Consider the following 72,089-nt stretch of genomic DNA (forward strand, 5'->3'; position numbering starts at 1 on the left):
AATTATTATTGGATAATTGTTGCAGTTAAGGCAACAAATTTGTTATATTATTAGTTTTTAATTATTTCCTTTATTTTTCTAAGATTATAATTACATCATTTATTTTGTCCCTCTAAGCCCTCACATATATTCCTGCTTGCTCTTTTATCAAATCCGTGTTCTTTTTTCATTAATTATTGTTACATAATATTTGTAAGATATTATTAGCACTGATAAGTAAATATTAATACATTTAAATATATAAATATATAGACATATGAAAATAATTTATTCCTCAATATGAAAATATACCATGACCAGTCTGTACACAGTTACTTGCATGTATGTTTTCAAAGCTAATTATTTGGTATTGGATAACTAATTACTGTGTTCTTCTCCAGAGGAAACTATGTCTCGCACTCTCAGCATCCCTGAGTTGTCTGTAGTTCTTTGTAGAGTTGATATTTCCAGGGGTTCATCCCCCATCTACTTTAGCCTCTCTATTGTTGGTATCCTTGTTCTGCACATGACAAGAAAGTAATGGCAAGAGTTGGCAAGTACTCTATTAAGGTTCTTGTACAAGCCTCATGCAGCAGGACTCACTCTTAGTTGTGTACCTGCTTCAGCTCTCTTATGGGACAGAGAAGCAGCATTCTTTCACCCATGCCATCAGCTGGTTGTAAGCATCTATACACACCTACCTATTAGTATTCCTCACCCATGATTGGCCAACATATCAGCTCCTATGTTTACAGCGTGAGATCCTTGGGCCTAAAAGCTCTTCCAATTTCTCTATTCTGACTCTCTATAGACTTCCCTTATCTTTAATATCTGTTCTCTGTCCACTCTGTACCAATCATAATCCTGTGTCTTTAATACTAACCATAGCAATCAAATGGCCCACATCTGAGCAAGGTGAAAATGATTACTGGGTCATCTATCATTCCTTCAGACTGGAAAACTAAAATATTTCAGGTTGAGGGGGCACCATCAGAAGAGGAAGCAATTATTTGCAATTGTAGAGTTTTCCCAAGGAGTCCGTGGTGTGTTTAAAATTGAAAATGCTGACATAAAAGTGAGCTAGCTAGCCTTGTAGCTAGTAGTTCCTTTACTCAAGGTATCAGGAAACAGTGGAAATTTAAGAACTGCCAATTAAAGAGGTGAATTACCACAAAACCTTAATCTATGTGTAAGAAAGTGAGTACCAGAAGGAACACTCACAATAAGAAATGGACAGACATGCCAACCACATTAATAGTGAGTTTAATAGGTTGTAACAGAGCTTAATGCTTGCCCGGTGCCCCAGGGAGAGGTGGGTGTCATTCATCTGTTTCAATGGCTGTTTTTCTAATTACAATTTGGAATCTTCAAATGATACCTGTTTATAATTGTAGATTATGAAAAATGTACTATCTCGATTTAATTTTCTCCTGAAGCACTGCCTTGATTCTTCCCTTGCAAAACAGTGGTTTTCCTCTTCATTACAGAGCAAACAAGCAGTGTGACAATACCAGTAAATTGAACCTTCATACTATTGACTGCAGAACAAGTGTTTTATGTTCTATTAGAACCTTGCTACACACCTTAGTCCAGCTTTCATTTACGGTTGATTTGTCTCGAATGAGATATTAACCAAACATGCTCTTTAAGTTTTTTTTAACTCAACAGAGGCCAAGAAGTCTTGTCGACCTTTGAAGAAAGTACAAGTTATGATTCTCAAAAAAGCATCAGTAGCCATGTGCTCCCAGTTTTGTTAAAGCATCTATTGTCAAAGGAATGACAAGATGGAAAAGTATAGCATCTCCCTCACTGTGCAGGAGGCATTAAATGAAATAATCCATGAAGGTGTATTCTCCCTGGAGCTATTTGCTGTCATATACTTTCATGTAAAGACAAAACTGTGAATGCCCAGAGCAAACATGAGAGAGCCACAGAAGTCTCCCATCCAACAATAATGAACGGACATTTAAAACTAAGAACCTTCAGTTTCCAATAGGTGGTAAAGGAGCACCGAGACTTAGATGTTGCATTCTTGGGAAAATGATCGGATCTTGGAATAAATAGTAAAACTGATGGGTAGCACAAGGTAATTTATTTTATTTTAAACACCGTGAATGCGAAGTATCTGTAGGAGACATAGTGGAATTATCAAATGGCAAAGTGGAAATCAAATTAAAAGCTAATTCTAGCGCTATTGTGAGACAATGCAAAGACTGAGTAAAATGTTCTTTACTCATTGAGAAATTCACTGAAACAGATGTATCACACACGTACCCAAAACACGCACACACAAACACACATACACACACACACGCACGCATACATATATATATACACATATGTATATAAATATACTGTTATTGGTTGTTTATTTTATTACAGTGACAAAAAGTTTAGTGGTTGTAATAGTGACTGTGACCCATAAAGGCAAACATACTCACCATTTAGTTTTTATGGAATTATTTGCCTGGGCCCTTTTCCACATTCATGATTTTCTGCAATGGTATTTGTGTTCTTTATTTAAAACAATTTTATTTTTCTTGGATATTTTATGTATTTACGTTTCAAATGTTATCCTCTTTCTCCCCCTCTCCTATACCCCATTCACCCTCCCCTTGCTTCTATGAGAATGCTCCCATTACCACCTATCCAGTCCATACTGAACTCACTGGCATTACTCTACACTGGGGAAACAGGCCTTCACAGGACCAAGGGATTTTCCTCCCATTGATTCTCGACAATGACATCCTCTGCTACATATGTGGCTGGAGCCATGGGTGCCTCCATGTGTACTCATTGGTTGGTGGTTTAGTTCATGGGAGCTCTGGTGGGGTTTGGTTGGTTGATATTGTTGTTCTTCCTATGGGGTTGCAAACCCCTTCTGCTTCTTCAGTCTTTTCTCTAACTCCTCCATTGTGGTCCTCTTGTTCAGTCCAATGGTTAGCTGCAAACTTCTGCATCTGTAATAGTAAGGCTCTGGCAGAGCTTCTCAGGAGACACCCATGTCTGACTCCTGTCAGCAAGCACTTCTTGGCATCAGCAATAGTTTACTGGCTGCATGTGGGATGATCTCCATGTGGGGCAATCTCTGGATGACCTTTTCTTCAGTCCCTCCTCTACTTTTGGCCCTGTATTTCCTGCCAAGAGTATTTTCTTCTCCCTTCTAAGAAAGAATGAAGCATCCACATTTTGATCGTCATTCTGCTTGGGCTTCATATGATCTATAATTTGTTTCTTAGGTATTCCAAGCTTTTGGGATAATATCCACTTATCAGTGAGTGCACCCCATTGTGTTGTTTTGTCACTGAGTTACCTCACTCAGAATATTTTCTAGTTCCATTCATTTGCCTAAGAATTTCATGTAGTCATTGTTTTTAATAGCTGAGTAATAACTCCATTATGTAAATGTATCACATATTCTGTGTCCATTCCATTGTTGAAGGACATCTGGGTTCTATCCAGCTTCGGACTAAACAACGCTCCTATGAACATAGTGGAGCATGTGTCCCTGTTATATGTTGGAGCATCTTTTGGGTCTATGCCCAGGAGTGGTATAGCTAGATCCTTTTCTGAAGAACCACCAGACTGATTTCAAGAATGGATATACCAGCTTGCAATCCCACCAACAATGGAGGAGTGTTCCTCTTTCTCCATATCCACACCAGCATCTGTTATCATCTGAGTTTTTGGCCTTAGCCATTCTGACAGGTGTGAGGTAGACTCTCAGGGTTGTTTTGATTTCCACTTCCTGGATGACTAAGGATGGTGAATATTTAGGTGCTTCTCAGCCATTAGAGATTTGTCAGTTGAGAATTCTTTGTTTAGGTCCATATCCCATTTTTAATAGGATTATTTGAATCTCTGGAGTTTAACTTCTTGAGTTCTCTGTATATATTAGATATTAACCCTGTATCAGATATAGAATGGGTCAAAGACCTTTTTCCAATCTGTTGGTTGTCAATTGGCCCTATAGACAGTGTCCTTTGACTTACAGAAGCTTTGCAACTTTATTAGGTCCCATTTGTTGATTCTGTTCTCAGAGCATAAGCCACTGGTGTTCTGTTCACAAAATTTTCACCTATGCCTATGTGTTCGAGGCTGTTCCCACTTTCTCTTCTATTAGTTTGAGTGTATCTGGTTTTATGTGGAGGTCTTGGATCCTCTTGGACTTGAGGTTGTACAGGAGATTTGAAATCTTTGACATGCTGACCTCCAGTTTAACTAGCACCATTTGTTTAAAATGCTATCTTTTTTCCACTAGATGGTTTTAGTTCCTTTGTCAAAGATCAAGTTTGTGGGTTCATTTCTGAGTCTTCAATTCTGTTCCATTGATCTACCTGCCTGTCTCTGTACCAATACCATGCAGTTTTATCACTATTGCTCTGTAATACAGCTTGAGGTCAGGAATGGTGATTTCCCCAGAAGGTTTTTAATCTTGAGAATAGTTTTCATTATCCTGGGTTTTTTTTTTCACTTTTCCAAATGAATCTGCAAGTTGCTCTTTCCAATTCTATGAAGAATTGACTTGGAATCTTGATGGGAATTACATTGAATCTGTAGATAGCTTTCACCTAGATGGACATTTCTACTATATTAATCCTGCCAATCCATGAACATAGGAGGCCTTTCCATCTTCTGAGATCTGCTTCAATTTCTTTCCTCAGAGATTTGAAGTTCTTGTCATACAGATCTTTCCCTTGCTTGGTTAGAGTCACACCAAGGTATTTTATATTACTTGTGGCTATTGTGAAGGGTGTTTTCCCTAATTTCTTTCTCAACCTGTTTATCCTTTGAGTAGAGGAAGGCTACTGATTTGTTTGAGTTGATTTTATTTCCTATAGCTGTTTATCAGCTATAGGAGTTCTCTAGTGAAATTCTTGGGGTTGCTTAAGTATACTATGAAACCGTCTTCAAATAGTGATATTTTGACTTCTTTTCCAGCTTGTCTATCATTTGACCTCCTTTTGTTGCCTGATTGCTCTGACTAGGACTTTAAGTACTATACTGAATAAGTAGGGAGAGAGTAGGCAGCCTTGTCTAGTCCCTGATTTTAGTGGGATTGCTTCAAGTTTCTTTCCATTAAGTTTGATGTTGGCTACTGGTTTGCTGTATATGGCTTTTACTATGTTTAGGTATGAGCCTTGAGTTCCTTTTCTTTCCAGGACTTTTATCATGAAGGGGTGTTGAATTTTGTCAAATTCTTTATCAACATCTAATAAAAAGATCATGTGGTTTTATTCCTTGAGTTTATTAATATAGTGTATTATGTTGATGAATTTCCATATATTGAACCATCCTTGCATTCATGGGAGGAAGCCTACTTGATCATGGTGAATGATCATTTTGATGTGTTCTTGGATTCAGTTTGCAAGAATTTTATTGACTATTTTTACATCAATATTCATGAGGGAAATTGGTCTGAAGTTCTCTTTCTTTGTAGGATCTTGGTTCTTTTTTTTTCCAGAGCTGGGGACTGAACCCAGGGCCTTGCTCTTCCTAGGCAAGCGCTCTACCACTGAGCTAAATCCCCAACCCCTGTAGGATCTTTGTGTGGTTTAGGAATAAGCATAATTGTAGCTTCATAGAAGGAATTGTATAGTGTTTCTTCTGTTTATATTTTTGGAATAGTTTGAATAATATTGATATTAGGTCTTCTATGAAGGTATGATAGAATTCTGCACTAAATCCATCTGGTCCTAGGCTTTTATTGGTTGGGAAAATTTTAATGACTGCTTTGATTTCTTTAGGGATTTTGGGACTGTTTAGATGGTTTGTCTGGTCCTGATTTAACTTTGGTACCTGGTCTCTGTCTAGAAAATGTCCATTTCATCCAGACTTTCCAGTTTTGTTGAGTATAAGCTTATGTAATAAAATCTGACATTTTTTGAATATCCTCAGTTTCCGATGTTATCCCTCCCTTTTCATTTCTGAGTTTGTTAATTTGGATACTCTCTCTGTGCCCTCTGGTTAGTCTGACTAAGGGTTTATCTATTTTGTTGATTTTCTCAAAGAACCAGCTCCTGGTTTTGTTGATTCTTTGTATAGTTCTTTCTGTTTCTACTTGGTTAATTTCAGCCCTGAGTTTGATTATTTCCTGGTATCTAATTCTCTTAGGTGAATTTGCTTCTTTTTGTTCTAAAGCTTTCAGGTGTGCTGTCAGGCTGTTAGTGAATGCTCTCTCCATTTCTTTTTGGAGGCACTCAGAGCTATGATTTTTCCTCTTAGCAGTGCTTTCATTATATCCCATAAGTTTGGGTATGTTGTGCCTTCATTGTCATTAAAGTCTAAAAAGTCTTTAATTTCTTTCTTTATTTCTCCCTTGATCATGTTGTCATTGAGTAGAGCATTGTTCAGCTGCCGGGTATATGTGGGCTTTCTGATGTTTTTGTTGTTATTGAAGACCAGCCTTAGTTAATTGTGATCTAGTAGACTGCATGGAATTATTTCAATCTCCTTCTATCTTTTGAAGCCTGTTTTGTGACCAATTATATGATCAGTTTCTGAGAATGTATCATGAGGTGCTAAAAAGAAGGTATATTCTTTTGTTTTAGGATAAAATGTTTTATAGATGTCTGTTTAATCGATTTGGTTCAAAACTTCTGTTAGTTTCATGCTATCTCAGTTGAGTTTCTGTTTCCATGATCTGTCCATTGATAAGAGTGTGTTGAAGTCTCACACTTTCATAGTGTGTGGTGCAATGTATGCCTTGAGCTTTAGTAAAGTTTCTTTTATAAATGTGGTTGCCCTTCCATTCGAAGCATAGATGTTCAGAATTGAGAGTTGATTTTGGTACATTTTTCCTTTGATTTATATGAAGTGTCCTTCCTTATCTTTTTTGATGACTTTTGGTTAAAAGTCAAATTTATTTAATATTAGGATGGCTACTTCAGCTTGTTTCTTGGGACCATTTGCTTGGAAAAATTTTCCCAGTCTTTGACTCTTAGGCAATGTCTGACTTTGTCACTGGGGTGTGTTTCCTGTATGCAGCAAAATGCTGGTTCTTGTTTATGTATCCACTCTGTTAGTCTATGTCTTTTTATTGGGGAATTGAATCCATTAATGTTAAGAGATATTAAGGAATATTGATTTTTTTCCTGTTATATTTGTTGTTAGAGGTGGAATTATGTTTGTGCGGCTATCTTCTTTTGGGTTTGTTGCAAAAAGGATTACTTTTTTATAAGATTCTTGCTTTTTTAAGTTGTAGTTTCCCTTCTTGTGTGGGAATTTTCCATCTATTATCCTTTGTAGGAGTAGATTTGTGGAAAGATATTGTGTAAATTTGATTTTGTCATGGAATATCTTGGTTTCTCCATTTATGTTTTGCTGGATATAGTATCCTTGACTGGCATTTGTGTTCTCTTAGGGCCTATATGACATCTGTCCAGGATCTGCTAGCTTTCATAGTCTCTGGTGAGAAGTGCAGTGTAATTCTGATAGGTCTGACTTGATATGTTACTTGACCTTTTTCCCTTACTGCTTTTAATATTCTTTCCTTGTTTTGTGTATTTGGTATTTTGACTATTATGTGACAGGAGGAATTTCTTTTCTGGTCCAATTGATTGGAGTTCTGTAGGCTTCTTATATGTTTATGGGCATCTCTTTCCTTAGGTTAGGTAAGTTTTCTTTTATTGTTTTGTTGAAGATTCTTCATCCAGTCCTTTAAATTAGAAATCTTCTCTCTCTTCTATAGCTATTATTCTTTGATTTGGTCTTCTCATTGTGTCCTGGATTTCCTGGATGTTTTGGGTTAGGAGCTTTTGGCTTTTTGCATTTTCCTTGACTATTATGTCAATGCTTTCTATGGTATCTACTGCCCCTGAGATTCTGGCAGATCTGCTCTCTGTGGGCAGGTTTTGTGTACTAAGGCTGTGGGAAAGTCCCAGTTCTGGACGCAGCAAAATTTGTGTTCCTTTTAGTTTGTTTTATACATTTCCTCTTCATCAAAGCCATTTGCTCAATACAAAAATATCAGCCTTCTTTTTCATTAAATCACATTAATGATTCCTCTGAGATTTTAGCATTCTCCTATCCAAAAGTGTGCCACTGAGTAAATATAATCGAAATGAACAGTGAATCCTGTGCTATATCAGTAACACAACTTGCAATATCAGAAAAATAGAACAGAAAATATAAATTCATTCTTTTGGAAAAGAGTTGAGATATCCTTACAGAAAATATAGCTTAAGAAGAGCCTTATGGGACCACTGAGGGACAGACAACCAAGATATCATTGGTGAGAGATCTGGAAAGAAAGAAACGAGGTAGAATACAAGGTAGGCACTTAGACCACCAGGAAATGAGGTTAGGCCAGAGCTGTAATGAAAAACAGGCCACTCACACTGTTTTGTGATTCAAACTCTGACTGCTTGAAAAGACTGGACTGTGCTGTGTGTGCATTATACAGCGCAAGAAGGGAAAGTCAGAGTCAGCAAAAGGAAGACCAAGGTAACCTGCTGTGACAAGCAAAACAAATGAGAAGCATGTTGGACAAAAATAAACTCTATGATCCTGTGTCTGTCCCTGATGTTGACAAAGGCAGAAGAGACGTGCCAAACATGGAACATTTATTAAGGTGATATCAAGAGATGGTGTTTGCTACCCAGAAATACAGACGGGGTTATGATTTACAAAGGACAATAAAAGATATGTGAATGTAAAGGGCGTTAAAAAATAGTTAATATAACTTTATATAATGCAATTACATAAATCTGATATAAACATGAAATTCTCTCCAAAGCATAATATATACTAATCTGATATTGATTTAAAACAAACAAAAAAAAAAGGAATGCAAGGTTAAAGTTGCACTCGAGTCGCCTGAGGCTGTGACACATAAGTAATGATCTCATACTTCTCTACTTTTTCATAAAAGTCCTGATTATGTGGATTTTGAGGGCTTGAAAATGCTTTAATATTTAATTCCCTTGCTTTATATTGGCGTGACTATTTACACCGTTTCTGTAATGTGCCAGCTACAGTTTTCAATACACACTGAGTGCTCAAGAAATAGCATATCATCCATTATATCTCCATTTTATTTCTTTCAAAATTATTCTCTCTTTCACACTTATAATTAGCCCCATCCTCAAGGCACTCTCCCAGTTCTGCTAACTTGACTCAATGCCAGATACAGTAGAACAGTGTTCACTCTAGGGGCCAATCACTTCTGCTCACAGGCATCCTCTCCAACCTTAACACTGGTCTCTTTCAGGTCTTTGATCCTTCTTCAGCTTCCATGACTTAGCATGGGGCCAACAGTCTGAAAGGCTGTCCTCGGTGCTTGGCAATAGAATTACGAGCTGCCAGTGCTACTCTGGTGTGTTTATTTGACTCACTCTGGAGAGGTACTTGTTGGGAAAGAGAAAATAATCTCTCCTGAACCAGGAGTCACAGTCCTCTTACTCATTTCATTCATACCAAGACAGTTTGTTTTATGAGTCCTTGAGATAAAAGCCTCTAAAAACTACTCTAGTTGGCTTCCCTCTGCCTTCTTTCCTGTGGGAACCCAGGAAACTGTGGGAACTTAAAAGCATGAGTCAGTGGCTTTAGAGCTGGAAAAGCACTTGGTCAGCATATCCACTGTATTTTGTAAGCCCTATGCCAACAAGAGAACCCACAGAACTATGTGATTAAAGACAAGAAGGTTGAACAAATAAGGAAGTTAGTCACAATAATATAAATTGGGTTTCTAATGTTGGAAAAAATGAAAAGGAGGAAAATCTTGTATCCATTGGTGATAAGCATGAATCCACAGGGTTTTGGGCTTTTTTTGTTTGTTTGTTTGTTTTTTGTAGGATTTTTTGATACAAATAAATAAGAATTGGAGAGGCGATTGTCTACAAATGGACACAATGTCCAGTTTTCCCCTAAGATGTTAAACCAGGAGAACCCTGTCTCGAATGAATATGACCTGTCCCAGGATGTTAGCTTATGAGTCCATTCTCCAATAAAAGAATCCAGGTTGTTGCCACTGTCGTTATTGTAGCTGTCTAAATGGCTGATTCTAGGGCATAGGGGAGGAAAATATAAAATTAACTGAAAGGCTAGGTGTAGCTCAGTGATGGACTATCTGACTGGTATGCGAAAGGAATCACAATTCCATAGAGAAAAGACAAGATTAATCCACAAAATTTTATGTAGGCAGAATATAAGAATGTCATTTGGAGATTAGATGGAAATATTAAATGAAGAGAGATGTTGGCCTGAAAGGTCCCATTGATTTAAGCAGAAAATTATTAGCATCAAAACAATAGTAATATCAATAACAACAGTTCACTAAGACTACTTGAATAAATTATGGATGAGAGGAAATTGCTGTCTTACTATATAATGTGAGTAAATATAGACAGACTAGAAGAATCAAATATTGTGATTTAACAATCATTTTCTAAATGGCTAAAAATAGGACAATGTGATGAGTCTGGACTCCTGGCGCTTGCCACCAAGCCTGATAACTTGAGTTCGATCCCTAGGATATCTTGTGGAAGAAGAGAACTGACTTGGAACTTGTTCTCTGGCCTTCACATATACATTGAGGCACGCGTATACCCCCCAGATAGACAAATATTAATGAATAAAAAGATGAATAAATGGAATTTAAAACAATAATGGACAACTATATAGATATATAGTTTTCCAAAGAATTAACGTCAATTGTGCAGATCATGCACATGAACCTAGCCGGCTACTCTGGAAGCTGGGGCAAGAGGCAAGTTCAAGGCCACCCTGAACTACATAGTGAAAGAATTACTATAAAGATGAAGCATGAATATAGCCAATAAGCAAGTCACAAGACACTCAATGCCATTGCTCACAATAGCAATAAAGCGCACTGATCTGCCACTAGCAGAACTATTAAAACAACTAAAGTTTAAAAAGACAGGCATCAATCAGTGTTGGTGGGAAAAATATGATACCTTTACATATTGTTGTTCAGGAGGGCTTCCAAATGAAATAACCACTTTAGAAAAGATTGTCATTGCTTCTCGAAAAATTACCACTGGACCAACAATCCCACTTGTAGATATACAATCAAGAAAAAGAAGACATTTGTCTACACAAAACATGAAAATGAGTTTTTGTAGTAGTATTATGAACAATACCCCCATTCACAAAATGTGGTGTGTCCATGCCATGAGGATTGGTGCTGTATAAAATGACTAGATTTGGAGAACATGCTAAGCGAAAGGAGTTACTTAGAAAAGAACATTTGCAGTCTGAGTCTATTATAGGAAATGTCAAAATGTGCAAATCTACACAGATACAGTACTCATTGAACACGGAAGGAACAGAAAGGATGAGGATAGTGGATGGCAGTTAAAACTGAGTTGTTGTTGCTGCTGCTGCTGCTGAGATGAGAAAGTTCTCTATAATTGATTACAACAATTTCTTTAATCCTATATCTACACTAGACACCATTAAAACAACCATTTTAGGAGATTCAATGACCTGATGTAAGAATTTCATTTCAGAAGAGTTATGGAACATTTTTAAAACTAAAAGGATAGCTCAGACTACCAATTTCATTCCTATTGCTGTTTTCATGAACATCAAGCCCCATGAAATCCTTTAACAAAATCTCATCCTTCATTCTAGATCTAGAATTATGGCAAAGAAACCCTATAACTGGATTTCGAGCTAGCAACATTATTTTGTATCCTCTTCTGCAGCCTGAATTTCCTTGCCTGTACACCAGTCTTCGCATCAGCTCTGGGGAAGACCCAAATGCATATTCACACTGCAGGTGATAGGTAAGAACCGCCACAGCTTCTCAAGTTAAAGACATCAGACTCTGTGTACAGCTCATGGCTCTCTTTTGCTATACTTACATCGTTGCTTGGAGGGAAATGTTCAACTAGACAGTTTCTTTTTCACAGGACCATCTCTTCTTCAAAACATCTGGCCCAGGCTGGCCTTGAACTCGTGATCCTCCTGCCTCTGCTTCCTTCAGCAAATCCTACTGGCGTGCGCCACCAGTACTGGCTTCAAAACATCTAAAATGCATATAAAGAAGTCCCTGGAAAGAAACATTTACATAGTTATTGTGTGTCATGTCTTGGACATAAATCTGGGTATCTGTCGACAGGAGAGCCAGGTGCAGTTATCCTACCTGATGTAGAAATAAAAAGGCTCCACACTTGTTATACTCTCAGTGACAAATTCCTGTTACTTTCTATAATCTCTTCACTCCAGTGTCAACTCTGCAAAACTCAGGACTTTATGAGCTAAAGGTAAAGAAGAAACATGCTGTACTTCATTATTTTATCCTGCTTTGAGATAATATAAAATAAGGATAGGACCTCTTCGTGTTTCACATACAATGTTGAAAATAATAATAATTTTAATAATACAGCTACTGATTTTATGCAAGCAGTTAATAATTCTAGGAAACTTGTTCCTGTGTGTATTATTGAGATCTGTCCCTAAGACCTACACTTAGTACATTTCAGGATCTCCCTCTTTATTACTGAAAATGTTAAATGACTCTAGAAATAATTTCCAAAAACTTTTGCTTAAATATTTAACATATCTGTATGTTCAGAACTATAAGCAATTATTCATATGGGGCCTATTGTTTTAAGGTTTAATTAAATATATTTTGGTTGAAAGTACTACTTTTATTCTATTTTCACAAAACAGAAAAAATTAAGACTTTAAGATAGGCTCAAATCACTGCCCAATTGCAATTAAATAATTAAAATCATAAGTATTTTTAAGTCAATGCTATAAATAGTATTTTGTGGTATTGCTTGACATTAGTAATCTCTCTATGAATATAGAATTTTATAGTCTTCATTAATTATTGAAGTACTTTAATTTTGAGATAATAGCCACATATTTCAATTATAAATGTAATTTCAGCAAAGAAAACATTCGAGAAGATATTTTCCATGCCAGCATTGATCTATGAGAGTTTGCTCATCTTTAGTAGATATCCAGACATAGATGTAATGATAATTTCTTAGTAATGATTATAGATAATACAGTGGGAATGAAAGTTGCTGATATATGAAGTCTCTTTATTTAGTATTTAGTATCACAAATACTGACGTCAGAGGTGAGGATGAAAGGGTACTTATTATTAATAACAAAACCCAAAGATGAATGCCAGCGTGCAGTCAAGAAAGAGCATAGAGAGCTAACGTCCTGTCTGGCGCTGTGCCGAGAATTTGCCAGGCAGTGTATCAAATCCATAGCCCAGATATTTCCATGAGGAGACACGTGAACCTCACAGTTTGTCTCAAAGCAATACATACAGAGAGAAAGTGAGATTCTGAACGTTGGATTTTATAGATAGGCAGCATCACTAGCCGTTATTTTCTGGTGTGGCCACATTGATTTACTAATCATAAGTGCCCACTTTCACAACTGTTGTTAAACCTGACCCCACAATTTTCAGACTACAACAGAGCATTTTTAAGACAGTTTCTTCTGCTTTCTTTATTAGCTTTTTTATTGCCTTTCACTCTGTTTCTAAAACTGACCAGCTCTCATCAACTGAGCTGCCGAAAAGGAAAAGAAGTTTGAAGTACATGACTCAGACCTTCACTCTGCTCCTTTTCCAGCCGTTAGTTACCAGGCTGTAGAAGGAAAGCAGCGAACAGGACTCTTGGCGACTGAATGGTCTTGACTGTGTCTTGAAGACATTACTGCTTTGAAGTTAAGTGTCCACTCTTAGGATCTATACACTTCCCTCCTCCCCTTGTATCCTTCAAGCTATTGCACAACTGCAGTGAGCTGCATTCCTACAACAACAAAGCAAATGGTAAATTCTGCTTCACCCTGAAGTCAGGGTGAGGGAGAGCTGACCCAGTAGTAATCCTCTTCTTGTAGGTTTCATTATAAACATATTTTATTTCAAACTCTGTCGATATTTAAAGTGAGGATAGAGGGAAAATTCCCAGGGTCACTACATCTTAAACTATTTGAAGCACAGAGGCAAACATACAGGGAATAGATCTATTTAAGTGCTTTGTCAATACAGGCTTAAATACTGCCACTGGGCTTCATAAAATTTTTAAGAGTTAGATTTCTTCTTTTTTATGGGTGCTTTGGAGCTAAATTTAAGTTATTGTTAGCAATTTTATGGCTGGGGCAGTTTTTTTAAGTTTGAGTTATTGCCTGACAAGACTTGAAGAGTTCTAACACCCTCCTCAAGAGTATCCACAGAGATTTCCCCATTGTCTCTTCTGAGTCGTGTGTGAGACACAGCCATTGTACCCTATTGTTGCCCAGAACTCTTCCTGGGCTGCCTTAATCGTGTTTCCTTTGGCAAAGAACTAGCCCGGAAAGGATATGGGATGGATGAAAACACTCATGAGTTTTTACAAAATAAATCCATGGGTTTGTTTGAAAAACAAACATTAAATGTTGTTTCAGAAGAGTCTTGCCATCCCAAGCAAGACTATATGGCAGAAGCGTCTTGACATCACCCCTGCGTGTTCAGTTTACAGCAGCATTTACAAGGAAAATCTTCCTTGCTTTTTCTGTTTTCTCTTTTTCATAGCAGTTGATATACTGACCTACACCTGACATAGAAAACAAAAATATATGCCTGTGTGTGTAGCATAGTATGATGGTGACAAAGGCTTCCTTAAACACAAAGTATATCTAACTACGTACAATTAATAAACACCTAGAAAATAGCTCCAAGTGATTTGAAGGCCTTCAAATTTTGTCATCTTACCTTTGTGTAAAAACAAGACAAGTTCCCCACATGGCGCTTCAGTTTCCCAGCAAAGTAGATTAAACAAGGAGCAAAGAAATGTGCTCCAGAAGGAGGTACAGTTTGGTTGTCCTGTTGGCAATTTTGCCACATTAATTTTGTATTCAGTAACACACACCTATTTATCAGAAATTAAAGTATTATAAAGGAGAATGTAGAGTACCCTTTTGCCACCTTGGTCCCATGGAATAGAGATGACCAAGAGTTTGACAGTGTTTTCTAATAAGTCCACATGACAACACTCAGGTATTTTCTCCTCTAAGGAGCACTGACTTGACCTCAGTGTCCTTTCATCCTTGCTTTTCTTCATCTACACAATAAATTTTAGTTTAACATTTTTTTCTCTAATGGACTTTAATTGTTTTCAAGGCATACATTATACTATTTCCATCTTTGTGTAACCAGTGTGTAACTTACAGCAATGCCTCATTCAATATGTGCCTATTGAATATATAAGGGACAATATTGGAGCAAGATAAACCAGGCACTTTCAGAAATAGTGAACTCCCTGAGCCAAGCCCTTTGATAGGCAGATGAATATGCCATCCAATTACTGTCAGTATTGACACAGCAAAGTGGACACGTTACAGCTAAAGGCATTCGTATTAAAAAAGATTGAGAGCTAGGCGCTGTCCCTCACAACTGATGAGTGATGGGGTTTGAACTTTAAACATAGCAATTCGTGACTGTGAGGTTCACCATTCTCTGACACCTACTGTATCCAAAGGGCAGCTGTCAAACTCACCGTGGAGGCTAGAGAACTCAAAAGTCTAGATTCCCTGGAGATCGCTTAGAAACTGTTTCATATCATTAAGCCTTAGTGCATGGTTTCCCCTTCAACTCTGTTGCTCCAAGCAACTGCTTTCTATGTACTGTCTACACATTAATGCTCGAAAATTTCTTCTCAGACATCTGTTCTCTCCTCCTTGAGAACTGTAACAATTCCATGCTTCCAATTTTTAACAGACCTCAGGTGGAGAGGTTTGCCTAATCACAGCACTCATTTCACATACACTTTAGCCCTTGGTCCAAGCAAAACAAAGTGGTTTTATATTCCCTCATAGTTCCAAATCCCTTAACTGTTGTCCTTGCTATCATAGGTAAACATTATAATGGATTCAAAGTGATTTTATTTATGGCTGTGGATATGCCTCAATTTAAACCACTTCTCTGGTATCATATGACCCTAGCACTTGACACCAAGAGAGAGAGGTGCGGGGAGGGAGAGAGACAGAAACAAAGTGCATCCATTTGTGTATGCTTTTTTCAATATATTTTGGATACTCATTATCTCAAACCCCATGATTTATGTGTTCTGTTTCTTTATATAATTTTATGAGCAGTAAATCTTAAAAACAAGGCCACATTAAGAGGGGCACATTTAATACATCACACAATGGTAATATCTGTGTTGTACTGAAAAAGTATCATTTATTCAGCATATGTAACTTTCCTCTCAGAGACTTAATGCTGAACTTTCTGAACTCTGGCTGGTTGGTCTCACTCAACTGTCTGGCCCAAACTCTGCTACAACCTGCCTGAGTCAAAACTGTCTTCTCCTGGATTCTGACTTAATTGCTCTGCTTTGCCTCAGGTTAGCTTTAACAATCTGTTCTAATCTTCTGGCTCCTTCTGATTCTCTGGGTCATTCTGTCTTCGCCTGCAAACCTATCTTTGTAAAAAATGTCCAAGTCAAAACGCTCAATGTGTCATTCCAGTTAGATCACACAGACCTCGAAGATATTTTGGATGTGATCCCTTGCCAGAGAATCCATGTTACTGTATTAAAATTCTTCTACACTACTAGACCTACATAAGAATACTCTTAGCTGCCTTATGTATGCTATATTTTTAATCATATGGAAAACAAAACAAAAGAAAAAGCTCTTGTGTCTCCTGATCTTTCATTATGGGCAGAATACTTACAAGATAATGTAATAAAATATTTGGAGTGTGTCTATGCATGCCAGGTTATGATAGTGTGTTGCCTTGGCTTCTGTCCGGTATAGTGAACTTGCTGATGCCTGCCTTAAAGTTACTGTGAATGTTAGAGACGGAACATACAAAGTCACATGCACAGTAAGTGTTGGCATATGATCTGCATGTATTGACTCATTCATTCATTCTTAGTAAGTCTACACATTTTATTCCACAAAAGGAATTTGAGCCTAAGCTTTGGGGGTGTAAACTCAGAAATTGTTCCAGGATACTATTGGCTCCTTTATTGATCAACATACAGTGTGCTTCTACCCAAAGCATTTAATGCTCAAAACACATTTTATTCTTTTGCTTTTCTTGTTTTCTTCCCAAACCTATTAATCTAGAAGATCTTTCTCTACTGTCACAGCAGTCTTCCCTTTGGCTTTGTGCCTTAGCTATATTGCTACCTTTCTCAAAAAATGACCACTATTAAAACCCTTCACCACCAGGACCGTATCTACCATCACCAGTCACCTAATTCTACCATCTATTATCCCAGCCTGGTGCAGTCAGGTTTCCACTCACCTCCATTATTTCCCTTTGCCACTTTACTGCATCATTTTTCAATGGGATGTGGGTTCATTATGTTGCCTGGGTTGTCCTTTAACTCCTGGAGTTGAATGAAGTTTCTGCTCAGCCTGTTCATGAGATGAGAGCATAAGCCAGCACCCTCAAGCCTAGCTAAGTTCAAATCTGCAGCCATTCTTCAGGATCCATGGAGGTTTGTCTTTCCCTACACTTACCCTGATGTCAGAAACTGAGCCCTGCTGAATCTTAGAAGAATTCTGCACAACTATTGTCTTCTGCTATAAAACTCCTATACGATTCCAAATTGTGGATACTCATTTCCTTAATTGATTCTACCTAGGCATCTGGAGCTTCTTGAAAAATAGAAAATTTCTTGCTCATGTGTTCTCAGCAGCTCCAATTTGTGTGCAGTCATCCTTATATAGATAGTGCCTAATAATTGTTCATTGAAAGTATTCCAACTGAAGTTTATATGTTTTCATCCTCTGGTTCCTATAACTGTTCCTTAAACTGTGTCAATCTTCAAGTGCCTACCTGAAAACAAGATTGACTTTCACAAAGATGCAGAGAACAGGGACTAAATGTAAACGAGTTAATGTTCAGAAAGCAGTGACTGTATTTGTTTTCTTCCTCAATCAAGATGGAATCAGCAACACAATTAAAAGATAATGAAGACAGTTGAGATTCTTGTCCAAACAGCATTGAATAATATCTCACTGTCTCTCAGTTACCACAGTACAGTGGGTTAAAGAATTTTCCACTCAGGATTCAAGGCAATTTAAAAGGATTATTGATTTTTCCCCCTTCTACCTATAAATGAGACTCACATACTAGGAGTGAGAGCTGCAGACACAACAGACTGACCTTTCTTCTTGGATTTTTTTTTCTTCCCCTAACATAAACAGAATTACTTTGTTGACTAAGAGACTACCAGGAGAAAGTCGGGTGTGTCATGACTGCTGGTACCACAAAGGCAAACTTTGACCACTACAGTTTTAATTTAAAAACAATTGCTCACTTACAGTAGGAATCCCAGTACAGAACTGTGTATTTTCTCGCTTACTCTAGTCGTGACAAATTCCTGTATTGATCTCAGCCCACAGTAAGTTCAGCATCAGTCACTGGGTGGGAGATGTGGCAGAACTTGCTTGATCTCACCTTTTCAGTCAGTAAGTGTTAAAGTTAGCTCATTATTCTATGCCATGATATTATAAGGAAAAATTTTCCAAAACATGAAATCTTGGGGGGAAAAGCCGGTAATAAAACTGCGCCAGAAGAATAGTTACATATAGTGCTGAGCAAAATCATTACAGCAAAATTGTATTCTATACCTGTGAGATTTCAATTTCCTGGCTTAACTAGAGACTTTCTGAAAACAAGTTGAAGCTTGGTGGATTTTCTGCTCTTTGATACTATTTTCTTTTCTTTTCTTTTTTTTTATGGGATATTTTCTTTATCTACATTACAAATGTTATCCCCCTTCCCGGCTTCCCCTCCAGAAAGGCCCTATCCCATCCTCCCACCCCCTTCCTCCATGAGGGTGCTCCCCTGCCCACACACCCACTCCCTCCTGCCTCCCTGCCCTGGCATTCCCCTACACTGGGGCATTGAGCCATCACAGGACCAAGGGCCTTTACTCCCATTGATGCCCAACAAGGCCATCTTCAGCTACATATGCGGCTGGAGCCATGGGTCACTTCCATGTGTACTCTTTGATTGGTGGTTTAGTCCCTGGGAGCTCTGTGGGATTTGGTTCGTTGATATTGTTGTTCTTCCCATGGGGACATCCAGAGACTGCCATACCTGGGGATCCATTCCACATGCAGTCACCAAACCCAGATACTATTGGGGATGCCAAGAGGTGCATAATGACAGGAACCTGATATAGCGTCTCCTGAGAGGCTCCGCCAGAGCCTAACAAATATGGAGGTAGATGCTCGCAGCTATTTTTATTTCTCAAGGAGTTCATGTCATTCCATTTTCTCTAACTTATGACTCTATTGGTGTAAATTCCTTGATTCATTTCTACACATTTTTTAGTAACTGTCACCCTACCCCTGACATTTTGTGTATTCAGTGAGTTTTATTTTCCTCTTTTTGCGTGGTCATTTCCAACTACTTCACTGAGACACAGCAGAGGCACTTGTGTTTAAGTGTATTTGTGTATGTGTGTGTGTGTGTGTGTGTGTGTGTGTCTGTATGTTTATGTGTGTGAGAGAGAGTGGGGGGAGGGAGAGCGAAAGGAAAGGGGGAGAGAGAGAGAGAGAGAGAGAGAGAGAGAGAGAGAGAGAGAGAGAGAGAGAGAAATTTGGAAATTTCCAAGCATCATGATTTTTTCTAAATATACTACTTCCCAGCATAGGACACATATGCATGCCATTCATGCAGCCAGTTGTAAAATCTGAAATTCAGCCACTGAACTTCTATTAGTCCAGGCCAACAAACACTCATTTCCATATATTTCTGAGTAATAATTATTTGTTATAAATCGTTTTGTGCATATTTCCTCATTCCCATTTCATCCTTACCTCTCAGTGATAAAATCAATACTAGAACTTCCCATTTCTATGGGAAACAAACTGCAGTCTAGAGAATTAAATAACTGTGCCAAGTCATATGACTTGGAAATGCTAAAAGAAGCAATAAGCAACTTTTTCTGATTACAGGTGTTGGGCTCTACCTGAAACTCCTTCTGCGAATGAAGAAGTCCCCAAATCAAACACTAGGGACCAAGGTATAAATAGGAAAGAGTCTTAGAATTTGATTCTCAGAGCCTTCAATTCTGATGAAATCTCATTTTAATGCATAAGAAATTAGTTTTATGGAATTTTCAAACATTCTCAAATTTAACAGGTAAGAGAATTATTCATTTTTAACAACTCAACTTCAAATTTACAGTTTATGGAAATAGAAAAATGGTATTCATATGCCAGAGGCTGATTTGTGGAAATAAAGAAAATTGATTTTCTCATGCTCCTTGAGACTGCAAGTGTAAGATCCAAACATTTTCCAGATTGGATTGACTCTGAGTCCTCATTCTCTGGCAAACACATGGATGTCTTCACACTGTTTTCTCATGGTCTTTTCTCTGTGCACATTTGTGCTTTAAGCTCCTCTTAAGACACCAGCTACACTGGATTAAAAGCCACCATCATCTTGTGATTTGTCTTAATTACCCCTTTAAAGACCCTGTCTCCAAACACAGAGGTTTTCTGCAGTGCTAGAGGGTGGGACTTCTGCAGTGCTAGTGTGGTGGGCACAGTTCAACCCATAATGCTGTTAAATTTCTTCTCCTCTGCAAATGCCATAGTGTCAAGTTTTGTCAACAGGAGGTCTTAGAATCACACTGAAGGAAAACACATTTCTCTTCCTTCTCCCAGTGTGTTCTAGACAAGACCCTGAAGTGAAAGCCACAAACAGTCTATGGTTCCAACCTTCTATGGCATTTCACTTCTGAGGGATCTGGTTCTGGCACCCCTTAACAGGAGTTTGGCGAAATCACTATAGTGATTTGACCCACTCAGAAAGGTGCTCTTTGATTGGCTTCACAGTGACTTCAGGACTAGGAATTCCAGGCTGTTTCCTCCAACACTGCAGAGAGGATCTCATGCAATACTGTCAACAAAATAACTCTCAAAATGTTGCTTCCAGTGAAACTCACTTGCTTTACCTTGCACAGCTTGGATCACAGAACCCTAACTGGGGTAAGGAGGGAATGAAAAAGGACAGACACACCTAGAGTGAAACAGTGATCTGGTGAGGTTCTCTAACAGTTAACGCTGCAACCAGAACTTCAGGTTTTTTATGAGGTACAGCCCAAAGAGAGGGGTTGACTAGTCCAGTAGTGGTCTCTTCAGGTAAGCAACATTGGGGTGTAAACTTACAAGGGGAGGAAGCAGAAGTTACTAATCTTGGCATACACTTATCAATTATTCATAAACCTTCAGACTTATTGTCTAGATGTCATTGTAGCTACCTCCTTTCAATCTGAACCATATACATTGCCAACTGTTCCTTGGGTTCAAGGGCTTAAGAATTTCCATGACAACACCATGTTAAAATACACATTCCTTGGGACTTCACTTATTCAGGGCTTCCTCTGCTTCTCCACTTAATCTGGAAATTTCCTGAATAACCGGAAAACTTTAATAAATATCTGTGACAGCCAGTGAGCTATGGTTACATCCACAAATGAAAGTAGGTCTAAAGTCTCAGAATAGGAAGGATATTCCAGATTTTTGCCTTCTTTGGCTTTTAATTTTTTTCCCTTTTATAAGTAGCAATGTATTCTTACACCTGTAATTTCTCCATCTTAAGTCTAGGCATTTCCCTATTTCGCCATTCTGTGATTAAAATATTGTTATATTAACTATCCTGCAAATTTAAAAACTGTGTTCTCTTTTTCCAAATTGAGGCCTCAGTACTAACATTAGTCAAAGGCAGACCCAGTACCCAGGCAACTCTAGAGAAAAGGGAGATTCATAGCTGCTATAAATGTTGAAAATAAAAAATCCATTATTATTCATAAGGGATAAAATCATCTGTGTTGGAGGCTGGGAGGATGGCTCGGCAATTGAGTGCATACTGCCCTTTCAGAGGTCATGAGTTCCTTCTCAAAACATCCACACAGGATACCTCACCACTGCCTCTAACGCCAGCTCTAGGACAATCCTGTTCCCTCTTCCGGCCCTTTCGGGTACTCGCATTCTGTGCAAATACAGAAATGCACATAATTAAAATGTTTAAATGTGTCTTTTCAAAAAGGCATCTTCTGTGTAGAAAACCCAACAGCAGAAAAGATACTAAAGCTCAAGAATGGTAGTGTATTTACTAACCGCCTCATACAAATATAGCAATCTTGATAGCATTCTGGGTAAAATGGCAGACGGGGGACACATTAGAATGTCTGGCTGCTTAGAGCTTGAGAAGCAAAACAGGAAGAAAATATTTTTTTCATACCATCATCTGATTCCCCAATCCTGCAATTGACTTAGTCAACACCCAAACAAACCTCTTCAGCTACCACACACACATAATCTTTCTCTATAATTGGACTGAGCTTGCTGCACTGACTAATTACTGTCCCTACTGATCATCCCTACTGTATTGTGCTTTTCCACTGGATACCTGAGTAAAAAGACTCCTCTCAGGAAATCTACAAAAACAGTAGTCACCCCATTACACTGTAGAAATGTGGCAAGAGGGGCTGCTACAAGGAGTTTGCTTGTCTACCTGTAGCCCACAGAACAAAGTTAAGAAAACCACAGATAAAGACAGATGGCAGCCCACAAAAAAAGAGAGGGGTGAGGGCAAGCAGGACCAGTTAAAATCAACATGGAAAACCCCAGACAAAACCAATGAGACAAAGTACTGCTCCTAGTGAGTATTGAAATCAACATTCATGCTGAGTCTCCTTAGCTTACACCTTTGTTCTCCCAACCTAAGTGTCTTACTGTTCATATCTTTTATTGTTTTATCTACTAGTGCTGAGCTGTTCTCTCTCTCTCTCTCTCTCTCTCTCTCTCTCTCTCTCTCTCTCTCTCTCTCTCTTTTCCTCTCCTTTTGTTTTTCATTTCTTCCTTCTTTTACTCAACTAACTCCTTTTAATTTTACAACTTCCAAAACTCAAGGTGGTTATGCATTAACCCCAGCAGAGTAGTAGATACACAATATCTTAATATCACATTAGATGAAACAACTATACAAAAATGAATAAAGAAATACTAAATTTAAATAGCATCAAGATCAAATTGTCAAGTAAACAGAATATTGCAGAATATTCCACCTAAAACCCAAGGGACACACTTTCTTCTCATCAGTCCATGGAATCTTCTCAAAAATATACCACACCAAAAGGACACAAAGCAAATTCCTACAAATATAAGGAAATTGAAACAATAATCCTTTTCTTTAAAAATCAACAGCTATAAAGTATACAGAAAGCAAAGAAAAATTCATGGGGATTAAGGATTCATCATTGTGTTCAATGATGAATAGATCAATGCAGAAATCACAGGAGGAACAAAAACATGCTAGACTCAAATGAAAAGGAAAACGTAATGTACCTGATTCAATGAACTTTTAGTTTCCTGTAGTAATTGTTGTCTCTGAGACTACTTCCTCAATCTGCTAGCCTAGACCTAGTCCTGGAGTCTTCTAGCCTCAGTACAGTTAATCTAGTCCTAGAATGTTTCTGGTTTCTGAAACTTACTGCTGAATAAACTTATCCTTGCTAGTTCCTTGTGATCTCTTGCTGGACAATTCAACTCAGATGTTCTGCTTCAAACTCCTCTCCTCTCTTGAATTGCTGATTTACCTCAAACTAGCCATAGCAATCTGTTTTAATCTTCTGGCTGCTCATTTTCTAGCTCCTTCTCATTTTCTGGATCCTTCTGTCTTTACCTGTATCTAGCTGTCCTCTCTTCAACCCTCACTGTTTGGGATTAAAGGTGTGTGCCTCCAAAGTGCTTGAATTAAAGGTATATGCTAAGGCTGAGACACAGCACAACTAGAAACAGGTTTGGTTTTTTTTCAGTGAATAACAGGATTTAAGGGTCCACAGTGTGATCAAACATCCTGAAATAGATGAATGGATAATAAAAGAAATCATCAAAATGTGATTTTATGTACCTGTGAAGAAAAATGAGACTTGCAAGTAAATACATAGAATTGTAATCATGCATAGTAAGAAAATCCAGGCCCAGGAACACAAATGTACTCATATGTGGGTCTTATCAAATCTTTAGATTTGTGTATTTAACTTGGAACTGTAGAATCCAGAAAACACAAAAAGGGCTATGGTGGAGAGGGCAGAAGAAAGATCTTAAGGGATGGGGATAGTATGACAGCTAAGAGGAAGAACAGGAGGAACAATGGGAGACATTCTTAAGTTAGGAGAAGTTGTTGAATGAATAGTTAACACTTACGGTGTTTTAAATAGCCATATGAAAATTTATTATTTTATATTCTTCTAAAAAATTAATATATTTGTCCCCGCCAGCGGGGACCCAGTTATTCAGGGTCCCGAAGGGGCGCTACCCTTGGGCCTAAATGGGGGGCGAGAGAAGAAGGGGACCAAGCAAGATTCTGTTGTCAAGGTCTCGTTTATTGGGATGAACGTTACAGCTTTTAAGGCTTTCAGGTAGGGGGAGTGACCTTTGTGAAACATGAAGGAGGGGGAGATGAGGGTATAGGCAGTGATAGCTGGAGGCAAAGAAGTCAGGCGATGAGGTCAGGTGGTTGAGACACTGAGTGTTGACTGAGGAGATAACTGGTATCTGCTCGAGCTGAGGCATCCCTTGAATGTTATCTTCCTGTGCCGTAAATTCATGGGAGAGGCTTTCATTCAACAATCTTAATATTTATGGCAGTCATCTTAGGGGTGAGTCTCTGTGGCCAAACAGCCCAGAGTCACTTTGAACCATGCAGTCAAAAAGCAGCTAAGCCCAAATCCAATATGGCTCCATGCATCTCCCCCATTTTTCTTTTATAAAAGACCATTAGGTGGAAGTAGTGGTCTGAGAGAGATCAGACATGCCTCACAGAGTGCCCAGCTCAGCCATGGTGAGCCACTCTTGCAGTTAGGACTGCACCCCAATGGCTAGGAATGAACTTATGCTGTAACACACCGTTCTGGGCTATACGTGTGTGTTTATTGGGGGAGAAACTGGGCAGAGGAGCATTTGACCGGCCCGCACGTTTAAACGGGGTGTAGCCACCTCTGTCTTAGGATCGACCTCTCAAACCCCAGCCTTATCTGTCATAGGATCACCTTGTCGCCCCCAAGGTTCCTGTCTTAGATTGGTCAAGGGTCAGAGGAAGTTGCCCGTCCCTGAGGATAGCTACATTGGATCATCTTCTCATTCCTCTTACTTGAGCCCAGGGGCGAAAGAGTAGGAGCCAGATGGCATTAATATAAGAGATTGTGAAAATTGAGCCTCTCCCAATAAGTAGTGGGCACCTCATCTGGTTCTCCTCAGCTGCTATGGCCATACCACCAAGGGCCTAGTCAAGCCTCTCCTGTAATAAAATTTAGAATTCCCAATTGTTAGCAACTACTCCAGAAAGTTCACCCACTGTGCTTGCCTAACAATAGATTTGGGGGAGGGTAACTCCAGACACTGCAGACACAATGGCTGCAGCAGTAATGGCTGCTACAATAGCAGCGAAAGTGCCAAGGTCTTTCCCAGGACAGTTCAGGATCGGCCATCCTTCTCTGGAACAACCAGCAGGCAAGGGAACCATGTCTGAGATCTGCAAAACCAGGGCAGAGTTCCCCAGTCCACAGCAGCTTCCAGCAAGCAGCAGTGCACAGAGGGTCGGAGCACAGGCCGCAGTGGGACGGGACACAATGACTGCAGCAACGCCAGAATTTCTGTGATGACAAAAGAGGAGGGGGAATCCTCCGTCTTCCTCTCAGGGCAGAGGAATGACTCCAGGGACCCAAACCACGAGAGCTGAATCTTCATGCTCCCAGGATCAGCATGTCTCACCAGACACTCAGGCAGCTGGCACACTCCTGCAGCATCCTGTAGAAAAAACATAAACATTCCCTCTTCCCCATATAAAATACCTGGACAGGATCATGCCAATATGTGGATCTTTCTATTTCACCTAGGCAGAAGTATGCCTAGTTGTAGGGTGCCATAAACTTTGGCATCCAAAATTTTAAAATTGAAATAAAAGGAGCATTATTTAGCATACAGGGATAACTCCCCCTTATTATTTATTAAGATATAGTAAAGATATTATTTATTAAGGTAAGTCCTCGAGGATTAAATTGAGGACACTGAGCACTTGTATTTATAAATTGACTTGTATGCCAAATTATTGTTTTGGTGATATAAAGAATGAGATTTTTTGACTAATTGTTCCTATGTAAGGCCTATAATCTGCCTGGTATCATTGTCCTCCCTTGCTAAGGGGTCCAGGCAATCCAGTTTGAGTTCTTAAATGGCCTATAAAGGAACAGTACTTAGTGCTCTTAACCACTAAACCATCACTCCAGCCCCTCACCAGCTTTATTTACCTAAACATAAGCATCCAGATTCAGTTGTACTAGAAATCCCTGAGCTGGCAAGGTGAGGATGGGAGTTGAAAGTAAACAAATGGAGTCTTCCTCTATTTGTGAGGGAGTGTTATCAACTCCATTATCATTTTCAAAGAGCTGGGTCTATGGTTTTGTTTAGTTGTCTGAGTCAGAGCACTCAAAGGACAGTGAGTTGTCAGACATTCACACTGAAATCATCACTCACTGATTTTATGTAGAAAACCTGCCTTTAATAAAGCATTAATTAATTGTAAAATTTGAGGGCTAGTAGTATCTAAAAAAAGAAAACTTTTTAATCAGTTGTAAACCATAAGCCACACATTGGCTATCAGTATATGAATTGAAAGCTTGATGATTTTTTTTTAATTTTAAAAACAGTGGCTACAGCACGTAATTTAATAATCTGTGCTGAAGCAGGGGAAACTCAAGAGAATAAACAAGTGATCCAATCATACATGTAGCCTTTTCATTAGATAAACCACCTATAATACAGTAAGCTCATTTCCTATGGGTTGCATGCACAAATTTATAGGAAATACAAAAGCATGCAAAGAGTAAAATTACCAACTTTGCCTGAAAAATTTGTATATGTGATAGGCCAAATATCAGTATTTTGTAATAACCAATTTAATTGTTGTTTGGAATAAGATATGTTTTACCAGGTTTCTTTCTTTTTTTTTAATACTTTCAAGACTCTAGCCTACAATTCTATATTAACACAACTGAAGCTTTATCTCCATAAGCCTTGTGTTGCAGGGCAACAGCAGATGCCCTTGTAGCACCTAGCTGGACTCCGCCTTAAGATAGCCCTAAGTAATTCTCAACTCTCTTTTGTGTCTTACTAAGTCTTTAGCATCAGGATTCCAATCTGGACACTATCTGAACCTACACACAAAGGTCATGACTGCCTTTTAGAACTTCTAAACTTATACAGGTTGTGATCCCAGAGGCACAGTCCCAAGAAGTGTTAGGAGTACTAACATATGCAATGTTATATCATTTGCAATAGAAATCAAGCCTATCCCCACACCTATCCCAAAGGAACCCAGGGCAAACCTGAAATTCTTGTTTCTCAAGCACACTCAAGTGAGCATTATAGATTTCCTGTAACAGCCACTAACAAGCATCCCAAGTGGGATGGTGAGAAAACAAGAAGAGAGTCCAGAAAATAGAGGTCTGCTGAAGAGGGCAAAAGCATTTAGTCACATAGAAAGACAACCAAAAGATTAACAGACAAAAAAACAAAAGTGCGCACAAAACAAAAACAAGCGGCCACCACAAGATTGCCACAAAACTGAGCTGATTCAGATGGGAGCTTCCATGAGCTCAGCAAAGACAGATGAACAGGAGCAGATTCCACATCACTCCTCCTTCCCAACCAGAATCTTCCCATTGTCAAAGTCACAAGTAACACAAAACAAAGACCTAAGACACACAGACAAGGACCACTCTGGAAATACAGACAGCCGGAAAGGCGGGTCTTTTCTCTAATCCATGAGAATCGCCGAATCCTCACCGGCACCCAGACAGGAATCTCCCAGGCGTCCCTGAGGTCCTTTCTTACCTCCTGGGATGTCTCCCAGGGCAGTGCAATCGGTGAGTCCCTGGCACATCTACCGCTCACATTTGCGTCTCTCCTGAGACACGATCCTCCCTCTCAGCCTGAGATGGGAGCAGCTGCAAAACCAGAACTCCAGAACTCCAGAACTCCCGAGCAAATATAGACCCAGAGTTTAGCCGGCACAAAACACAAAGACACAAAGACACAGACACTACCTCCTGAATCGGAACCACCTAGGATCCTTTTTCTTACAATAAGACATTTAAACACTTTCCAACCTTATTCCAACTATAGGAATTAATTTCTGCTCCTTCAATAATAAACCAAGGACAAGTTTCTCACACAAAGACAAAAAAAAATTCACTTAAAATTAACCATGGACACTCTTCATCAATAAAACAAAAGAAATTGATTAAATCCTTTTTCTTAACTCTTTCCTCTCTCCCTGAATGAATGCTTGATCTCTCCTATGAATCAAGCCTCCTTAGACCATACCTTCCCCATGGCGATGGGACGACACTTATTCGACCGGTCTTACCTCCCTCTCCAGTGATGCACGAGCGATGCAGCCTGAGAGTCCTCAATCTCTCCGCGGATCTCCTGTCTCCGTCCGGGGTCCCTGTGTTCGGGCACCACTTGTCCCCGCCAGTGGGGACCCAGTTATTCAGGGTCCCGAAGGGGCGCTACCCTTGGGCCTAAATGGGGGGCGAGAGAAGAAGGGGACCAAGCAAGATTCTGTTGTCAAGGTCTCGTTTATTGGGATGAACGTTACAGCTTTTAAGGCTTTCAGGTAGGAGGAGTGACCTTTGTGAAACATGAAGGAGGGGGAGATGAGGGTATAGGCAGTGATAGCTGGAGGCAAAGAAGTCAGGCGATGAGGTCAGGTGGTTGAGACACTGGGTGTTGACTGAGGAGATAACTGGTATCTGCTCGAACTGAGGCATCCCTTGAATGTTATCTTCCTGTGCCGTAAATTCATGGGAGAGGCTTTCATTCAACAATCTTAATATTTATGGCAGTCATCTTAGGGGTGAGTCTCTGTGGCCAAACAGCCCAGAGTCACTTTGAACCATGCAGTCAAAAAGCAGCTAGGCCCAAATCCAATATGGCTCCGTGCATATATTCATGTAAATGAGTTTAACTGGAGCTACTATACACAGGGAATAATGTTTCCCCAAAGCCACAGTTTAACGCATAAAAAGCCCAATGACAGGGTTGTGATATCTCCTTTCAAGTTGTTGAGTGAGGATGCCCTGCAGACTCCCGAAACAATGCAGGCTATTGCCGTTGTTCTCTGTTTTCCAACAGAACTTAGCAGTGGGACCACATTGTTGAAAACACCACCATTTGGGGTATTTAAAATGGAGAAATTAAGTTCATACTAAACAGAAATCTTCACCCATGCTTCCTGTCTATCTCAATACTGAAAGGTATTGTATAGGCTGCTGAGAGGCAAAATAATGTCAAAATTCTCAAGCTGTCAATTACAGTAAAAAAATCAGGATGTTATAAGCGTTAACAAGCTGCTTTTACAAGCCTGTGCTACAGAAGAAAATACACACCTAATACTGTAAATCTGTCCAAGAACCAATGGTTGTAGAGCTCATAGGCCACAGAGGTAAACTCACTACTATTCTTCTGCAAAATAGACATAGGGTCAAACAGGCTTATCAATTTGTAACTCTATACCCATTTACTGGAGATCTCAGACCTCATCAAGGGGAAGGTTTTGCATGTGCAGTGAACAGTGATTAACATATAATTTCACAACTTGTCAAAGTACAGAAAATAAGTGTCAATGAAGTGCTCAGCTACAAATGATACTTCTAAACCATTTCTTCTTCCCAATACTGAGAGACCACTACAGAAGAGACGGAAAGATTATAAGCCCCAGAGATCATGGGAGACAGAATTGAAAAGTCTTCTGAGCATGATAGGACCACGTCACATGTACACCAACTGTGTTTTCCTATGCAAGACCTGAACAAGATCAGGATTTTAACATGAAGAGAGGAAGGACTCATAAACTCTCACCCATAATTGAGGAGCTGTGAATATCTGATGATTTCTGGAAGAGGGAAAATCACTTGTCTTTGAACGTCCTTTAGGCAGTCAACCACACTCCAGTGGATGGCCTCACACACATGGGTATACAGGCAGCAAAAATTAAACTTAGTATGTCATTAGAAAGGTGATAGCTATATAGAAGAGCTAGTGAAATTAAGGATGAATATGATCAAAGCACATTGCATAAAATTTTCAAAATATTTAGAAAGCTATTATTATATTAAAAATGGCATACTGTGCTTTGAATAAATGTAGAAAATTAAGTCAAATAATAACAAAATTTTTATATAATAAGAAATTCAGTAAGGAATCTTAAAAGGATACGTAAGATCTTTATAAAATATAATAATAAGTAGGATATTAAATATAGTGTAACTCATAAGAAACATGAATGTTTATTAAAAAATTTAATAAAGTTCCATTCAGAATATCAGTACAATTTAAGTGGAATTCTAAGTCTATATTTAAATTAAAGGAAGTGCTCTCCAGATCTTTATAAAAGATAAATGCAAACAATAGATGAGATTAGGCAACTTCAAGTTGATATAGACATAAATAATGCAAATAATAAAGATCAATTTGACACTTGATGACATTATTAAAACAGTATCATTTTGCAGTACATAAGAAGACGACCGAGAGAGCCCTTGGGCAGCACCCCGCAAGCAAACTTGAGCCTCGGAACCACAGGTAAGACCAACTTGTTTGCTGCAAGAGAGCTGCCTGGTGAGATTGGGACACACAGAGGCAGAGTTCATCTAGGACCGGGCACGCCCTGTGTTTGCCTGAGGTCCCACGCCCGCGGATCCCGGCCCACAGCAGCTCTCTGCTCCCAGAACCCGTGGGAAAGAGACCTCACCGCCTGGTCAGGTGGGCACTCCTGAGGCTGCAGAGCGGAAGAGACCACCAACACTGCCCACCCCTGCTCACATCCCTAGCCCAAGAGGAAACTGTATAAGGCCTCTGGGATCCCGTGGGGGAGGGCCCAGGAGCGGCAGGACCCCTGCCTGAGACACCGCCGGAACCTGAGGGAAACAGACCGGATAAACAGTTCTCTGCACCCAAATCCCATGGGAGGGAGAGCTGAACCTTCAGAGAGGCAGACAAGCCTGGGAAACCAGAAGAGACTGCTCTTTGCACACACATCTCGGACCCCACAGGAAAACACCAAACGCCATCTGGAATACTGGTGCACGGAAGCTCCCGGAAAGGGCGGCGCAGATCTTCCTGGTTGCTGCCACCGCGGAGAGCTCGTAGGCAGCACCCCATGAGCAAACTTGAGCCTCAGGACCACAGGTAAGACCAACTTTTCTGCTGCAAGTGACCTGCCTGGTGAACTCAAGACACAGGCACACAGGAACAGCTGAAGACCTGTAGAGAGGAAAAACTACACGCCCGAAAGCAGAACACTCTGTCCCCATAACTGGCTGAGAGAAAACAGGAAAACAGGTCTACAGCACTCCTGACACAAAGGCTTATAGGACAGTCTAGCCACTGTCAGAAATAGCAGATCAAAGTAACACTAGAGATAATCTGATGGCGAGAGGCAAGCACAGGAACCCAAGCAACAGAAACCAAGACTACATGGCATCATCGGAGCCCAATTCTCCCACCAAAACAAACATGGAATATCCAAACACACCAGAAAAGCAAGATCTGGTTTCAAAATCATATTTGATCATGATGCTGGAGGACTTCAAGAAAGACATGAAGAACTCCCTTAGAGAAACACAGGAAAACATTAATAAACAAGTAGAAGCCTACAGAAAGGAATCGCAAAAATCCCTGAAAGAATTCTAGGAAAACATAAATAAACAAGTAGAAACCCATAGAGAGGAGACACAAAAATCCCTGAAAGAATTCCAGGAAAACACAATCAAACAGTTGAAGGAATTAAAAATGGAAATAGAAGCAATCAAGAAAGAACACATGGAAACAACCCTGGATATAGAAAACCAAAGGAAGAGACAAGGAGCCGTAGATACAAGCATCACCAACAGAATACAAGAGATGGAAGAGAGAATCTCAGGAGCAGAAGATTCCATAGAAATCATTGACTCAACTGTCAAAGATATTGTAAAGCAGAAAAAGCTACTGGTCCAAAACATACAGGAAATCCAGGACTCAATGAGAAGATCAAACCTAAGGATAATAGGTATAGAAGAGAGTGAAGACTCCCAGCTCAAAGGACCAGTAAATATCTTCAACCAGATCATAGAAGAAAACTTCCCTAACCTAAAAAAAGAGATACCCATAGGCATACAAGAAGCCTACAGACTCCAAATAGATTGGACCAGAAAAGAAACACCTCCCGTCACATAATAGTCAAAACACCAAACGCACAAAATAAAGAAAGAATATTAAAAGCAGTAAGGGAAAAAGGTCAAGTAACATATACAGGCAGACCTATCAGAATCACACCAGACTTCTCGCCAGAAACTATGAAGGCAAGAAGATCCTGGACTGATGTCATACAGACCTTAAGAGAAAACAAATGCCAGCCCAGGTTACTGTATCCTGCAAAACTCTCAATTAACATAGATGGAGAAACCAAGATATTCCATGACAAAACCAAATTTACACAATATCTTTCTACAAATCCAGCACTACAAAGGATAATAAATGGTAAAGCCCAACATAAGGAGGCAAGCTATACCCTAGAAGAAGCAAGAAACTAATCGTCTTGGCAACAAAACAAAGAGAATGTAAGCACACAAACATAACCTCACATGCAAATATGAATATAACAGGAAGCAATAATCACTATTCCTTAATATCTCTCAACATCAATGGCCTTAACTCCCCAATAAAAAGACATAGATTAACAAACTGGATACGCAACGAGGTCCCTGCATTCTGCTGCCTACAGGAAACACACCTCAGAGACAAACACAGACATTACCTCAGAGTGAAAGGCTGGAAAACAATTTTCCAAGCAAATGGTCAGAAGAAGCAAGCTGGAGTAGCCATTCTAATATCAAATAAAATCAACTTTCAACTAAAAGTCATCAAAAAAGATAAGGAAGGACACTTCATATTCATCAAAGGAAAAATCCACCAAGATGAAGTCTCAATCCTAAATATCTATGCCCCAAATACAAGGGCACCTACATATGTAAAAGAAACCATACTAAAGCTCAAAACACACATTGCACCTCACACAATAATAGTGGGAGATTTCAACACCCCACTCTCATCAATGGACAGATCATGGAAACAGAAATTAAACAGTGATGTAGACAGACTAAGAGAAGTCATGAGCCAAATGGACTTAACGGATATTTATAGAACATTCTATCCTAAAGCAAAAGGATATACCTTCTTCTCAGCCCCTCATGGTACTTTCTCCAAAATTGACCATATAATTGGTCAAAAAACCGGCCTCAACAGGTACAGAAAGATAGAAATAATCCCATGCGTGCTATCGGACCACCACGGCCTAAAACTGGTCTTCAATAACAATCAAGGAAAAATGCCCACATATACTTGGAAACTGAACAATGCTCTACTCAATGATAACCTGGTCAAGGAAGAAATAAAGAAAGAAAGTAAAAACTTTTTAGAATTTAATGAAAATGAAGGTACAACATACCCAAACTTATGGGACACAATGAAAGCTGTGCTAAGAGGAAAACTCATAGCGCTGAGTGCCTGCAGAAAGAAACAGGAAAGAGCATATGTCAGCAGCTTGACAGCACACCTAAAAGCTCTAGAACAAAAAGAAGCAAATACACCCAGGAGGAGTAGAAGGCAGGAAATAATCAAACTCAGAGCTGAAATCAACCAAGTAGAAACAAAAAGGACCATAGAAAGAATCAACAGAACCAAAAGTTGGTTCTTTGAGAAAATCAACAAGATAGATAAACCCTTAGCCAGACTAACGAGAGGACACAGAGAGTGTGTCCAAATTAAGAAAATCAGAAATGAAAAGGGAGATATAACAACAGATTCAGAGGAAATTCAAAAAATCATCAGATCTTACTATAAAAACCTATATTCAACAAAACTTGAAAATCTTCAGGAAATGGACAATTTCCTAGACAGATACCAGGTACCAAAGTTAAATCAGGAACAGATAAACCAGTTAAACAACCCCATAACTCCTAAGGAAATAGAAGCAGTCATTAAAGGTCTCCCAACCAAAACGAGCCCAGGTCCAGACGGGTTTAGTGCAGAATTCTATCAAACCTTCATAGAAGACCTCATACCAATATTATCCAAACTATTCCACAAAATTGAAACAGATGGAGCACTACCGAATACCTTCTACGAAGCCACAATTACTCTTATACCTAAACCACACAAAGACACAACAAAGAAAGAGAACTTCAGACCAATTTCCCTTATGAATATCGACGCAAAAATACTCAACAAAATTCTGGCACACCGAATCCAAGAGCACATCAAAACAATCATCCACCATGACCAAGTAGGCTTCATCCCGGGCATGCAGGGATGGTTTAATATATGGAAAACCATCAACGTGATCCATTATATGAACAAACTGAAAGAACAAAACCACATGATCATTTCATTAGACGCTGAGAAAGCATTTGACAAAATTCAACACCCCCTCATGATAAAAGTCCTGGAAAGAATAGGAATTCAAGGCCCATACCTGAACATAGTAAAAGCCATATACAGCAAACCAGTTGCTAACATTAAACTAAATGGAGAGAAACTTGAAACAATCCCACTAAAATCAGGGACTAGACAAGGCTGCCCACTCTCTCCCTACTTATTCAATATAGTTCTTGAAGTTCTAGCCAGAGCAATCAGACAACAAAAGGAGGTCAAGGGGATACAGATCGGAAAAGAAGAAGTCAAAATATCACTATTTGCAGATGATATGATAGTATATTTAAGTGATCCCAAACGTTCCACCAGAGAACTAGTAAAGCTGATAGACAACTTCAGCAAAGTGGCTGGGTATAAAATTAACTCAAATAAATCAGTTGCCTTCCTCTATACAAAAGAGAAACAAGCCGAGAAAGAAATTAGGGAAACAACACCCTTCATAATAGACCAAAATAATATAAAGTACCTCGGTGTGATTTAACCAAGCAAGTAAAAGATCTGTACAATAAGAACTTCAAGACACTGAAGAAAGAAATTGAAGAAGACCTCAGAAGATGGAAAGATCTCCCATGCTCATGGATTGGCAGGATTAATATAGTAAAAATGGCCATTTTACCAAAAGCAATCTACAAATTCAATGCAATCCCCATCAAAATACCAATCCAATTCTTCAAAGAGTTAGACAGAACAATTTGCAAATTCATCTGGAATAACAAAAAACCCAGGATAGCTAAAGCTATCCTCAACAATAAAAGGACTTCAGGGGGAATCACTATCCCTGAACTCAAGCAGTATTACAGAGCAATAGTGATAAAAACTGCATGGTATTGGTACAGAGACAGACAGATAGACCAATGGAACAGAATTGAAGACCCAGAAATGAACCCACACACCTATGGTCACTTGATTTTTGACAAAGGAGCCAAAACCATCAAATGGAAAAAAGATAGCATTTTCAGCAAATGGTGCTGGTTCAACTGGAGGTCAACATGTAGAAGAATGAAGATTGATCCATGCTTATCACCCTGTACAAAGCTTAAGTCCAAGTGGATCAAGGACCTCCACATCAAACCAGACACACTCAAACTAATAGAAGAAAAACTAGGGAAGCATCTGGAACACATGGGCACTGGAAAAAAGTTCCTAAACAAAACACCAATGGCTTACGCTCTAAGATCAAGAATCGACAAATGGGATCTCATAAAACTGCAAAGCTTCTGTAAGGCAAAGGACACTGTGGTTAGGACAAAACGGCAACCAACAGATTGGGAAAAGATCTTTACCAATCCTACAACAGATAGAGGCCTTATATCCAAAATATACAAAGAACTCAAGAAGTTAGACCACAGGGAAACAAATAACCCTATTAAAAAATGGGGTTCAGAGCTAAACAAAGAATTCACAGCTGAGGAATGCCAAATGGCTGAGAAACACCTAAAGAAATGTTCAACATCTTTAGTCATAAGGGAAATGCAAATCAAAACAACCCTGAGATTTCACCTCACACCAGTGAGAATGGCTATGATCAAAAACTCAGGGGACAACAGATGCTGGCGAGGATGTGGAGAAAGAGGAACACTCCTCCATTGTTGGTGGGATTGCAAACTGGTACAACCATTCTGGAAATCAGTCTGGAGGTTCCTCAGAAAATTGGACATTGAACTGCCTGAGGATCCAGCTATACCTCTCTTGGGCATATACCCAAAAGATGCCCCAACATATAAAAAAGACACGTGCTCCACTATGTTCATTGCAGCCTTATTTATAATAGCCAGAAGCTGGAAAGAACCCAGATGCCCTTCAACAGAGGAATGGATACAGAAAATGTGGTACATCTACACAATGGAATATTACTCAGCTATCAAAAACAACGAGTTTATGAAATTCGTAGGCAAATGGTTGGAACTGGAAAATATCATCCTGAGTGAGCTAACCCAATCACAGAAAGACATACATGGTATGCACTCATTGATAAGTGGCTATTAGCCCAAATGCTTGAATTACCCTAGATGCCTAGAACAAATGAAACTCAAGACGGATGATCAAAATGTGAATGCTTCACTTCTTCTTTAAAAGGGGAACAAGAATACCCTTGGCAGGGGAAGGGAGAGGCAAAGATTAAAACAGAGACTGAAGGAACACCCATTCAGAGCCTGCCCCACATGTGGCCCATACATATACAGCCACCCAATTAGACAAGATGGATGAAGCAAAGAAGTGCAGACCGACAGGAGCCGGATGTAGATCGCTCCTGAGAGACACAGCCAGAATACAGCAAATAAAGAGGCGAATGCCAGCAGCAAACCGCTGAACTGAGAATAGGACCCCCGTTGAACGAATCAGAGAAAGAACTGGAAGAGCTTGAAGGGGCTCGAGACCCCATATGTACAACAATGCTAAGCAACCAGAGCTTCCATTGACTAAGCCACTACCTAAAGACTATACATGGACTGACCCTGGACTCTGACCTCATAGGTAGCAATGAATATCCTAGTAAGAGCACCAGTGGAAGGAGAAGCCCTGGGTCCTGCTAAGACTGAACCCCCAGTGAACTAGACTGGTGGGGGGAGGGCGGCATGGGGGGAGGGTTGGGAGGGGAACACCCATAAGGAAGGGGAGGGGGGAGGGGGATGTTTGCCAGGATACCGGGAAAGGGAATAACACTCGAAATGTATATAAGAAATACTCAAGTTAATAAAAAAAAAAAAGTAAAAAAAAAAAAAAAGAAGACGACCACTGAAATATGATGATGTGAGAAAATAAAGCATGTATGTAAAGAAGTTGATACATGATGAAAATGAACAGAGATCACGGAAAATAGAGTAAGAGTTTGTGTACATAGTTTTGGAAGAATTTCCCTTTGCAAAACAAAAAACAGAGCCAACATTTTACAAACTGTATGAAGAAATGCCTATAATTGCCTAGCCACATGTAGAAAGAATATTAAGGAGAGTAGTCTGCAGAGCAATGAAGGAAACTGTTCCAAGCAGTGTGCTTATTGGGCTTGTGAATTGGTCTTTAGTGTGGCAAAATAAAGCATGAGAGATGTGACATTGCGGTATATTCCACACATGTTAAAACTTAGTCTAGGGCTTTCATTAAGAACTTAATGCTTGTAAATTCAATAACTTACATGAAAGCAGACAAATGAAGAAATAACCTGGAAAATCATGCATATTAAATAAATTGAAATTTTAGTTAACTATCTCCAAGAGAAAAATCTAGATCCAGATGTTGCCGGTGAATTCTAATTCAGCATTTCTGGAGAAAATTTACCAACTTGGTATTACTCTTTTCATAAAACAAAATGGAATGAAATACCATTGAATTCACCTTATAAGTGGAGGATTTCTCTGATATCAAGGCCGTATCCTTCATAAATATGAAGTATTCAAAACCAAAATCATTCATCCAATCCAAGATACAGTATAATGATAGGACATCATGATCAAGTTGCATTTTTTTGCAAAAAATCAATGAACATAATCCACCATCTTAGCGGACTTAAAAATAAAGATCTGAAGGGCTAGGAAGATGACTTGGTGCATAAGAGGACGGTGTTCACTTCTAGAGGACATGGGATTTAATCTCAGTACCCACATGGTAACTCAATAAACTATAACTCCAGTTCCAGGGAAACTGACATCCCCTCATGGCCTTTTTGGGCACTACACACATATGGTCCACAGACATATATGCAGGAAAACCACCCATACCCATAAATTAACTATTATAAAATAATAATAATAATAATAAAGGTATTGATGACACTAAGAGTAGTTGGAAAGAGATAATGGTAGATTAATATGATTAAAATGCTCTGTTTAAATGTAAGGAATTTGCAAAGAATAAATTTAAAATTATCTTGAAAAACACATAATCATCACAATGAATTAGAAATTCTGTTTCCTCGTTTAAAAAAATCACATATTAGACTAGAGATGAAAGGTAATTTCTACAGTCTGAAAAAATGTATCTATAAAAGATCTATAATTAGTACCATGTTTAATTATACTGTAAGTTGTATTGATCTCAACTTAAAAACTATAATTTCATCCCTTTTGGTTGCATCTCAAATACCGCCCTTGATAATTACATTGACAAGGATTCAGAGACCACATTAAAACTTTATAAGAAACAGGGTTTAACATAAAAATAAAACCATGTGCCTCGTATGTGTTTGTTATCCTTACTATGAACACTGGAAAGTTCCTGGCAACCATGGGAATTTTAGCAAGAAAATATTAGAATATAAAGCTTAAGGTGCTATGAAATCAAGACATGTGCTTTAAAAAGGGAAAATTGTTGAGGCAATACAGGATAAATAAATTTATATTATAATATGCTCAATAATGATGTTCTTCCTAACCATTAGGAAAGGGATAACAGAGTGCTTTGCCTATGAGCATCTGCCAGATGGTATCCCAAACCGTATCAAAGAGTACTAGTAGTTCTTACACTAAAACCTTACAAGGATTTTCCCCACGTTGTAAGAAATAACTGATAAAGGACTAGATAGCCAATATAATAAAAGAAACAATGAATCACCGACTATGCCAGAATTTTCAGTCGAGCTACAGCATTCACCAAGGGATGTGCTAGGCTGTAAAAGAAATCCTATAGCACGTGTTGTATTAAAAGACTACCCTGTGAAAACACAACACACAGCTACTCACCCCACATAGAGATCCCACAATAAACTAAAGTGCAGACATCACCAAAGACCAATTGGGTAACCCAGTGAGTTTTTGATTGGGTTGCTTACATGAATATGGGTGTGGAGTTCCTTACAATAGCAGAAATGACTCAAATACAGCTGCATCACCAAAGAATGACTGGCTTCTCATAGAAGATGAGGACCTGGAGTATACTGCAGAGCCTGAAGAGATCTGAAAGGGTTTAAGAGTGTCCCATCTAAGTGACTCACTTGGTCTCAACATCTTCCAAGCTGGTTCTGAATCCAGGCAGATGGTCTAGTCTCAGAGTCTTCCATGTAGCTTGTTTTTTCTGAGAATGACTTCTAAATGCCTTTATTGTTTTCTATGGGAGAGAGAGACATAGTGAATCTGCTCAGTTTCGGGGACTTCCTGAAGCTATTTTGAGTTGTTTATATTCTGGTTTAAAGCAAACTCCCTGCAGGATGGAATGTTTCAATTTTGAAGAAAACTGTTACAAAACATCAAATAACCCATATAAGATTCTATGGGTGTTATAATCAAGGAAACACATACAGTGCAATAGCACTAGCAAGCCAACAAAATAAGTTCTCCACTTCAATTTTGTATTTTTTTTATTTTTAAAATTCTATTTAATTAGCATTGGTGCATTCACTTAAGTCTCAGAACTCTCTAAATTCTTGACTATCTGTACGTTCGTATTTCTAAAGTTGTTCCCAATCTGAATTACTAAGACAAAATGATAACATGATAACAACTATGCAAATAGTAACTCACTTACTTAAGTCACTTACCAGGTTTAAACTGTTACAAATAGTATAGTTTTTGGATTTGGACTTGCTCCTGAGTAGATAAAGAAAGCAGAAGACAGTTCTTAGTATAGCAAATACCTAGCACCAATTCCATTCCTGTGTACCTCAAACATGGTTTCAAATTGTACAACACTGTGAGAATATCATTGTTGGGCTGAAGAACTTAGCTCGGCAGCTAAGAGTGCTCACTGCTCACCCAGAGGTCCACAGTTAAGTTCCCAGTGCCCATCCATGTCTGGTGGCTCACAAGCTTGAAGTTTCTGACCTCATCCTCTTGACTCTAGAGCATCTGCACACATGTGTGCACAAATACATATGTTGGCTCACACAAATAAAAAAAAGTAAGTCTTTTAAAAAGAAGAGCATTGTAGTCTTGCTTAACTACTTTTCCATATATTTATGTGTTGCAGGATTAAATTAATTATTATAGAAGATAAGGCATAGCCTAGAATTCTGATTGCCTGACCGTTGAGAACAAGTAAAAGAAACCTATTCCAAGTACAGTTGTTTTATTTTCAGACCTCATTTAATCACGAGGGAAAACTAAATCCAAGGTCCAACGCCCTATGGAGCTAAAACACTTTCCAACAGTTAAACAGCTTCTGTTGTAAAATGACAGTTGTCTGAATTCATCGATCTCCTGGAAAAATGTAAAGATACAGTTGTTTGAGCCAAGCTATCTCAAGGGCAACTAACGTCTCCATCTTGCTCAAACTTAGGGTCAAACTGAGTTCATATTCCCAGGCCTAGGAATAGACTTATATCCTAATTGGAAGAAACTCCCTTACTCAATCCCTTATGTCAAAATATGATTGGACAATGCTACAGCCCACCCCAATCCCACTTGCTTTATGGTTTCATCCATTAAATATGTTGTACAACTTCCCTCTAGGGTTGTAGATCAGCTCTTGGGTTCGTTTTGAGGGCCTGATCGATTGGTAGCAGGTGGATGACAGTAAATTTTTGCCATCTGCATTGACCTGGTATTGAGTTATGTTGGATCTAAGCTGACCTCATAACATAATGTGATAAATTTAATTTATCTGCTCCTTCTGATGGTGAAAAATTTGTAAAAGTAAATTATTTCCAGACCAGGCATGGTGATACAGTCCTTCAGTCCAAACACTTGGGAGACAGAGTTCAGCAGATCTTGGTGAGTTCAAGGCTAGCCTGGCCTACATAGTGAGTTCTAGGATATCCAGAGCCACATAATCAGACCTTGTCTTGAAAAAGCAAAAACAAATTCCAAAAAATTACTTAAGCGTAACCAAAAATAACTCACTTCAATGTAATTATTCATGGTGCATTACATTTCAATAGGTCATGTTGCTATATTGTTCTCCATTTTCAATATATACATTATTCTCCCCTTAAATCACTTTGTTTTAATTAAAATATAATTTTACAGCTACACCCTCCTTCCATCGCTTCTCTTTAGTCTTATCTCCCATAAAGTCTCCAAGAAATATTCTTGTTAATAATTTCCACACATTACTCTGTTTCATTTTTAAATTGCTTCTATATACAGAGAAACAATGCCAGTCATACTTCTTGGCACTTGTGCATTCTAAAGCTAGCAAATGCAGTTCAAGATAGCAAGCTGCCAGAGACTGCAGGGAAAACAGCAAACACGGAGTGCTTGCCATCAGTCATGTTGACATAATGAGCAACAGACTGAGAGAGACATCACACCACCCTGCTGAATAATTCTAGGAGAGGGATAAATGTTGAATAGAACAATTAGTGGGACAGTTTTAACCAATTTAAAGATTGATTACAAAACAGGTTCTTCATTCAAAGTTCTGTTCAACATCGGCTCATTTGCTATCAGAATGTTTAACCCAATACTTGGAAAAAAGCCATGTGGGTATGCTGCCTAGGGCTTTGCTAGTTTGTTGTAGACCTTTGATATAAACCTTGAACAATATAAAAATAAGTTGATCACCGACCTACATTCATATCAAAAAATCTATTTTATTGATATCTTTTTATTGGATATTTTTTATTTACATTTCAAATGTTATTCCCTTTCTCTGTTTCCCATCCATAAGCTCCCTATCCCATCTCCCCGACCCCTTCTTTTATGAGGTTCTTTCCCCTCCCCACACACCCCCCTTCCCACCACCCCACCGTGACATACTCCTACACTGTGGGGGTCCAGCCTTGGCAGGAACAAGGGCTTCTCCTCCCATCGGTGCCTAACAAGGCCATCTTCTGCTACATATGCAGCTGGAGCCATGGGCCGTCTTTGGGTAGTGGCTTAGTCCTGGAAGCTCTGGTTGGTTGGTATTGTTGTTCTTATGGGGTTGCAAACCCCTTCAGCTCTTTCAATTCTTGCTCTACTTCCTCCAATGGGGGTCTCATTCTCAGTTCAATGTTTTGCTGCTAGCATTCACCTCAGTATTTTTCATGCTCTGGCTGAACCTCTCAGAAGACAGCTATATCAGTTCCTATCATCATGCACTTCTTGGCTTCATCAATATTGTCTAGTTTTGGTGGCTGTATATATATGGGCTATATCTCCAAGTGGGGCAGTCCACTCCTTCAGTATCGGCTCCAAACTTTGTCTCCATATCTTCTTCTATGAATATTTTTATTTCCCCTTATAAGAAGGACTGAAGCACCTACACTTTGGTTGTCCTTCTTGAGCTTCATGTGGTCTGTGGATTTTGTCTTGGGTAATCCAAACATTTGGGCTAATATCCACTCATCACTGAGTGCATACCATGTGTGGATTTTTGTGATTGGGTTACCTCAGTAAGAATTATGTTTTCTAGTTCTGTCCACTTGCCTATGAATTTCATGAAGCCATTGTTTTTGATACCTGAGTAGTACTCCACTGTGTTGATGTACCACATTTTCTGTATCCATTCCTCTGTTGAAGGGCATCTGGGTTCTTTCCACCTTCTAGTAAAGATCTTTCCCCAATCTGCTGGTTGCCATTTTATGCTAATGACAGTGTCCTTTGCCTTACAAAAGCTTTGCAGTTTTATGAGGTCCCATTTGTCAATTCTTGATCTTAGAGCATAAGTCATTGGTACTTTGTTCAGAAAATATTCCCCAGTGCCCATGTGTTCAAGACTCTTCCCCACTTTTTCTTCTTTTAGTTTGAGTATATCTGGTTTTATGTGATATCTTTTTTATTATTATTATTAACTTGAGTATTTCTTATATATATTTCGAGTGTTATTCCCTTTCCTGGTTTCCGGGCAAACATCCCCCTCCCCCTCCCCTTTTTTATGAGTGTTCCCCTCCCGAACCTCCCCCCATTGCTGCCCTCCCCCCAACAATCTAGTTCACTGGGGGTTCAGTCTTAGCAGGACCCAGGGCTTCCCCTTCACCTGGTGCTCTTACTAGGACATTCATTGCTAGCTATGAGGTCAGAGTCCAGGGTCAGTCCATGTATAGTCTTTAGGTAGTGGCTTAGTCCCTAGAAGCTCTGGTTGCTTGCCATTGTTGTACATATGGGGTCTCGAGCACGTTCAAGCAATTCCAGTTCTTTTTCTGATTCCTTCAACGGGGGTCCTATTCTCAGTTCAGTGGTTTGTTGCTGGCATTCGCCTCTGTATTTGCTGTATTCTGGCTGTGTCTCTCAGGAGCGATCTACATCCGGCTCCTGTCGGTCTGCACTTCTTTGCTTCATCCATCTTGTCTAATTGGATGGCTGTATATGCATGGGCCACAGGTGGGGCAGGCTCTGAATGGGTGTTCCTTCTGTCTCTGTTTTTTTTTTTTCTCCAATGTTCTTTTTTTTTTCTTTTTATTAACTTGAGTATTTCTTATATACATTTCGAGTGTTATTCCCTTTCCCGGTATCCGGGCAAACATCCCCCTCCCCCCTCCCCTTCCTTATGGGTGTTCCCCTCCCAACCCTCCCTCCACTGCTGCCCTCCCCCCACCAGTCTAGTTCACTGGGGGTTCAGTCTTAGCAGGACCCAGGGCTTCCCCTTCCACTGGTGCTCTTACTAGGATATTCATTGCTACCTATGAGGTCAGAGTCCAGGGTCAGTCCATGTATAGTCTTTAGTTAGTGGCTTAGTCCCTGGAAGCTCTGGTTGCTTGGCATTGTTGTACATATGGGGTCTCGAGCCCCTTCAAGCTCTTCCAGTTCTTTTCCTGATTCCTTCAACGGGGGTTCTATTCTCAGTTCAGTGGTTTGCTGCTGGTATTCGCCTCCGTATTTGCTGTATTCTGGCTGTGTCTCTCAGGAGCGATCTACATCCGGCTCCTGTCGGTCTGCACTTCTTTGCTTCATCCATCTTGTCTAATTGGGTGGCTGTATATGTATGGGCCACATGTGGGGCAGGCTCTGAATGGGTGTTCCTTCTGTCTCTGTTTTAATCTTTGCCTCTCTCTTCCCTGCCAAGGGTATTCTTGTTCCCCTTTTAAAGAAGGAGTGAAACGTTCACGTTTTGATCATCCGTGTTGAGTTTCATTTGTTCTAGGCATCTAGGGTAATTCAAGCATTTGGGCTAATAGCCACTTATCAATGAGTGCATACCATGTATGTCTTTCTGTGATTGGGTTAGCTCACTCAGGATGATATTTTCCAGTTCCAACCATTTGCCTACGAATTTCATAAACTCGTTGTTTTTGATAGCTGAGTAATATTCCATTGTGTAGATGTACCACATTTTCTGTATCCATTCCTCTGTTGAAGGGCATCTGGGTTCTTTCCAGCTTCTGGCTATGATAAATAAGGCTGCAATGAACATAGTGGAGCACGTGTCTTTTTATATGTTGGGGCATCTTTTGGGTATATGCCCAAGAGAGGTATAGCTGGATCCTCAGGCAGTTCGATCCTCAGGCAGTTCAATATCGAATTTTCTGAGGAACCTCCAGACTGATTTCCAGAATGGTTGTACCAGTCTGCAATCCCACCAAAATGGAGGAATGTTCCTCTTTCTCCACATCCTCGCCAGCATCTGCTGTCACCTGAGTTTTTGATCTTAGACATTCTCACTGGTGTGAGGTGAAATCTCAGGGTTGTTTTGATTTGCATTTCCCTTATGACTAAAGATGTTGAACATTTCTTTACGTGTTTCCCAGCCATTCGGCATTCCTCAGCTGTGAATTCTTTGTTTAGCTCTGAACCCCATTTTTAATAGGGTTATTTGTCACCCTGAGGTCTAACTTCTTGAATTCTTTATATATTTTGGATATAAGGCCTCTATCTGTTGTAGGATTGGTAAAGATCTTTTCCCAATCTGTTGGTTGCCATTTTGTCCTAACCACAGTGTCCTTTGCCTTACAGAAGCTTTGCAGTTTTATGAGATCCCATTTGTCGATTCTTGATCTTAGAGCAGAAGCCATTGGTGTTTTGTTCAGGAAATTTTTTCCAGTGCCCATGTGTTCCAGATGCTTCCCTAGTTTTTCTTCTATTAGTTTGAGTGTATCTGGTTTGATGTGGAGGTCCTTGATCCACTTGGACATTAGCTTTGTACAGGGTGATAAGCATGGATCGATCTGCATTCTTCTACATGTTGACCTCCAGTTGAACGAGCACAATTTGCTGAAAATGCTGTCTTTTTTGCATTTGATGGTTTTGGCTCCTTTGTCAAAAATCAAGTGCCCATAGGTGTGTGGGTTCATTTCTGGGTCTTCAGTTCTGTTCCATTGGTCTATCGGTCTGTCTCTGTACCAATACCATGCAGTTTTTATCACTTTTGCTCTGTAATACTGCTTGAGTTCAGGGATAGTGATTCCCCCTGAAGTCCTTTTATTGTTGAGGATAGTTTTAGCTATCCTGGGTTTTTTGTTATTCCAGAAGAATTTGCAAATTTTTCTGTCCAACTCTTTGAAGAAATGGATTGGTATTTTGATGGGGATTGCATTGAATCTGTAGATCGCTTTTGGTAAAATGGCCATTTTTACTATATTAATCCTGCCAACCCACGAGCATGGGAGATCTTTCCATCTTCTGAGGTCTTCTTCAATTTCTTTCTTCAGAGTCTTGAAGTTCTTATTGTACAGATTTTTACTTGCTTGGTCAAAGTCACACCGAGGTACTTGAGTCCGTATACAGTTTCTTCTTGGGCCAGGGATGTGGCAGGGGTGGGCAGTGTTGGTGGTCTCTTCCACTCTGCAGCCTCAGGAGTGCCCACCTGAGCAGGCGGTGAGGTCTCTCCCACGGGATTTGGGAGCAGAGAGCTGCTGCGTGCAGGGATCCGCGGGTTTGGGACTCCTGGTTAACACCGGAAGTGACCGGTCCTAGAGGAATTTTGCCTCTGTGTGTCCTGAGTTCAACTGGCAGGTCTCTTGCAGCAGAAAAATTGGTCTTACCTGTGGTCCCAAGGCTCAAGTTTGCTCGTGGGGTGCTGCCTACGAGCTCTCCGTGGCAGCAGCAACCAGTTTATGTGATATCTTAACAATAAATATTCTTTCAAATTTTAAACTATCAAGATCCGTATACCTTTTGTTCCTCCTCCTTGCCAAGAATCTTCATATATAAACTCTTTTAGAGGAGTTCTGAGAGAACAAAAAAGAACTCTATAAAAAGTACAACAAACTAGCTTAGATCATACTATGGGAAGAGAATATTCCTCGCAAAGGCCTAGGCTGATAGTGACAGACAGTATTGATAGAATTTGTCTGATGAAATGAAAATAGTCAACAGGGTCATGTACATTATAGAATTAGTGGCACACATTTCTGAACTCAATCAGAAACTGTCCCATCTAGTATGGGATACAAATTAGGCATGAACAAAATACACATACAGGCAAAGTAAAATTTAATCAGAACATGATTAAATATAACGGAGCACGCAACTATTATTCTCAGAAAAGTAGACAGGATGTGTTGGGTTATTGGTTTAGGAAGCTGATTGATTGGTTTGTTGGTTGGCCAGTTAGTTGGTTGACTAGTCAATTAGTTGATCAGTGAATGGCTAGATGGATGGTTGGTGGAGGTTGGTAGGTTGGTTAGTGAGTTGTTTAGCTGGCCAGTCAGTTGGTTAATTAGTTAGTTGGTTGGCTGATAAACTTAAGAGAGAGCTTCTTTATGACAACTATAGCCACCTCAAGATTACAATGTTTCTGTCTCCCACTCTGATCTCTGGGACTAAGATATGTATTACCAAACCTCTGCAGGCAAATATATTAATCTTTTGGATCACAAACAAGAATTTATACAAATTCCATTATTACTGGAATGTGAAATTCTTTTTATCTCATTATGGTCTCTTATTACCATAAAGTCATACAATGTTCTCCATTTCAAACTTTTTTTAGTTGACTTTACCATCTATCACACTAGTTAGCATTTCAACATTCTGAAAAATAAAATAAACCAATAAAAAAACAAGAAACATGATCATCTTTGAAATTAATTCCATGTCATTTAGAGATGAAGAAAAATGAATCATATGTGCCAAAAGGCTAAATTTATTATAATCCATTTTTCCACTTTAAAAATACTTTTTTTCTTCAGTAGAACAAATTATATTCCTTAAAAAACAATGGAAACAGGCTAAACTGCTGGCAAAGTTAACTCTGAAAATACTTGGTTCTTTTATTTTATAATTAGTATGCTACCTTTTGAAAGTGAATTAGCATCATTGTAGTTAATTTTCTATGTTATAAAATTGTCCTTATCAATCTCTAATGGTAACATTCTAATTTTCAATTACTTTTGTAAGACAGAATGCCACTAGTAAAACATGGATGTAACTAATAGAGCAACTATGTTATTTAGAATGAACGAGACTAAAGTAATGAATAAGTTCCAAATTTTAGTAGCTTAACACAATGAAAAGTTATTTCCCAAAAGCTTGTGTTCCCAGTGATTGCAGGTTCCTCCACCTGTAACATAAAGTTACGATGCTTTCCAAACTCTAACATTGCTACTCTGTGGGAATGCCTACATCAGCAACTGACACTGATATATAGGAGAAACACTACTGTCCCCTGAAAGTCTTACCTACAAAGTAAATGCAGCATTTTGCTTTATTTTCCAGAAGTGTTTATAAGCTAAGTCTGTGAAACTAAGAAACTATGAGACTAAGAATCTACACCCTTCTAAGAGTTCAGCCATCCTTCCATGCCACAAAACATACATAAAATTTGATGCATGAATTAGTATTTTTGTCATAATTATGATTATACGAGCACAAACATATTCCAATCAATAAGTACATTTTCTTTGAACAAGACAAGAAAGATATTAAAGCCCCTGAAAATGTATGTTGATATGTTCATACAAGCTATTTACTAGCCTTTTTTGCTATTTTTAAAATGTTTTGAAATTAATACTTGGTTCAACAAAGGCATTGATGTATTCATTATAGTATTTATTCAAACAAAACAACTGCAGAAACATTTCTAATTGTTCAACAGTACAACCCTTACATATTCCTTAATGACAATTTAATTATTCTTCTACAAATACAATGGCATATGTTTTCTAACTCTTTTTCTTGGTGAATCTATTTTTATTTAATCGTTTTTTACAGTCCAGATTTTATCCCCCTCCAGGTCCATCCTCTGACTGTTCCACATCCCATATCTCCACCCCCAACCAACATCTCCATAAGGATGTCCCCATTCCCCCCACCCCCAACCCCATCCTGGACCTCCCCACTCCCTGCGGCCTCCAGTCTCTTGAGGGTTAGGTGCATCTTCTCTGACTGAACCCAGACCTGGTGATCCTCCTCTGTATATGTGTTGGGGCCTCATATCAGCTCGTGTATACTGCCTGGTTGGTAATCCAATGATTGATAGATCTCAGGGGTCCAGGTTAATTAAGGCTGCTGGTCCTCCTACAGGGTTTCTCTCCCCCTCAGCTTCTTCCAGCTTTTCCCTAATTCAACCAAGGGGTCACAAGATTCTGTCCATTGGCTGGGTGTAAATATCAGCATCTGACTTAGCTGCTTGTTGGATCTTTTGGAGGCACAGTCAGGATAAGTCCCTTTTTATGAGCACTCCATACCTCAGTAATAGTGTCAGGCCTTGGGGCCTCCCTTTGAGCTGGATCCTACTTTGGGCATATTACTAGAGCTCCTTTTCCTCAGTCTCTTCTTCATTCTTTGTCCCTGTAGCTCTTTCAGACAAGAACAATTATGGGTCAGAGTCTTTGACTGTGGTATCTTGAATAGCTTAGAAACACTTAAAGAAGTGTTCAAAGTCCTTAGTGATCAGGGAAATGCAAATCAAAATGACCCTGAGATTCTACCTTACACCAATCAGAATGGCTAAGATCAAATCCTCAGGTGACAGCACATGTTGGTGAAGATAAAAAGAAAGAGGAACACTCCTTCATTGCTGGTGGGATTTCAAATTAGTCAAACCACTCTGGAAATACATCTGGAGATTCCTTAGAAAATTGGAAATAGATCTACATGAAAATCTAGTTATGCCATTCTTTGGCATATACCCAAAAGATGACCCACCATGCCAAGGATCATGTGTTCCACTATGTTCGTAGCAGCCTTAATTGTGATAGCCAGAAGTTGGAAACAACCCAGATGTCCCACAACAGAAGAATGGATACAGAAGATGTGATTAATTTACTCAGCTGTTACGAACAAGGGCATCCTGAGTTTTGCAGCAAATGGATGGAACTAGAAAATATCATCCTGAGTGAGGTAACTCAGACCCAAAAGGACATGCATGCTATGTTCTCACTAATAAGTGGATACTAGCCAAAAAAAAAAGTACAGAATACCCAGGATTCCACAGAACACAAAAAGGTTAACAAGCTGAAGGGTCCAAGTGAGGATGACTCAATCCCACTTGGGAGAGAGAAGAAAGCAATCACAGAAGTGGGGAGGGAGAGAGGGAAGGAGGGAGGGAGAGAGCAACCTGGGTGAGGAAAGGGGACAGGGAGGGGAAGAGGGGAACATGATCAGATATTGGGTGTGGGTAAAAGGATTGAAGCCCTGAAGGCCAGCAGAAAGAATGGAAATAGGCAACCTCAGGAGGTAGGAGGTGGGAGGACCCTCCAGAATGTACCAGAGACCAGAGAAGTGAGAGACTCTCAGGACACAAAGGGAAGAACCTTAGATGAAATGCCCTACAGTGGGGAGAGGGAACTTGTATATGATATTTAGAGATTAGAATTTTTCAAAATCTGACATCTGAAGATAGAGATTAAAGAAAACAGAGAGAGGGTTACTATTATTAGAGAATTATGTTAGCATTTCACATAAGGTAAAGATAGTAGATATTATCTAAACTCTCAACTCCTAAAGAAAGACAGAACATTTATTAGTTAATATGAAAAAGTAATAGATCAATTTGTATTAGTCAAAAAGAACTCTCAAGCTGAGCCAAAGAACTAGGGTAAGAAAAATACTTTCATTTTTTTCCAAATGGAGAGAAAACAATAACTCAAAATTAGGTGTTATATTTAATTCTATGATGATATATGTTTCCTTAGTTCTCAAAACAAAACCTCAAATAAGGTAAGTATGATGTTTCCAGGAATCAGAGGGGAGAAAAAAAGTGAACCAAGTAGAAAAGGAAATGAAGCAAATCTAAAAACAAATTAATTACTTGGTTACAATTGCTGGCTAAACATCTTAAGGTACGAGTCAAGCTACCCAAGAAAAAAAGCAATGAAAAGTCCTCCTCCTGTGTAAAGCCCATAAATGTCAACAATGACTAACAAAGCAAGCCATCCTGAACCATGCAATAGTGCCATTTATATCTAAGGTGTAACTATCAGTCAGCCACTTAACTGAACATGACTGCTCCAGAAGAGGAAATTTCTACTTGGTCATATAAAGTTAGCCAATTGCCATGGTCCTTGACATCATAAAGCCAAGAAGAATATTAACACTAACACTTTCCTAAACCAATATAATTTCAAACCATGTTTTAAACACTGATATCTACAGATAGGTGTATCTCTCGGTCCTCATCAAAAAAGCTTCTTTTCTAAGTGGACTGATGCGATGATAGAAATCCACAACTGACAGAAGCGCAGAGAACTGACTATGAGGTGCTTGTCTCCAACTGATCTAAAACACAATCATTACATGGAAGTTTAGGAATCGTGTCACAAGGACAGGGAGCTGTACCCATGAAACCTTAATAATACGGTCACTTAAACAAGAACTGAAAATGACAACATTAGTTGATATCCCATAGGGGCTGGGAAAAATCTCACACAACCCTGTCTTTGGATGATAAGCTATATAAAATTGATGTCTGATAAGAGATAGAGAATCAGTCTTCTCTAGAGACAGGCATCCTGATAGATTATTCAGTCCCAAGTGGTCAAACATGGTTAAACCAAGTGCTTAACATGTATATATGAGCAATACCAAACGGGCTCACAAAGTTATAGCTATATATGCAATACACAAAATGAAAATAATTATCAAAATGACATGGGAGTTGGGGAACATGAAAGTAACTTGAGGGGAAATGTGGGGATATTAATGATGTAATTATTTTACTTATGTTTGGAATTCACAATTAATAATAAATATTTTTAAAGATTCAATTCCAGTATATCCTAAACATTGCTAGGAAGTTTGTTTTATATTAGTTTTCCAGGAAGTGAAAAGTAAAACCTTAATCCTTTCACTCCATACCCTACAGATTAAATCCAATAATGTAGCCCATTAGCAATTTAGAATAGTTTTTATTTTGAATATGCCAGTCCATTTCCCTCAATATTTTTTCAGATAACATTCCAGTTGTCTCCAAATACTTGCAATTTCCAATCTAATCTGTAATAGTTAACATCTTCTGCAGCTAATGGAACACTGTGTGTGTATCTCAGATAAACACATTTATTCTGCCCAATTACAATTGTGTTGTTACTTCTTTGCCCAGTGGCAAAGGTTGATCTCCTTTGAAGAGTGTCCATTATCACCATGTGCTTAGTGATGCATGATAATAACATATAAATATCATGTAAAGATTAGTGTTTAATGTCTAACACTTTTTAATGTTAGCTTCTAATGGCAAGTAATGATTAGTTTATGCTCATCTTGAGACTAATTTTTTTAATTTTTCATATATTTAAGTTTAGAGACTATCTTCTCCTCCTTGTGTTTACAGAAATGAAGGCTTTGCTGCAGGAGCTACTCAATGCCTTTCTAGATATTTATAAATACTTAGTTCACATGCTTACTTCTCTGTTACTTAGTATGGATTCTTCGAAGAAACTCTTTTCGGCAATGAAAACACTAGCCTATGATGGTTTCTGAATGCGCTTCACTATCAGTTCTCAACATGTTGGATATTAATGTAATACAGATTTGCTTATCTCTGTAGAAAATCTAAAAAAATTATTTACATTAAAGTCTTCATAATCAATTAAGTATTTTTCAGTATTCAAAACAACAGTATTAAAATCAGGAAAAAAAGTTCTGCTGTCCCAGTGGAGTATGGTGCTACAAGGTAGAGTTATCTGACCCAGTTATTTTCTATATTGTGTTCCCTTATAAGTAATTACATTATTTTTATACTGTTCAGACAGCATTAATCCAAATGCTTCAACCGTGTTACCGACATATTACCTTGGGCCTGGAACAAGAGAAAAATGCAACTGATATCGGCAGTTCTGTCCAAATGCCCTTCAAAGAAGCCTGGTAAGGGGGAAATACTGCTTAAAAGTAGATATTAATAAGCTGCTTTAAATTGCATGATACCTTTATTCTCCCAAGGAAGTGATTCTGATAGTATTCAGTCTGTGGCATTTCGAAAAATTGACTGGTTTCAGTATATATGTCCAGAAGCCCCAAGGACATTGCCCACATTTTTCACAGATTTAATCAGTGAAATTAACTTGGAGCAAAGGCCAATGAATTTATGCCAATGCAGTCCAGTTGTCACTGGGAAGCCATAAGGTGGCATGTATTGCTTGTCTCATGAAATGTTCTTCTGTGTGCTGTAAAGATACTGTTGATGAATTTTCTCTTCCTGTATCTCTGATGACTCAATAACCGTCATTGGCGAAAGAGTCACTAACCATTTTGCAGTTGAACTTATTTGTTTATTAGAAATCACATTACAGGTCAGTTGTGTTCTAACAATATCACCAACCAGAAATCACAGTGACTGATGAGATCATAGTATAAATGAATTGAAACCCACAGAGGATAAGAAGGAGCAAATCTTAACTCATATCTTCCTGGGTAAACAAAGGAGACCACCCACCACACTCTACCCAGGGTCTACCCAATGCTAACATCCTCAAGATGTACACTCATAAGATATTAGTACTCCTCTTTGATTTTTATTGATATAGGTCGACGTAACCTTTCCCAATTCCTGCAACATCCTCCAACCTCCTTACCCATCCTACTCCATGTTCTTTCTTTCTCAAAAACAAAACAAAACAAAATCAAAGCTGGTGGGCTGAAAGAAAAAATCAATAAGACAAAAAAAAGTCAAAACAAACAAAATGCACACACACACACACACACACACACACACACACACACACACACATATACACACACACGTGCTGGGAGAGTGAGAAGCCCTTTCCTCCAGTGGAGTCTCTCTAGGTACATCAACTACACTCCAGGGCAAGCAGGCCTCAAGCTCGGCAGTAATTGGTAACTGGCCAATATCAAACATACTCATTGTGTGTGTGTGTGTGTGTGTGTGTGTGTGTGTGTGCGTGCGCGCGCGCGCGCGCGCGCACGCGTGTGTGCGCGCATGTCTTCAAGTGTGTGTATGTGTCTCTGGTGTGTGGGTCTGTGCCTAACATAGCTCATTTTTTCCTCTATTTTTCCACTCATTTGTTCCGTGAAGCTTTACTCCTGGCCAAGAGCTAAATTTTGATCTCATATTTCTTACAATACTCTACTGATGGAAGCAGTAAGTCCCACGTGGTCTAACCTTTTTGCTCAGCACTTTGCTTTTTTCCCTTTTTTTTCCCTGACATTCTCAGGTTCCCACAGGACTAGATGACTAGATGACCTCTGTGTGTTTTGTGGTTCCTTATGTCTCAGCTACTTTCCAGAATCAGGGAAACATACACACTAAGATTCTTCCTCAGTGATGGAGATTTGAAAAGAGCTATGTATTGGGTTCACTTACAGAAAGTTTGCAGTATCTAGTTGTGAAAAGGAAGATTCCAAAGATTTGTTAAATTGTTCTGTGTCTGTCTTATTTCCTTAAACTAGTTTGATATGCATCTTGCATTTTAAAAGATTTATTTACTAATATTTTTATTCTGTGTTAATGGCTATGCAGCTTGGGTTTATTTTCCTCCTATGACTGGTTGTTCAAACCTAGGTAAAGCAACTGTAGAGTTGGGTTTATCTGGGCTACTGTCTCCTCACAGAGATAGGACACAACAGCAAAGGAACATCAGTGCTGTGCTCAGCAGTGTTAAAGCATGCTTGCTCTTCCATTACTCTCTAAATCAGAACCTTCTTACATCCAGGGTAATATGATTTGTTTGAGTCAATTTTATACCCAGCCACTTTGCTGAAGTTGTTTATCAGGTTTGGTAATTCTCTGGTGGAATTTTTGGTGTCACTTAAGTACACTATCATATCATCTGCAAATAGTGATGTTTTTACTTCTTCCTCTCCAATTTGTATCCCTTTGACCTCCTGTTGTTGTCTGATTGCTTTGGCTAGGACTTCAAGTACTATATTGAATAAATAGGGAGAGAGTGGGCAGCCTTGTCTAGTCCCTGATTTTAGTGGGATTGCTTCAAATTTCTCTCCATTTAGTTTAATGTTGGCTACTAGTTTGCTGTATATTGCTTTTACTATGTTTAGGTATGGGCCTTGAATTCCTGATCTTTCCAGGACTTTTATCATGAAGGGGTGTTGAATTTTGTCAGCATCTAATGAAATGATCATATGGTTTTTTTCTTTGAGTTTGTTTATATAGTGGATCATATATTGACCCATCCCTGGGATGAAGCCTACTTGATCATGATGGATGATCATTTTGATGTGTTCTTGGATTCGGTTTGTCAGAATTTTATTGAATGTTTTTGCCTCAATATCCATAAGGGAAATTTGTCTGAAGTTCTCTTTCTTTGTTGGGTCTTTGTGTGATTTACGTTTAAGAGCAATTGTGGCTTCATAGAAGGAATTTGGTAGCGCTCCGTCTGTTTCTGTTTTGTGGAATAGTTTGGATAGTATTGGTATGAGGTCTTCTATGAAGGTCTGATAGAATTGTGCACTAAACCCATCTGGTCCTGGGCTCTTTTGGGTTGGGAGACCTTTAATAACTGCTTCTCTTTCTTTAGGAATTATGGGGTTTTCAGATGGTTTAGCTGTTCTTGATTTAACTTTGGAAACTGGTATTTGTCTAGAAAATTGTACATTTCCTCCAGATTTTCCAATTTTGTTTAATATAGGCTCTCAGCACCTCATGGTACCTTCTCCAAAATTGGCCATATAATTGGCCACAAAACAGGCCTCAACAAATACAGGAAGACAGAAATAATCCTATGCATCCTATCAGATAACCATGAACTAAGGCTGGTCTTCAATAACACAAGAATGACAGAAAGCCCACATATACATGGAAGTTGAACAATGCTCTACTCAATGATAACTTGGTCAAGGAAGAAATAAAGAAAGAAATTAAAGATGTTTTATAATTTAATGAAAATGAAGGCACAACATACCCAAACTTATGGAACACAATGAAAGCAGTGCTAAGAGGAATACTCATAGCTCTGAATGCCTGCAAAAAGAAACAGGAGAGAGCATCTTATCAGCAACTTGACAGCACACCTAAAAGCTCTAGATCAAAAAGAAGCAAATACACCCAAGACAAGTAGAAGGCAGGAAATAATAATCAAACTCAGGGCTGAAATCGACCAAGTAGATACAAAAACGACTATACAAAGAATCAAAAAACCAGGAGAAAAATTAGCAAGAAAGATAAACCCTTAACCAGACTAACCAGAGTGCACAGAAACTATATCCAAATTAACAAAATCAGAAATTAAAAGGGAGACATTACAACAGAATCTGAAGAAATTCAAAATCAAAATTATCTTAAAATGACCAAAAAGAAATTAAAGGATGGGGAAAAGGGGACAGATGATCAGATTACAGAGGACACTCAGACTATTGGGACTAAGAGAAAAGTTCATTGGGTTTTTTGATGACCATAGATCTGAGGCTGTACAAATGTAGAAAATTCTAGACTTTGTATTTAAAATGTATCAATTTCACCTCAGTGAATTTTCCAGAACTGGAAACCTTTCTCAGATACTACCCTCAACTTCTCAGATATTTCTTCAATAACATTATTCCTGGAGTATCACTTGAGCTGGGAAAAAATAGTGACAGATAAACCCTCACCTACAATTATAGGTACAAGCACTGCAAATTAATCAAAAAATGAAAACAGTGGAAATATAAAGCACATTTAAAAGACCTAACTTGACAATGTTGCAGCATAGCTACCCAACACCCTGAAGGATCATGGTCAAACCACGTACTGGGTCCTTTGGCTTGGTGTCACCTCCTGTCTTAGAGTCTTATTGCTGTGGACAGATACCATGACCAATGCAAGTTTTATAAAGGACAACATTCAATTGGGGCTGGCTTACAGGTTCAGAGGTTCAGTCCATTATCATCAAGGCAGGAGCATGGCAGTGTCCAGGCAGGCATGATGCAGGGAGAGCTGAGAGTTCTACATCTTCATCCAAAGGAAGCCAGGAACAAATTGAGCATCCTCAGGCAGCTAGGAGGAGGGTCTCCAAGCCCAACCCCACAGTGACACACTTCCTCCAACAAGGCTACACCTTCTAATAGTGCCAGTCCCTGGGTCAAGCAAATGCAAGTCATCACACCTCCCAACATCATGGGAACTGCTATCTCCCACAAAAATTTGAATTTCAAACCTCTAGGTATGAAATATATATATATACATACATACATACACACACACACACACACATATATATGATATATGTACTAATTTTGCACCATCGTGATCAAAATAGCATCAAGTGAACAACAGTGTGAGGGTTCCTCTCTGTATAATGTGGTACATCCCATCACTTCACGTTGCTGTCTGGAGAAGCAGCCATTGCTTCTCTAGCATTGCTTGTCTAGCCATTGCTTGTGTGCTTCCTGGGTAATTTCTTGAGACAACCAGTAACACAGAACAGGTGCAAATGGCCAGGTTTCCAGGTGATTCACATTCATTTCACGCTTGAGGGAGAAGTGTAAAAGACAAGCACTTTACTCAAATAAATAATAAAATTCAATGAAAAGTGCATCTCAGAGATGTCATTCATCAGATTTGGGGATTTTTATCTTAATGTTCCTTTATAGTTCTTAAGCAGCATTCAATCCCATAGCCCCATATCACCACCCACTTTTTGAAGAGTCTGCCACCACATTCCACTTACATTCTGTCCTTTCATGTTGCCTTCCAAATGCCATAGAGATATAATAAATATTTATTCATTTATTATAGGTGACTGTCTTGATCTGATAGGTCTGGATCTTACAGTGTGGAGTTGAAAAGCCAAAGTGTTTCATCTGATGAAAGACTTCTAGATGTGTCATAACATAACACCAGGGAGTACATCACATGTCCATAAAGTCCTCAAGAGGAAAAACGTGCCTTGATTTACTTCCTTTTTTTTCTTTTGTTTTCTTTATTGGTTATTTTATTTGTTTACATTTCAAATGTTATCCCTCTTCCTGGTTTCCATTCCTCAAATCCCCTATCCATCCTCCCTACCCCTGCTTCTATGAGGGTGCTACCCTACCCACCCACTCCAGCCTCACCACCCTAGAATTCCCCTACGCTGTGGCATCAAACCGCCACAGGCTCAAGGGCCTCTCCTCCCATTGATGCCAGACAATGCCGTCCTCTTCTGCATATGCAGCTGGAGCCATGGGTCCCTCCATGTGTCCTCTTTGGTTGGTGGTTTAATCCCTGGGCGCTCTGGGAGTCTGGCTGGTTGATATTGTTGTTCTTCCTATGAGGTTGCAAACCCCTTCAGCTCCTTCAGTCCTTCCCCTAATTTCTCCATTCCAGTGCACAGTCCAATGGTTGACTGCAAGCATCCATATCTGTATCGGTCAGACTCTAGCAGAGCCTCTCAGGAGACAGCTATACCAAACTCCTGTCAACAAGCACCTCTTGGCACCAGCAATAGTGACTGGGTTTGGTGTCTGCAAATGGGATGGATACCTAGATAGGGCAGTCTCTGGATGGCCTTTCCTGCTGTCTCTGTTCCTCTCTTTGTTCCTGCATTTCCTTTAGACAGCAGCAATTCTGGGTTAATATTTTTGAGATGGGTGGGGTGGCACCATCCCTCAACAGAGGGCTGTGCCTAACCTCTGGATATGGTCTACAGGTTCTCCCTCACCTTCGTTGGGTATTTCAGCTAAGTGACCTTCTTACTAGATCACGAATGCGGTCCTGCCATAACAGCCTTACTCCATTCAAGAAAGCTGTACCTCCTGAACCTAATAATGCCCCAAGGGTGTCCATCATGAAATTGCTACAGTGGCAGTTAAGTCTCATTGTGGTTCCCAGAAGAGAGAGTCAAACCCCAGACATGATAATGGTGAACAGTGATGCTAAGAACTCATAGTCACTTAAATCAGGTGAAACTCATGCACGCATCCCCCCTCAATTCTTGTACATTTTGATAAAGTGGGATAAAGGGCCAGGCTGGAGCCTTAAACTCTAACATGTTCGACGAAAACTCTCTAAATTAACATCAGAGGTTGATTTCAGAAATAGCTGTGGAAAATGCAATCATGTGAGTAAATGATTCTTTAATTCTTCTATAATAAAGTTCAAATAAGGTCTAAGTACAACTCAGATATAGATATGAACGTCTAAATACAATTCACACAAAGTGTAGAACAGAGACTGAAGGAAAGGTCATCCAGAGACTGCCCCACCTGAGGATTCATCCCAGATACAGACACCAAACCAGACACTATTGCAGATGCCAAGAAGAGCATGCTGACAGGAGTATTATATAACTGTCTCCTGAGAGGCTCTGCTGGAACCTAACCAATTCAGATGCGGATGCTCACAGCCAACCAGTGGACTGAGAACTGGGTTCCCAATGGAGGAATTAGGGGAAGAAATGAAGGAGCTGAAGGGGTTTGCATCCCCATAGGAAGAACAACAATATTAACCAACCAGCCCCCCCACCCCCGAGCTCCCAGGAACTAAACCACAAACCAAAGAATACACATGGAGGGACCCATGACTGCAGCCGCATATATAGCAGAGGATGGCATTGTCTGTCATCAAAGAGGCCCTAGGCTCGATGCCCCAGTGTAGGGGAATTCCAGGACGGGGAAGCTGGAGGGAGTGGGTGGGTGGGTGGGGTAGCACCCTCACAGAAGCAGGGGGAGGGAGGATGGGATAGGGGGTTTCCATAGGAGAAAGTGGGAAAGGGGATAACCCTTGAAATGTAAATAAAGAAAGTATCCAATAAAAAAAGACAATTCACAATACAAAGCAGGTGTGTTGAGAAAAGGTCACGCAGCAAATCAAACATCACCATTTTTTTCAAAGCATTGTGGGATTTTCCAGTGGCATTCAGCTGGGATCTAATTCCAGTTGTTGCCACACGCAAACTAGTGTTGTCCCTCTTCTGGGCCATGCTAAAAAGTGAAGTACCCTTGCAAAAGAATCACTATGAAGATCTTTCAAGTTCAAATACAAGTGCTTCGGATAAGACCAAAACTCATGCCCTGAGTCATCGGCTATTGGGCTGAGCCAAAATCTGAGAGTCCAGTGCTGAAAAATCAAAGCAGCCTTTGAGGTCCAAAATCGTAGTCAGTAAAATTTTATCTCAAAAACTTAGATTGTCTTCTCACCTAAATGAAATAACAGGTGTAGTTAGGCTTCATTTGGTTAGAATAATAAAACTTCTGGGCAGAACAATTTCCTTAAAAATCTGTATAACGCTCTTCCTTCCCACCAGTCATCCTAGTAACTTCCAGATGTTGTCATTTTAGTCGACACTATTCAAGACTTCCTACTAAAAACAAACAAACAAACAAACACAGCCCTATCTCTTAGGTACACTTGCCACAGTTACCCTACCTGTTAGCCTACAGTTGGGAGAAGAAATAATAGCTAGAAAAAAATCATTCCAGCTTTGGAGTATCATAAAATTTCACGTCAAACTTGGAAACACATCTCAAAAAAGTAAAAAACGAGTGCAGAGCAAGCACAATGCTGGGTTCTTCTCCTTCCCTTCTTCCTCTCTTTCCTTTTTTCTTTCTTTCCTTGACAAGTGGGGGGTGGAGTTGCTTTTGCATCCCGTTGGGTCAACTGGCACACTGAGCGCTAACCTCAGATATTTTTAAATGCCTTTCTTATTTCAATTGCTTTGGTGAAAGTAATTTAGATGTGCCCCTAAATTGGGTTTTCTTTAACTCTGGAAAGACTTTGGCTTCCAGTCCCTACATGGAACAATAGTTCCTCTTGCACAAGAGTGCCAGCTACATATATTATCTGTTCCATTCCCAGGGGGGCATTCCAGTCTCTAGTTAGAAAAATCAGTCACGTGGATTTTTTTTTTTTTGATGGGGAAAGAACAGGAAGCTTTAGTTGTCATCATTAATTTGTACGAAGACTAGCTGTTTTTTTTCTTTCTCTTTTTTTCTTTTTACATGCTTCCCGTTTTCTTATTTTAGACTTCTGTAGATGCTTCAGTCTTTATCCACAACAGTTGAGAATGAGCCTATCTTTGGAATGCTGTAAGAGCTGGAGACACATTCAGCCTGTTAATGCTGCAGATTTGGCCCGATTCCATTTAGACTAATTACACCCTGTTCTTCAAAAATATCTCTTTGCACTTTCATTGGGTGATGAAAAAAAAAAAAAAAGATCGTTTTTCAACCTCCTTTTCTGAGCTGGAGCTCAATCGTCAAAAGCCCAGCATGGACCCATCTGAAGTTGCCTGAGGGGAAAATTCCCCAAGTGTGGGAGAAACAGAAAGAACACGGTCATTCCCAAAATCAGTATTCAGAGAGAAATATATGACGATCTGGATGCAGAAGTCAGCCCTTAGCTTTTAAAACAGATACTTCATCCAGGGGTTGGGATGCCATGCTTAAGGAACCACACTAAATACCATCCCAGAGTGTCAGGAGTTCCCTGGAAACGCATTGTCTGTCTCTTATTCAAAAATGAAAAGCATCGAAAAGTAATCCAAAAAGTCGAAATCCTACAGTCCCTAACCTCCTTTTTGATGCTACATGTTGTATGGTCCGGCATGCTAAAGACTTCAGTGAAAGGTACACATCTTATTGTGATGTCTCTTTTTAGCAGCAGTGTTTGTAACAAGTGCTTCTCACATTTGTGTCGATTGTATCAAAGTGAAGCTGGCCTCTGTTATCCTAGCCTCCTTTCAGAAGTTGCTATGATACTTGTCTATGCAAGATTTTCTTGATGTTAACACATGGGAAACTTGCTTTGGGCTCTGCTGACTTGACGGTTGAACATTTTTCTTATGATGAAGTTGCTTGTTTTAAAACCGAATGATGTCATGCAACTAAAACAAAATGGAATTATACTAATTATGACCCAGAGTGACAGATTTATAAGGAATCATACTGTATGTCTGTTCTTGGAATGTGTGGTCATTATCTATCAAGTATCCACATGCACACTGGGATTTTTCGCACTAAGACTCCAAACTTCACCACACACCAACCAAAATAAAACTTCAAAGGTATGCAGGTTTCATTTGAACAACAGCGCCAGGAATGAATAGATTCATTCTGCTAGCCTGTGACTAGAAAGTTCCCATGATAAGGGCTTTATTTTCTTTGAGAGTGGGATAAAAGACTATATCTGACTTTATGATTCATGAACTTAAATAGGTTCACAAGGGCTTTGCTGTTGCTGCTAAACTTTCATGTTTTCTCTTGCAGGCTTTGTGGAAGTGTAAAACTGCTTTCACATCTTTCTCATAAAGAGCCTCGAAAGGGATGAATCATAAGAGAAGCAGGCTTTTCCCCAAAATATCAGTAATAATAAAGCCTCCTAGAATATACTTCTAAGTGACAAAGAAGAGGGGGACAGTGTGAAATGTCCCAAATTTCAGTTCACGGTAAGTTTTTGCAAATGGGAGAAGATGAGAAATTGAAAAGAAAAATAAAAGTTACTGAGTTTCATGAAGCAACGTGAAAGTGATAACACTGAGCTTCCCCTTAGAAAGAAAAAGAAGACAATCCATATACCAAAAAAAGAGACATGAATGCTGGATGAATCCTAGCCAGACTCTCTCTAGCAGACCATACTTTGAGACACAGTTGCTAATTTTTTGTTTTGTTTTGTTTTTGTTTTTGATTTTTAATAATTTGGCCTATCTACTGAAACCTAACAGTTTTTTAATTGGATTTTTCTTGTTTACATTTCAAATGTTATCCCCTTTCCTGGTTTCCCATCCATAAACCTAACTCTTTATCCTTGGCTACTGTGGAGCCTTCTCTGAATTACAAAGGAAATCCTGGTAAATCTTTCTCTGGGATGGCACCTGTAACAAATGATAAAGTTATTTCCATTTAAGGAAAGAACAGTTTAGATGTTTGTATATAAAATGTGACTGCCTTCAGAATATGTGACTAAACTAAAAGTGTACTTGAAGAAAGAGGTCACGGTAAAAGTCAGGTGTTAAAATGTTAGTCTTAAGTCTCATTACAGTACTTGAGGGAGACGGGGGGAAAAAAAAGAAAGGAAGTAATATTTTTCTTCCAAAATGTATAGCAAAGTCGTAACACTTCCTAGGCCAAGAAATTAAAAATGAGAATGAATTATCGCAAACAACTCACTTTATGATCAACAGTAGGAATTTGAGCATCACTATCGTCTAGCTGCTGGCCCCTTCCTCCATTTATTCCTGTATTCCAAACGCAATTGCCAATTTCTATGAAATGTGCTTTACTCTCAAAGAAAACTGATGAGGGAAGTGAAAGCAGTCAAGTAGGGCAGCAACCCCAAAGCAGCAACTAGGACAATGCCCTCGTCGGAGGCCAGGAAGGCCAGAGATTGTTCTGGTTTCTCTGTCTTCTCCTCAGTGAGGCCTTTGGCGCTCTGACTGCGACTGTGAAATGGACAGGGGGCACCAGCACACGTGGCTGGACCTCTGGACTGACTGGCTCATGCCCTTCCCGCCTCCACCATACCTCATCCAGGGCTATGCATAAGTTCTTCCAAATACTCCCCAGGAGCAGGTCAGTAGTACCAGATTCCTGGGACCTCTCCTGATGTACAAGAGTTCTGTACATCTGTCTCTCTTTGTGTGTCTCTCTCTGTCTCTCTCTGTCTCTCTGTCTCTCTCTCTCTGTTTCTGTCTGCTCTCTGTCTCTCTCTGTCTCTCTGTCTCTGTCTCTCTGTCTCTCTGTCTCTGTCTCTGTCTCTCTGTTTCTGTCTCTGTCTCTCTCTCTCTGTCTCTCTCTATCTCCCCCTTCCCCTTCCCTTCCTCCCTTCTCTTCCTCCTCCTTCTTCCTCTCTCCCTCACCCTCTCTTTCTTCCCCTCTTTCTCTCCTTAAACCTTTACCTATGAATCTACAATAAATTTCTCTCTAATATGAGCCTATCTTTTATAAAAAGAGAAATAAAATAGTTGAGGAAATGGCTTTGTAGGTAAAAGAGCTTGCCTTGCAAGCTTGACAACCTGAGTTCAACCCAGAGAACCAAGTCTAAAACCCAGATGTAGTGGCTTGCATCTGTAATTCCAGCTTTCTGGATAAGGTGGGAGGCAGAGATAGGAGATTGTTCTGGAAGCTCTTGGGCATACCCTGGAGTACTCAGCAGCAACAAACGGAAGAAGAGATCCTGCCTCAGAGAGGGCAGTTAGGGAAATCTGACTCCGAAATACTGTCCTCTGACCCCCAAACTCAACCCAAGCACAGACAAGTGCATGTGCATACCCATGCACACGCAGTAAATAAGATGTTTGAACAATATGTTGGAATAATATATTTGCCTGACTTTTACTTGCTTTATTTGCTAGGTGAGCATACAAAGTAATGGGTTCCTTTATGGCCTCTCCACACGTATGTGCAGTTATGGCATATTTCCCACTTGTTCTGCTCCCTCAGTGCCCTCCCATGCCCACTCCCTCCTCCAGCTAGTTCCACTTATTCCTCAAGTAAGTCTCATTTCCTTCCTTTCATTGCATGCAGAAAGAGGTGGATTTCTACAAATTTTAAATCCACATATGAGGAAAGTGTGTGGTGCTTGTTATTTTTGAAGACCTTGAAGACTTGAAGGTCTTGAAAAACAAGGGCGATCAACACTCAGAAACAGTAACTGGAATGATAATCAAAATCAGGACTGAAATCAATAAACTAGAGAAAAACACAAAACCCAAAGAAACAAAGAATGAACCAATGAAGAATTAACAACTATTTAGGTATTAAAAAAAAAAACTCGACTGCTCCCAGACCCGTGGGAGAGAGAGCTCACAGACTAGACAGGTGGGCACTCATGAGAATGCAGAGCAGAGGAGACCACAAACACTGCCCACCCCTGCCCACATCCCTGGCCCAAGAGGAAACTATATATGGCCTCTGGGTTCCCTTGGATAAGGGCACAGAAGCAGGAAATCCGCTGCCTCTGAGACACCGCCAGAACCTGAAGGGACCGAACTGATAAACAGTTCTCTGCACCCAAATCCCGTGGGAGGAAGAACTGGGCCTTCAGAGAGGCAGACATACCTGGGAAACCAAAGGAGAACACACTCTGCCCACATCTCTGATTCCAGAGGAAAATACCAAACGCCATCTGGAACCCTGGTGCACGGAAGCTCCCGGAAGGGGCTGCGCAGATCTTCCTGGTTGCTGCCACTGTGGAGAGTTCATAAGCAACACCCCACGAGCAAACTTGAGCCTCGGGACCACAGGTAAGACAAAACTTCCAGCTCCAAGCAACCTGCCTGGTGAGCACAAGACACAGGCCCACAGGAACAGCTGAAGACCTGTAGAGAGGAAAAACTACACGCCCGAAAGCAGAACACTCTGTCCCCATAGCTAGCTCAAAGAAAACAGGAAAACAGGTCTACAGCACTCCTGACACACAGGCTTATAGGACAGTCTAGCCACTGTCAGAAATAGCAGAACAAAGGAACACTAGAGATAATCTGATGGCAAGAGGCAAGCAAAGGAACCCAAGCAACAGAAACCAAGACTACATGGCATCATCGGAGCCCAATTCTCCCATCAAAACAAACATGGAATATCCAAACACACCAGAAAAGCAAGATCTAGTTTCAAAATCATATTTGATCATGATGCTAGAGGACTTCAAGAAAGTCATGAAGAACTCCCTTAGAGAAACACAGGAAAACATAAATAAACAAGTAGAAGCCTACAGAGAGGAATCACAAAAATCCCTGACAGAATTCCAGGAAAACATAAATAAACAGGTAGAAGCCTACAGAGAGGAATCACAAAAATCCGTGAAAGAATTCCAGGAAAACACAATCAAACAATAGAAGGAATTAAAAATGGAAATAGAAGCAATCAAGAAAGAACACTTGGAAACAACCCTGGATATAGAAAACCAAAGGAAGAGACAAGGAGCCGTAGATACAAGCATCACCAACAGAATACAAGAGATAGAAGAGAGAATATCAGGAGCAGAAGATTCCATAGAAATCATCGTCTCAACTGTCAAAGATAATGTAAAGCAGAAAAAGCTACTGGTCCAAAACATACAGGAAATCCAGGACTCAGTGAGAAGATCAAACCTAAGGATAACAGGTATAGAAGAGAGTGAAGACTCCCAGCTCAAAGGACCAGTAAATATCTTCAACAAAATCATAGAAGAAAACTTCCCTTACCTAAAAAAAGAGATACCCATAGGCATACAGGAAGCCTACAGAACTCCAAATAGATTGGACCAGAAAAGAAACACCTCCCCACACATAATACTCAAAACACCAAACGCACAAAATAAAGAAAGAATATTAAAAGCAGTAAGGGAAAAAGGTCAAGTAACATATAAAGGCAGACCTATCAGAATCACACCAGACTTTTCGCCAGAGACTATGAAAGCCAGACGATCCTGGACAGATGTCATACAGACACTAAGAGAACACAAATGCCAGCCCAGGTTACTGTATCCTGCAAAACTCTCAATTAACATAGATGGAGAAACCAAGATATTCCATGACAAAACCAAATTTACATAATATCTTTCTACAAATACAGAAATACAAAGGATAATAAATAGTAAAGCCCAACATAAGGAGGCAAGCTATACCCCAGAAGAAGCAAGAAACTAATGGTCTTGGCAACAAAACAAAGAGAAGAAAAGCACACAAACATAACCTCATATCCAAATATGAATATAACAGGAAGCAATAATCACTATTCCTTAATATCTCTCAACATCAATGGACTCAACTCCCCAGTAAAAAGACATAGATTAACAAACTGGATACGCAACTAGGACCCTGCATTCTGCTGCCTACAGGAAACACACCTCAGAGACAAAGACAGACACTACCTCAGAGTGAAAGGCTGGAAAACAACTTTCCAAGCAAATGGTCAGAAGAAGCAAGCTGGAGTAGCCATTCTAATATCAAATAAAATCAATTTTCAACTAAGAGTCATAAAAAAAGATAAGGAAGGACACTTCATATTCACCAAAAGAAAAATCCACCAAGATGAACTCTCAATCCTAAATATCTATGCCCCAAATACAAGGGCAGCTACATACATTAAAGAAACCTTACTAAAGCTCAAAGCACACATTGCACCTCACACAATAATAGTAGGAGATTTCAACACCCCACTGTCATCAATGGACAGATTCTGGAAACAGAAATTAAACAGAGACGTAGACAGAGTAAGAGAAGTCATGAACCAAATGGACTTAACAGATATTTATAGAACATTCTATCCTAAAGCAAAAGGATATACCTTCTTCTCAGCTCCTCATGGTACTTTCTCCAAAATTGACCATATAATTGGTCAAAAAATGGGCCTCAACAGGTACAGAAAGATAGAAATAATCCCATGAATGCTATAAGACCACCATGGCCTAAAGCTGGTCTTCAATAACAATAAGGGAAGAACGCCCACATATACGTGGAAGTTGAACAATGCTCTACTCAACGATAACCTGGTCAAGGAAGAAATAAAGAAAGATATTAAAGACTTCTTAGATTTAATGAAAATGAAGGTACAACATACCCAAACTTTGGAACACAATGAAAGCTGTGCTAAGAGGAAAACTCATAGCTCTGAGTGCCTGCAGAAAGAAACAGGAAAGAGAATATGTCAGCAGCTTGACAGCACACCTAAAAGCTCTAGAAAAAAAAAGAAGCAAATACACCCAGGAGGAGTAGAAGAAAGGAAATAATCAAACTCAGAACTGAAATCAGCCAAGTAGAAACAAAAAGGACCATAGAAAGAATCAACAGAACCAAAAGTTGGTTCTTTGACAAAATCAACAAGATAGATAAACCCTTAGCCAGACTAACGAGAGGACACAGAGAGTGTGTCCAAATTAACAAAATCAGAAATGAAAAGGGAGACATAACTACAGGTTCAGAGGAAATTCAAAAAATCATCAGATCTTACTATAAAAGCCTATATTCAACAAAACTTAAAAATCTGCAGGAAATGGAAAATTTCCTAGACAGATACCAGGTACCGAAGTTAAATCAGGAACAGATAAACCAGTTAAACAACCCCATAACTCCTAAGGAAATAGAAGCAGTCATTAAAGGTCTCCCAACCAAAAAGAGCTCAGGTCCAGACGGGTTTAGTGCAGAATTCTATCAACCCTTCATAGAAGACCTCATACCAATATTATCCAAACTATTCCACAAAATTGAAACAGATGGATCACTACTGAACTCCTTCTATGAAGCCACCATTACTCTTATAACTAAACCACACAAAGACCCAACAAAGAAAGAGAACTTCAGACCAATTTCCCTTATGAATATCCACGCAAAAATACTCAATAAACTTCTGGCAAACCAAATCCAAGAGCAGGTCAAAACAATCATCCACCATGATCAAGTAGGCTTCATCCCAGGCATGCAGGGATGGTTTAATATACGGAAAACCATCAACGTGATCCATTATATAAACAAACTGAAAGAACAAAACCACATGATCATTTCATTAGATGCTGAGAAAGCATTTGACAAAATTCAACCCCCCTTCATGAAAATAGTCCTGGAAAGAATAGGAATTCAAGGCCCATACTTAAACATAGTAAAAGCCATATACAGCAAGCCAGTTGCTAACATTAAACTAAATGGAGAGAAACTTGAAGCAATCCCACTAAAGTCAGGGACTATACAAGGCTGCCCACTCTCTCCCTACTTACTCAATATAGTTCTTGAAGTTCAAGCCAGAGCAATCAGACAACAAAAGGAGATCAAGGGGATACAGATTGGAAAAGAAGAAGTCAAAATATCACTATTTGCAGATGATATGATAATATATTTAAGTGACCCCAAAAGAGAGAACTACTAAAGCTGATAAACAACTTCAGCAAAGTGGCTGGGTATAAAATTAACTCAAATAAATCAGTTGTCTTCCTCTACACAAAGGAGAAACAAGCGGAGAAAGAAATTAGGAAAAGGACACCCTTCATATTAGACCCAAACAATATAAAGTGCCTCGGTGTGACTTTAACCAAGTAAAAGATCTATACAATAAGAACTTCAAGACTCTGAAGAAAGAAATTGAAGAAGACCTCAGAAGATGGAAAGATCTCTCATGCTCATGGATTGGCAGGATTAATATAGTAAAAATGGCCATTTTACCAAAAGCGATCTACAGATTCAATGCAACCCCCATCAAAATACCAATCCATTTCTTCAAAGAGTTAGACAGAACAATTTGCAAATTCATCTGGAAAACAAAAAACCCAGGATAGCTAAAACTATCCTCAACAATAAAAGGACTTCAGGAGGAATCACTATCCCTGAACTCAAGCAGTATTACAGAGCAATAGTGATAAAAAAAACTGCATGGTATTGGTACAGAGACAGACAGATAGACCAATGGAACAGAATTGAAGACCCAGAAATGAACCCACACACCTATGGTCACTTGATTTTTGACAAAGGAGCCAAAACCATGCAATGGAAAAAAGATAGCATTTTCAGCAAATGGTGCTGGTTCAACTGGAGGTCAACATGTAGAGAATGCAAATCGATCCATGCTTATCACCCTGTAGAAAGCTTAAGTCCAAGGGGATCAAGGACCTCCACATCAAACCAGATACACTCAAACTAATAGAAGAAAAACTAGGGAAGCATCTCGAACACATGGGCACTAGAAAAAATTTCCTGAACAAAACACCAAAGGCTTATGCTCTTAGATCAAGAATCAACAAACGGGATCTAATAAAACTGCAAAGCTTCTGTAAGGCAAAGGACACTGTGGTTAGGACAAAACGACAACCAACAGATTGGGAAAAGATCTTTACTAATCCTACAACAGATAGAGGCCTTATATCCAAAATATACAAAGAACTCAAGAAGTTAGACCTCAGGGAGACAAATAACCCTATTAAAAATGGGGTTCAGAACTCCTCCATTGTTGGTGGGATTGCAGACTGGTAAAACCATTCTGGAAATCAGTCTGGAGGTTCCTCAGAAAATTGGACATTGAACTGCCTGAGGATCCAGCTATACCTCTCTTGGGCATATACCCAAAAGATGCCTCAACATATAAAAGAGACACGTGCTACACTATGTTCATTGCAGCCTTATTTATAATAGCCAGAAGCTGGAAAGAACCCAGATGCCCTTCAACAGATGAATGGATACAGAAAATGTGGTACATCCACACAATGGAATATTACTCAGCTATCAAAAACAACGAGTTTATGAAATTCGTAGGCAAATGGTTGGAACTGGAAAATATCATCCTGAGTGAGCTAACCCAATCACAGAAAGACATACATGGTATGCACTCATTGATAAGTGGCTATTAGCCCAAATGCTTGAATTACCCTAGATCCCTAGAACAAACGAAACTCAAGACGGATGATCAAAATGTGAATGCTTCACTCCTTCTTTAAAAGGGGAACAAGAATACCCTTGGCAGGGAAGGGAGAGGCAAAGATTAAAACAGAGACTGAAGGAACACCCATTCAGAGCCTGCCCCACATGTGGCCCATACATATACAGCCACCCAATTAGACAAGATGGATGAAGCAAAGAAGTGCAGACCGACAGGAGCCGGATGTAGATCGCTCCTGAGAGACACAGCCAGAATACAGCAAACACAGAGGCGAATGCCAGCAGCAAACCACTGAACTGAGAATAGGTCCCCCGTTGAAGGAATCAGAGAAAGAACTGGAAGAGCTTGAAGGGGCTCGAGACCCCAAAAGTACAACAATGCCAAGCAACCAGAGCTTCCAGGGACTAAGCCACTACCTAAATACTATACATGGACTGACCCTGGACTCTGACCCCATAGGTAGCAATGAATATCCTAGTAAGAGCACCAGTGGAAGGGGAAGCCCTGGGTCCTGCTAAGACTGAACCCCCAGTGAACTAGACTATGGGGGGAGGGCGGCAATGGGGGGAGGGTTGGGAGGGGAACACCCATAAGGAAGGGGAGGGGGGAGGGGGATGTTTGTCCGGAAACCGGGAAAGGGAATAACACTTGAAATGTATATAAGAAATACTCAAGTTAATAAAAAAGAAAAAAGAGCAAAAGGCATACCCTAAATATGAACTACACAGCAAATGTAAAAATTTATAGTATGTGTATTAAAACAGTAAAAAAGATGAAAAAAATGGGGTTCAGAGCTAAATAAAGAATGAGGAATGCCAAATGGCTGAGAAACACCTAAAGAAATGTTCAACATCTTTAGTCATAAGGGAAATGCAAATCAAAACAACCCTGAGATTTCACCTCACACCAGTGAGAATGGCTAAGATCAAAAACTCAGGTGACAACAAACGCTGGCAAGGATGTGGAGAAAGAGGAACACTCCTCCATTTTTGGTGGGATTGCAGACTGGTAAAACCATTCTGGAAATCAGTCTGGAGGTTCCTCAGAAAATTGGACATTGAACTGCCTGAGGATCCAGCTATACCTCTCTTGGGCATATACCCAAAAGATGCCCCAACATATAAAAAAGACACGTGCTCCACTATGTTCATTGCAGCCTTATTTATAATAGCCAGAAGCTGGAAAGAACCCAGATGCCCTTCAACAGAGGAATGGATACAGAAAATGTGGTACATCCACACAATGGAATATTACTCAGCTATCAAAAACAATGCCTTTATGAAATTCATAGGCAAATGTTTGGAACTGGAAAATATCATCCTGAGTGAGGTAACCCAATCACAGAAAAACACACATGGTATGCACTCTTTGATAAGTGGCTATTAGCCCAAATGCTTGAATTACTCTAGATGCCTAGGACACATGAAACTCAAGACGGATGATCAAAATGTGAATGCTTCACTCCTTCTTTAAAAGGGGGAACAAGAATACTCTTGGCAGGGAATAGGGAGGCAAAGATTAAAACAGAGACAGAAGGAACACCCATTCAGAGCCTGCCCCACATGTGGCCCATACTTATACATCCACCCAATTAGACAAGATGGATGAAGCAAAGAAGTGCAGACCGACAGGAGCCGGATGTAGATCGCTCCTGAGAGACACAGCCAGAATACAGCAAACACAGAGGCGAATGCCAGCAGCAAACCACTGAACTGAGAACAGGACCCCCGTTGAAGGAATCAGAGAAAGAACTGGAAGAGCTTGAAGGGGCTCGAGACCCCTTATGAAGAACAGTTCCAAGCAACTAGAGCTTCCAGGGACTAAGCCACTACCTAAAGACTATACATGGACTGACCCTGTACTCTGACCTCATAGGTAGCAGTGAATATCCTAGTAAGATCACCAGTGTAAGGAGAAGCCCTTGGTCCTGCTAAGACTGAACCCCCAGTGAACGTGATTGTTGGGGGGAGGGCGGCAGTGGGGGGAGGGTGGGAAGGGGAACACCCATAAAGAAGGGGAGGGGGAGGGATTAGGGGGATGTTTGCCCGGAAACCAGGAAAGGGAATAACTTTCGAAATGTAAATAAGAAATACTCAATTAATAAAAAATAAAAATAAAAAAAAACTCATCCTCAAAGGTACATTAATTTCATTCTTTGAATTCAAAACATAAAAACCAGAAGGCCATTGGCTCACGAAAAATTTTCTGTGACTGCGGATGCCTGGCACCCTAACTCAGATTCTGAGC

The sequence above is a fragment of the Rattus norvegicus genome, chromosome 11, assembly GCF_021556685.1.
Source record: "Rattus norvegicus strain SHRSP/BbbUtx chromosome 11, alternate assembly SHRSP_T2T, whole genome shotgun sequence".
Classification (NCBI taxonomy): Eukaryota; Metazoa; Chordata; class Mammalia; order Rodentia; family Muridae; genus Rattus; species Rattus norvegicus.